Genomic DNA, 72,089 nt, shown 5'->3' on the forward strand with positions numbered 1-72,089 from the left:
CAGGGAGAGAGATGTTGGACTCATTCTTTATATGTGTAGAGTGACTCGGCAACATGAATCTCTGATGTGGTGTAAGGGTTGAGCAGTCCTTAAACGTCTTCTCACGTTCTTTATATTTTTAAGGTTTCTTGCCTGTATGATTTCTATGATGGTTACTAAGGTGTGATTGCTGCTTAAAGGCCTTGCCACTTTCTTGACATTTATAAGGTTTCTCTCCAGTATGAATTCTGTGATGTTGATTAACAAGTGAGTGCCAGTTAAAGGCCTTTCCACATTCTTTACATTTGTAAGGTTTCTCTCCAGTATGGATTCTGTGATGCCGGGTAAGTGCTGAGCGAATTTTAAAGGCTTTGCCACATTCTTTACATTTGTAGAGTTTCTCTCCAATATGGATTTGCCTATGTCCAGTTAGCGATGAACAGTCCTTAAAGGTTTTATCATTTTCTTTGTTCTTCACATTTGTACGGTTTCACTCCAGTATTCATTTGCTGATGTTGAGATAGGGTTGAGTGCCAGTGAAGACTTTACCACATTCCTTAAAAATGTCTGTTCTCTCTCCACTAGGCTTTGTCTTATTTATATTTAGTCTTGATGACTGACTAAACATGGCCCCAGGTACAGTATATCTGAATGGGTCTTTTGCCTCATTAATTCTCTGATGATCACCAACGTTGGAAGACTGGTAAGGAGCTTTCTCACATTGACTGTATTCATAAGGGTTTTCTCTCAAATGGATACTCTTATGTATAATAAGGTTAACCCTTTGAGAAAAGATTTCCCCACATTTATAACATTCATATCGTTTCTCTGGAAACTGAGTCCTCACACATCTATGAACACTGGAGTCCTGGTTAAGTGTTTTCTCAGATTCAGTGCATTGAGCAATTCTGTCTCCCTTGAAAGGGCTCTGGTAATTCTGTAGGGTCGACTCTTTGTGATGCACCTCTCTAGCGGATCCCACTTAGCATGTTGTTCTTCGTTTTTCAATCTCTGATTTTCAGAACTATTTGACTGATAGGTCAATCCAATCCTATCTTCAAAATGGTTCAAATAATTATTTTCAGCATGGACTAGATAACTTTTCAGATTTTCCAAATTGTCTTTCCACAAATAGGTATGTTTGATTATTTGATCGCAGCTTTTGCTTATAGAAACACACTGCTTTGTGGAAGCAGCTGACTTAAAAAGGGAGGTTTTCCATGATGTTTTATATCCTTCACTATTTGGGGCAGTGAGATTCTTATTAAAGGCAGTTGTCTCTGTTTGGATATGTCCTTCATGATATCTTTGATGTCCTTCACTCTCCACATCATTGTTCCAATTTGTCATTAAGCGTAAATTCTCAGCAGCAGTATTTTTGTATCTACCCATTGACACTTTTTGGAAAGAAGCTTCTATGCTCAGCTTTCGCAGGAAGTTCTGGGTGTCATGTGAGGATATGACTGAAAGATATCAAGTAAGAGAAAAGTAAAATCATTCCACTTACTACTTTCAGGTGAATATACTGATGATTTCTAATATACAAGCTTCAAATCAATCAGAGAATGTCAGAAAGATAGTTGAGAAGGAATCATCAGGACTTCATTCCTCTATGGACACCTACCTTTGCACAGAATATACTCACCACGTATCCTAATAGATAATTCTGTGGTATTATCATGTTGTAGCACAAATCACTTTCCTATACCTCAAATAATAAAGAAAAGTACCATATGAGCACAAAATTAGTAGAAAGAAGGAATTTTAAGCATAATACTGGAATGAACACAAGAGGATATTGTGAAAATAGGAACATAACAATATGAAGTGTTGGCTGTCAGAAAAGATCAACAAAATTGACAGTCTTTTAACTAAATTAAGAATGAAAGAGAAAAGACCAAGTAATATGAGAAACGAAATGAAAGCAGATGCAGTATAACTGAAACCAGAGAAATAACAGTAATTATAAGAGGCAAAAATGGATAATTATGTGGCTACAAATTAATACCAAAAGACAAGAATAAATTTCAAAAAAGGTATAAGCAGTTTGGACTCTATCATGAAGAAATAAAAAAAAAAAAAACCCACACAACTGATCTACAACTACTAAGCAGATTGAAAGAGTAATGAAAAAACTCCCCAAAAAGAAAAGTCCTGTGCCAGATGAATTCACTGGATGATTCCAACAGACACTTAATGACAAAGTACTTCAAATCTCCTCAAACATTTCCAAGGAGAGAAGATAAGAGAAATTATCAAATACTCTCTCTGTAGTAACAGCATTACCAGGTTATCAAAGTCAGGGGAAGACACTACAAGTAAAAAAGGCTACAAAGGGGGCGCCTGGGTGGCTCAGTCGTTAAGCGGCTGCCTTCAGCTCGGGTCATGATCCTGGGATCGAGCCCCGCATCGGGCTCCCTGCTCAGCGGGAAGCCTGCTTCTCCCTCTCCCACTCCCCCTGCTTGTGTTCCCTCTCTCGCTGTGTCTCTCTCTGTCAAATAAATAAATAAAATCTTTAAATAAATAAAAATAAAAACTATTAAAAAAAAAAGGCTACAAAGTACTACCTGTGAGGAATATTCATGCAAAGTCCGCAATAGAATACAGCAAACTGATCAAAAGTACATTTTGCCATTTTACAACATAATCAAGTGGGAAATCTTCCTAGAATTAAGAGTGTTCCAACATATGGAAAAGTATAAATTTAAGACTCCACATTAACAAAATGAAGATCAAAATAACATGGTATTGATACAACACAAATTTGAACATATTGGACATTTCATGATTAAAAACACTCAGTGAAGTAGGGATGGAAGGACACCTCCTCAACCTAATAAAGGCCATATACATTTTGTGGGAATGAGAACACCCTCTGGATGCACTGTGGTAGCTGCTCAGACCAAAGGTGAGCATTTGTTCAACAAATGGAGAGACTACAGAGCTGCAGACAGAGAGGAAGGTATCATGCCCTCTAAAGGTGTAACTACACTTTTAAAATGGGGAAATTACAAAAATTCAGACCGCAAATGCCTAAAACATGTGTGACAGGCCCCAGAATACCTTATTTGTGTCCCTCTGTACAAAGCAAGTCCATAATCCTGGGCCCAGAGGCTGCTTTTTTTTAAATTCCCAAATGCCAACAAAAGATAATAAGGTAGGTAAAGAATCAGGAAAACATGTTCCAATCAGAGGAATGAAATAAATCTCCAAAACTGGCCCTAAATTAATAAACAACTACTTAGTGCCTGACAAAGAATTCAAATACCAATCATAAAAATGCTCATGGAGGAAGAAGAAAAATAGATAGGTAACTAAATGTTATCAGGAAAACGATGCATGACCAAAATGTAAACCCAAAGACACAGAAAATATAACAAAACCATCAACCAGAAATTGGGAGCTGAAGAGTACAATTACTGAAGTTAAAAACACACCAAGGGGTCACCCACAGACTTGATCAAGCAGAAGAAAGAATGAGACAACCCAAAGATGCCTTGTTTTAAATTATCTGCTGAGAGGACCAAAGAAATACGTGGAAAAGGAAAGAGTCTAGGGACTGATGGACTAATGGGATACCAATAAGCTACCCCAGAGGCACAATAAGGGGACCCCAAAAGGAAAGGAGCATGAAAGGGGCCAGAGGGTTTACAGGAAGATCTAAGGGCTTGTATTTTCCACGTATGTGGAAAGACGAGACAAATTCAACAAGCTCAGGAAATTCAAAATAGGATAAAGGTCAAGACATGAACACAGTCATGCATTACAATTAACCAATGAAAAAAGTCACAGGTGAAAAGAGAATTTTGAAGCAGTATGACAAAAGCAATATATCTTGTACAAGAGAGCTCCTGTAAGATTAGCAATGGGATTCACAACCGACCTGCTCGGAAGAACTGCATGGGACACTGTATTCAAGTACTGAAAGATCAAAATATCCACCAAGAGTACTCTATCTGGGAAAACTGTTTTCCATGAAGGTAGAAATGAAGACTTACCCGTGTAAAAATCCCTGTAAGTTTACCAGTAGATTTGTCCTACCAGAAATGTTAAAGGAAGTGCTTCTAGTTGAAATAAAAGGATTCTAAACAGTAACTAAAACCACATGACAACATAAAGCTCTCTGCTAAATATAAATATTTTCACAATTATAGAAACCTGTAGTGCTGTAATGAGGTAGCACAAGTTGCTTTTATTTTTGCTTCAAAATGTTTTGTTTTTGTTTTTTTTTAAGATTTTATTTGTTTGACAGAGAAAGAGACAGCGAGAGAGGGAACACAAGCAGGGGGAGTGGGAGAGGGAGAAGCAGGCTTCCACAGAGCAGGGAGCCTGATGCGGGGCTGGATCCCAGGACCCCGAGATCACGACCCGAGCCGAAGGCAAATGCTTGACGGCTGCGCCACCCAGGCGCCCCGCCTCAAAATGTTTTTAAACTAAAGCATAGGGTGCCTGGGTGGCTCAGTTGGTTAAGCGACTGCCTTTGGCTCAGGTCATGATCCTGGAGTCCCGGGATCGAGTCCCGCATCGGGCTCCCTGCTCGGCGGGGAGTCTGCTTCTCCCTCTGACCTTCCTCCCTCTCATGCTCTCTCTCTACCATTCTCTCTCTCTCAATAAATAAATAAAAAACTTTAAAAAAATAAAAAATAAAAAAATAAACTAAAGCATAAAAATCTTAAGTCTAGGTAATAAAGTACATAACATAAAAGATAGAATTTGTGATACTGGTAACATAAAGTGGGTGCAGGGGTGGAGATAAGTAAAATAATTTTGGATGCAATTGAGAATATCAGTTTAAAATGTTTTTTTGACTCTTTCAGTTGTTTTAAGTAATCTGTGTGAAAGCACAATGAAAATACATACAGAAGACACAAAAGGTAATGAGAACGGTATCCAAGCATGTTATGTGTATAGCAGCACAATTAAGGATAAAATGTAATACCTAAACTTGATACTGAGGTTGGAAATGTTTCAAAATTACTTTCACTTCAAAAAAGTGTTTCTTTCATGCAAGGAGAATATAAACTCACCAATAAATAGATGATGAAATTAATTCTATTATTATGACAACTCAAGGACATGATACAACATACACTGACCACTAACCAATGAAAGAAATACACAAGATGAGTCACAAAGTATGTATGCGTAATATTGATACAAATATATAATTTTATTGGCAAAAGGCATAAAGCTGATTTCATATGAGGTAAACTCACATTGTCTTGAAATCTATTGACTTAAAAATTGTCATCCTATAATAAAATACACAGGTAAAAAGGAAACCACAATTACTTAATATTGTGGGAAGTCCGAGACAAAAAGAAGTACGTGCATGGGTGCCTGGGTGGCTCAGTTGGTTAAGCGACTGCCTTCGGCTCAGGTCATGATCCCGGAGTCCTGGGATCAAGTCCCGCATCGGGCTCCCTGCTCAGCAGGGAGTCTGCTTCTCCCTCTGACCCTCTTCCCTCTCATGCTCTCTCTCTCTCTATCTCATTCTCTCTCTCAAATAAATAAATAAAATCTTAAAAAAAAAAAAATAAGTACGTGCAATTCAAACCAGAATAAGAAAAAACTTAATCCAAAAAATTCTACATAAAAAATGGTTGATTTATTTAAAAGGAAAACCACTGTGTAACTGTTTTTTAAACTGTGACTGTGACCCCATGAAAAACAAGCATTGGAATTATTTGCATGTCTTCACTGACAGTAAAATTGTAAATATTCATTAAAATCAACCATAAAGGGGCGCCTGGGTGGCTCAGTTGGTTGGGCGACTGCCTTCGGCTCAGGTCATGATCCTGGAGTCCCAGGATCGAGTCCCACATCGGGCTCCCTGCTCAGCAGGGAGTCTGCTTCTCCCTCTGACCCTCCCCCGTCTCATGCTTTCTCTCTCTATCTCATTCTATCTCTCAAATAAATAAATAAAATCTTTAAAAAATAAAAATAAAAATAAAAAAAATAAAATAAAATCAACCATAAAAAGGTCTAATGAAAAATTTTACAAACATGCACTTAAAATACATTAAAAATGTTATTAGTATAGTCCTCCTTTTATGCAGAATGTAAGGCTATAATTCATTCTTTAGAACCAAGCAAACAAAATCCTTTCATTTCTAAATAAACACCACCAACACTGTAAAATATACTGGCAATGACTTAATACAAAATAAGTATTTGAATGAAATTCGGGTACATTCTGAGGAAAGTAGAAGAAAAAAATCTAGTGATTAATTTCCCCTGAAATAAAATTACATTTATAAACAATAGTTTTTCTTAACTATGGGGACTGTGCTATCTACCTCACTTCCTATAAAGCACATGTCCATGTCCTATCAGAACTTTTGATCTAAAAAAAAAATTAAAGATGAATCTCATATACAACTAATTAGAAAGTGAAAACACACATGGCAAAGTCACAAGAATTTCTTATAAGATGAAATTATAAATTGATGCTATTTTTTAAATTTTTTTGAAGATTTTATTTATTTGACAGAGAGACACAGCGAGAGGGAACACAAGCATGGGGGGAGTGGGAGAGGGAGAAGCAGGCTTCCCGCGGAGCAGGGAGCCCGATGCGGGGCTCGATCCCAGGACCCTGGGCTCATGACCTGAGCTGAAGGCAGACGCTTAATGACTGAGCCACCCAGGCGCCCGATGCAATTATTTCTTTTATTTGAGACAGAGAGATTGACCAAATCTCAGCACAGGCGGGAGAGGGAGAAGCAGGCTCCCTGCTGACCTGACCCAAAGGCAGATGCTTAACCGACTGAGCCACCCAGGTGCCCCAACATTACGCAATTATTAAGAAATAAGGTAACAATTGAAATTTTATTAAAGCCGGGGTGCCTGGGTGGCTCAGTCGTTAAGCGTCTGCCTTCGGCTCAGGTCATGATCCCAGGGTCCTGGGATCGAGCTCCGCACCGGGCTCCTTTCTCGTAAGGAACCCTTCTTCTCCCTCTCCCACTCCCCCTGCTTGTGTTCCCTCTCTCACTGTGTCTCCTTCAAATCAATAAATAAAATCTTTAAAAAAAATTTTATTAAAGCCTACAAGTTCTGAGTTCCAAATGTTCTAGCTCACCTATGGCATTATTTAGGTAGGAGTTCTAGGCAACAAATAATTATATTACATTATTTCACCATTGAGGAATGGTACATATAGAGTAGAAATTTCTCATGTTAGTTAATACGAAGAAAAATGAACTTTTGAAGGGAAATAAGGCATTACATTTTCTCATTTTAGGGGGGTGCTTTGTTATCTGATAAATTCACTGAGTCTCAATTTTGTTTTTTGTTTGTTTTAAAGATTTTATTTAATTATTTGACAGAGAGAGGAAGGGAGCACAAGCAGGGGGAGCAGCAGAGGCAGAGGGAGAAGCAGACTCCCCGCTGAGCAGGGAGCCCGATGCGGGATTCCATTCCAGGGTCCTGGGATCATGACCTGAACCAAAGTTAGATGCTTAACCATCTGAGCCACCCAGGTGCCCCTGAGTCTCAATTTTGTACAGTTAAGATTAAAGCCTCCATAATATGGGAAAGCATAAACCAGAAAACATGGGATGTTGTCTCCAGTGTTGCCAGAATTTCTGCACCAAACCCCAATTTGCCCACCACTATCCTCACTACCCTCACATGCATCTCACATGAGGCAAAACAGAACTTACAAAGGGCTTAATACTAAGGTCCTCAGAAATGGGGAGATTTCCCAGGGCCCTGACAGCAATGGAGAAGCTCTCAGACTATGGAGACTCCCCTCCCACTCCCAGGGGAGTCCCCTGGCCCTCCCTGTGGATGTGATGGACCATCACTGGAGCTGAAGGAGAATCCTTAGTGAAGGTAAGAGCTTCATAATGTTGGATAGCAGGTGTCCCTCTGTGAGAGGGTAAGAAGTAACACCAGGCTTCTCAAACTAATTTCCACTGAAGGAGAGTTCCTTGAACCACAGTTGAGGTCTATCTTCCTCCTATACATCTGGACACCCGCCCCCCTGTCATCTGCCTCATTCATTCCCACCTACCTGGATGGAAGGCTACTGTCTCCTTTCTCTTCACGTCCCAGAGCTGCCTCTCTTGCTCCAAAAACATGATCAAGTCTGGCTTTGACACAATGAGACCTGTTTATGAGAAAAAAGGAATATGCGCATGCTGGAGAGTCTAGCTTTCGATCATGATTGTGCTCAGTAGAGAGGAGAGGACATTACAGATTTCTAGAAGGGGCTTTCCCTATTGCTGTTCCCCAACAGCTGCCCCTTTAGAACACACAGGAGGCATTTCTGACGTCCACAACCTGACCTCCACTTCCAAGTACTACCCCTACAATAATAAAGAGTAGAAAGAGGGAGTTTAAGATGTGAGCAACATCATTTTATACCAGTCAACGTTTAGAATTGCCACTCATCTACAGAAGTGATGATGTCACCCCCTTAAGGAAGGGGAAGCTAAGGCTGAAAAGCAAACATCGTGAAGATTTTTCTCTACATTTACAAACCCCTACTTATTTCCCTTTCTGCCTGGATCTGAATTCCAGTCATTCAAAGAGGAATCATCCAAGAGACAGTCTTCACAGGAAGGACCAGAACCCTGAGTGTGGTTTGGGAAATCTGGAAGGAGTCATCCTCACCCAGGAAGAGGAGGTGTCCGTAGTTCTCTAACATCACATCCCTGTACAGTTCCCGCTGAGTGTGGTTCAGGCATCCCCACTCCTCCTGGGAGAACTCTATGGCCACATCCCTGAATGTCAGCAGTGCCTGCAATAAACACCACAGTGACCGAGTGCCAGATTTGACCCAACCGGAGAAGAGAGAATTAGGAGAACTGGTTCTGACTTAAGTGAGGGACCTGAATATCCATTAAGAATTTAACACAGTATATCTGAAACTAAGTATGTACTATATATTAGCTAATTGAATTTAAATTAAAAAAAAAAAGGAATATCAGACCAAACTAAAAAAGAAAAAAAAAAGAAAAAAGAATTTAACATAGTACTATTCTCTACTGCATTTTCTAACTCTGAGGAAAGAGGATGGAAGATCCACAGAAATAGTGTAGAAGTATAGATAGTATACTTTCATGAAACATAACATATAAAATTAAGGCACCAACACAGGAATATACATTTTGAATGCATGAAAACTACACGTAATTCTCAAATGAAAAAGTCACCGTGAGTTGGAAGTTCACTTCTCCAATGTCAATGTGTACAACAATGAACTGGAGACAAATTCTGGAGTGGTGCCTGGGTTTCCAATTTTTTTATAGGTTTATTTATGTAAGTAATCTGTACACCCAATATGGGGCTTGAACTCACAACCCTGAGATCAAGAGTCACAGGTTCCACTGACTGACCCAGCCAGGCACCCTGGAAATTACAGGTTCTAATATCAAGAATGGAAACAATTCTTCTTGAACATATACTACATACTAGATATCATTCTAACAGTTTTTCATAAATTAAGCCATAAAACCACAAAAATATTCTCTGCAAGCAGTAGTGGTATTCTTCACGATTCAAAAGAATACCTTTGTAAATAGTAATTATAGAGCCTGAGTGTTATCCCAGATTATCTGACCTTGAATTTGTCTAAGTGGAGCACTCAAATATACAAGACAACCCTAAAATAATGTTCATAGCAGGTTTTGAAACTGAGTAATGGAAAAATGTTAAGAAGCTAATAATACAGAATTGATCAATTAAAGAGATAAATGATTCAAATAGTTAAATTTTTAAGAATTAGGGGCACCTGGCTGGCTAAGTTGGCGGAGCATGCAACTCGATCTCAGGGTTCTGAGTTTGAGCCCCACATTGGGGCTAAAGATTACATTTAACAAATATTTTTTTAAAAATTAAAATATATGTATATATATAAGGGATGGTGTAGAAACTGTTCATTGTCTTGAAATAAAGAAATATTTGTAATTGCTTAAAACTTGCAGATCTATTTGTGGGTCTGGATTTTTATGGCTTGTAAACACACTCTGAAGACTTACATCGATAGAACTAAAATAGCTAATTCTGGCTCTTTTTTCTTTTTTTTAAAGATTTTATTTATTTATTTGAGAGAGAATGAAAGATAGAGAGCACGAGAGGGAAGAGGGTCAGAGGGAGAAGCAGACTCCCCGCTGAGCAGGGAGCCCAATGTGGGACTCAATCCCGGGACTCCAGGATCATGACCTCAGCCGAAGGCAGTTGCTTAACCAACTGAGCCACCCAGGCGCCCCATCATTAGTTTTTGATGTAAAATGGCATCTTTCTTAAGTGCCCCATTGGTGCTGATGCTGGTCCCCCAGGCCTGTTTTCAATAGCACTAAGCTAGGGACATCAGACACATTAAGCCTGAGACCTCTGACTGGTGTGAGGGTTTGGGGCAGAAACTTCTAGAAGGGTAGGTTCCTTTGCAGGATTCTAGGGGCGGAGCTCCTGCTGGAATGGGCGTGGCGATGTTGCATAGTGCACATGGAGGGGAGATGGGAGCGTGTAGGCTCACCTGGTGGAACCAGGGTTGGGTGAGTTATCCCTTCTCAGAATGCTTCCCAGAGCTACCATGTGTCCTCAGATGCCTGCCCCTTCCTCCCTCTCAGGGGTCGGTGGTTGCACAGGGCAATCAGGTGTGATGGCCTGTGCGTTGGTGAGGGGAGCTTCCATCCCCAAGAGACCCAGAGGGAGTGTGAAGGCGTTGAAAGTGAACCAAAAGCAGGGAGGAAAATGGATTAACAGTTTGTAGTGGGAGCAGACAGAAACCTTTGAAAATGATGTCATTAACATATATTTGATGATACAGAAAGGCGGTCATGATCCCTGTTGTGTAATAATGCAGATAACTGAATTAACAGATCAGAATATTTTTTCTATGTTGCCCGGGCACCCACATGCGTGTGTGTGCAGGTGTTTTATGAATTGTGATGCCAGTTTGTTCTCCCCCACACCCTTTCAGGTACTGACCATTTCTCACATCTTCAGAGTCCTTTAATTCTTTTAAAACCATGTCCATTTTTTGGGATGCCTAGGTGGCTCAGTCTTTAAGCGACCGCCTTTAGCTCAGGTCATGATCCCAGGGTCCTAAGATCGAGTCCTGCATGGGGCTCCTTGCTCAGCAGGGAGCCTGCTTCTCTCTCTGCCGCTCCCCCTGCTTGCGCTCTTAAATAGATAGATGATAGATAGATAAATCAAAATAAAAAGTGCTCATTATATCCGAGGCCATCCTGGTTTTCTCCAGTTACGTACTGAAGAGTTTTATAATTTTTCACCTTACACTTAGGTCTGTATCCATTTTGAATTAATTTTTGCGAAGGGTATAAGGTCGATCTCTAGATGCATTTTTCTGCATGTGGATAGTCACTTCAGTACAATTTGTCCAGAAGACTACTTTCCTCCATTGTATTTGCTTCTTTGTCAAAGATCAGTTGACTGCATTGATGGGGGTCTATTTCTGAGCTCTTTATTCTGTTCCATTGATCTACTGATCTATTTTTTGTTGTTTTTATTTTAATTTCAGTTAGTTAACATACAGTGTTATATTAGTTTCAGGTGTACAATATAGTGATTGAACACTTCCATACATTACCCCATGCTCATCTCAAGTGCACTTGAGATGCTGGTCTATTCTTTCACCGATATAACATTGTGTTGATTACTCCAGCTTTATGATAAATCTTGAAGTCACATGGAGTCAGTCCTCCAACTTTGTTCTTCTCTTTCCATACTGTATTGGCTATTCCAGGTCTTTTGTCTCCCCATATAAGCTTTCGAATCAACTTGTTAGTATCCACAAAATAACTTGCTGCAGGGGGGGCACCTGGCTGGCTCAGTTGGAAGAGCATGGACACTTGCTCTCAGAGGCATGAGTTCAAGCCCCATATTGGGTGTAGTGAGTACTTAAGGAAAAAACTTTCTAGGATTTTGACTAGGATGGCACCAAATCTATAGATCAATTGGGAACAATTGATATCTTGAGAATATTGAATCTAACTTTTGAAGAACATGAATTATCCCTCCATTTACCATTTATTTAGTCCTTCTTTGATTTTGTTCAAGTTTTATAGTGACAGAAAACAGATTCATTTTTGCCAGAGCCTGGGGGTTGGGAAGAATGGGGAGTATTCCTTAATGGGTATGGACTACTCTCTGGGGTGGTAGAAAAGTTGTGGAATTCGACTGTAGTGACAGTTCCATAAAAACATGAATATACTTAATGTCACTTAATTACAAATTTGACAGTTTTAGAATAGGGACTTATGGTTTCCAGTTCCACATGTAAGCATCTTGAAAGTTGTTATTTCTTCCTAACAAAAGGTAAAAAACTGAACAGATTAAAAAATCAACAACTCTTCTTGGACCCATAAAGGAGGGGAAGACACAGGGCAGACTGCTGCCCCCAAGACTGGATTAACAATTCCATATTTACATAATTTCTCTCTTCTCCCGTTTTACTAGAAGCATCCAAGAGAAAACACTGTTCTTTCAACACTTTGCTGAGACAGTCCCTCAGCCAAAGATCCAATTCCATTGCTCACAAGGTCTACCCTGCACAAAACACCAGGACAGGAACACAATACAGCCAAATGCTTTTCCACATTGTAACAGCAATCGCCTTAAGGCGCCTGGGTGGCTCAGTCGGTTTAAGCATCTGCCTGCGTTTCAGGTCATGATTCCAGGGTCCTGGGATCAGCCCTGCATCGGGCTCCCTGCTCCTTGGGAGCCTGCTTCTCCCTCTGCCTCTGCCTCCACCTCCACGCCCGCTCGTACTCTCTCTCACTTGCTCTCTCTCTCTCTCTCTCTCTCTCAAATAAATAAATAATAAATAAATAAAATCTTTTAGAAATTTAACTAACTAACTAACTAACTAACTAACTAACTAACTAACTAACTAACAGCAATCACCTTTCCTCCGGCTTCCAGTAAAGCATTCTTCATTTCTGTCTGGGAACACACCAGAATGGCCTTTACCGTCCATATTTCTACAACACCCTCCTCAGGAGCATGGAGGTGTTCTCAAGAAGATGGAAGGTCTCTCTACAGTTCTTCTCTTTTCTTCTGAGCTCTCACCAGGATTGCCCTTAATGGTCCTTTTGTGGTGATGCAGGCTTTTTCTACCGTGCACTCCCCTTCCATCCTCTATCCATTATGCTGTTCCAGTGCCATGTCCACACTTTTAAGTATGTTTCACAGGTGTAGCCCCAGTTCTAATTACCAATTTTTGTCTTATTCTATCTCAGCTGCTAAAACAGAATGCCAGAGACTGGGTAGTTTATAAACAACACATTTTTTTTTTCCTCACAGGGGCAGAGACTGGGAAGTCTGAGATTGAGGCACCAGCAGATATCTGGTGAGAGCCCATTTTCTGGTTTATAGACAGAAATTTCTGGTTGTGTACTCAAATGATGGAGGGCCAAGGGAGCTTGCCTAGGCCATTTTTATGAGGGTACTATCCCCATTCATGAGGTCTCTGCCCTCATGACTTACTCATCTCCTGAAGGCCCTATCTCTTAATATTATCACCATGGAAGTTAGGTTTTAACATATAAAATTTGTTGGTACACACATATTCAGACCATAGCAGGTACCAAACAGAAAACAGGTTTTTCCTTTACTGCTGGAAGGCTCGAGCATTGTAAATTTGCTTACTGGGTCCCAATTAACTTTCACTGTTAACCAGGACTTTCAATTTTGCCATGTTTTACTAGCTACTCTTACTGGCAGAGATGTGATAACACCTTGGACAGGATAGAGACTGAGCCTTCTGAACTACCAACAAACAGAAAATCATCTAAATAGTGAAAAATTTGGGTATAAAAAGGATGGAGGTACTCATGCTAAATTCTTCTGCATCCACCACTGGCACATGGCAGATTTGGTCTCACTAATACTTCTCCCCCCGACACATCTCTCTAATGGGGATAACCCCCTCTAAAACTTATACAACAGGGAAGTACACACTGCAACACATCAATTTCTACTACAGATTCTAAAGCAGCAAAAATAACAGGATGTTGACTTCACCCAAAGTGTCCTATCTGGGGCACGTCGGTGGCTCAGTCAGTGAAGCATCTGCCTTTGGCTCAGGTCATGATCCCAGGGCTCTGGGATCGAGCCCCATGCTGGGCTCCCTGCTCAGTGGGAGCCTGCTTCTCCCTCTCCCTCTCCCTGCCACTCCCTCTGCTTGTACTCTGTCAAATAAATAAATAAAATCTTTAAAACAAAAACCATAAAACAAAGGGTCCTCTCTACATTGTTATGGTAGCTTCCTTCCTCAGTATGAACCATTCCCAAACGCTATCACTTGAATTTCAGTTCTTTTTTCTAAGTGAATGCCAAGCATTTTAACATGCAAAAGAGTCAGGTGCTGCAGCAATATTACACTTTCCCGTGGACAAGTATTTGAGAGGAATTCAAGGGGTTATGCAAGGCTACCATGGAGTCTGCCTAGGATAATAGGGAGATTTCATTCTCCTCTGGCTCTTCATCCTAAGATCTCTGCTGCCTTCTTTATCTTGTAGCTACCAGTGTCCATGAAAGTAAGACAGTAACCAGAACCAGGGGCTTCTTTCTGTCCATGAAAGCAACCCACAGTCCTTGGTGCTTCCAGACTCCCCCAAACCTAGTGTCCCCTGCATCCACAGCATCACACAGAATAAGATGGTGACATGTGTACCTCTTGTTAAAAAAGAGACAACAGTACCAAAATGGGGTCACTTATGCTAAGCCCCACATCACCAAACCAAGACTTAATACTTAATTTAATTACAGTTTCAGCCTCTCCCAGAAATGGAATCTTAAACCAGCCAATCTAGAACTACCCAGTCAGCACCAGTGAAGTAATCTGCCAGACAGATCCCTGACAGCACCTAAAGAAAGGGAACCTTCTTGCTAATATAACTTCTTTGTCCTGCTCCCTTCTGCGTATAAGTCTTTCATTTTGTACAGTTCCTTAGAGATCCTTTCTATCCACTGGATGGGATGGTGCCCAATTCATGTACCGTCGACTAAAGACAGTAAGATCTTTTAAATTTACTCAGTTGAATTGTTTTGTAACAGTACAGATGTCAGTAATGGGAACCAAAGGAAAGTTCTGACAGCTCTGGGGACAATGAGAAACACAGGCATGGTACCTGTGAACCCTCTGAGTTCTCTGTCCTCCTCACCATTTTCGGGGGCCATAGGTAAGTTCTCTGGGTTCTGAGCTCCTCTCTCTGTATTGAGCTCTCAATCTAATTGGCTTCCTAGCCCAGGGCAGGTGAACTTGAGCTTGCAGATTGTTTCACCCAGAACCCAAGCCCCTAACAGTTGGTTCAGTCCACAATTCCTCATTTGGTTGGAATTCCCAGCCCTTGGTTTAGTCCATGGATACACTGGTGACTGTTGGTGGTTCACTCCACAATTCCCTTTTTCATTGGAATCCCAGTCCACAAATGCTTGGCAGTATCTAATACAAATGAAGTTGAAAATCTATGACCCAAGGATTCCACTATGATGTATATACTGAATACAAATTCACACGTGTACCAATGTATCACCAAAACACTAGTTCTGGAATTAACATACCAGCACTATTTCTAACAGCCACAAACTGAAAAACCACTCACTTGCCCATAAACAGTAGAATAATTAAATCACTAGTTTAATGTTCACACAACGGAATCTTATGCAACAATGGCAATGCATGAGCCATGCAAAGATACAGATAAATTCACAAACAACATAAGGAATAAGAGAAGGTTAATACAAAAGAGTTCATGCTGTATGGTATCACTGATACAAAATAAAAATACAGGAAAAACTGATCTGTGTTTTTGGAAGTTAGAATAGTGGTTACCCTAGGGGTCGTGACTGAGAAGGGAACCAGGCGCTTCTGCGTGTTAATAATTTTCTGTATCTTTATCCAGGGGCTACATACAGAAGTGTATTCAGATTCTGGAATTTCTGAAATTTGCTGTGTACTTATGACCTTTGCACATGTCTTTGTTTTTCAAATATATATCACCAATTTAAAAAAAATGGGCTGGGTAAAGTAAATAGATTAGTGCTATAATAGTCATGGATTGTGAACCTGGAAGTGGAAGGTATTAAAATTACTTGACATTGTGACTGCCCTTTAAGAGGAAGCTGAAATTTCATGGCTAATAACTATGAGATACCACTTATATAATCCTTAGAGAAAGGGGGTAAAAAGGAGAATTATTTTTAGAAATTAATGTGGAAGGGTCACCTGGCTGGCTCAGTTGGTAGAACATGTGACTCTTGATCTCAAGGTTCTGAGTTCAAGTCCCATGTTGGGTGTAGAGATTACTTAAAAATAAAATCTTAAAAAAAAATTATCTGGAAGAGTTAAGATAGAAAAACAAGACAATAGGCTAGGTTAAATGTAGAGCACACACAAGGAAGAGTACAAGATGGCAGAGAAGTAGGAGACCTTAGTTTTGTTTGGCCCCAGGAATTCAGCTATATATCTATCAAGTCATTCTGAATACCTGAGAACTCAACCAGAGATCTAAGAAAAGAATCGCTACAATTCTACAAATAGAAAAGCAACCACTGGGCACCTGGGTGGCTCAGTTGGTTAAGACTCAGGTCATGATCCTGGAGTCCCCGGATCGAGTCCTGCATCGGGCTCCCCGCTCAGCAGGGAGCCTGCTTCCCCCTCTGACCCTCTCCCCTCTCATGCTCTCTATCTCATTCTCTCTCTCTCTCTTTATTTATATAAAATCTTAAAAAAATAAAAAGAAAAGCAACCACTATCTGCAAGGTAGGAGGTGCAGAGAAGTGAATCCAAGGTAATATCGGGAGATAAAGGCTGGCGGGGGGTGGGAGGGGAGGCAGCCTCCATAAGCCAGGATACCAGAAAGTGATAGAGCAGCGGAGTGCAAAATCAGAACTTTTAGAAGTCAGCTCCAGTGAGGGACTTGCCTACCTGAAAGGCACTAGGTGGTGAAGCAGGGCAGAATCCTAGGTGGGAAACTATGGTCTCAGGATCCTTGGGGTCACAGAAAGAATGGGTGGTAGAGTTCCCAGGCATCAGAATAGGGAAGCTGGCTGTAATCAGGAAACCCAGGGGTGGGCTTTCAGCTTGGTGTTGCCATAAACTGCAAACCGTGACATGGTCTGGCGACCACTCTTCGAGAAGTGGCCCAGCAAGCAGCACAACTGCAGGGAAACCGTCCTCCCTCCCCTAGGAGGAGCAGCGCGGGTGCATGCAACAGGAGTCTGCAGAGTTTGGAGACTTAAAATGGGGTCACATGCCTGAGATAGAAATGCTTGCTCACGGGCTGGGAGAGCATGGAGTAGGGACAGAGACCAGGGAGAAAGGAGTGATTGACTACTTTTCCTTGAGGGCACACTGAGGAGTGGGGGTGCAAGCTTTTGGCACTGGAGCTGGAGATTGGGAAGACACCATTTTCATTCTTATCCTCTAAAGGGGTGTAGAAAGCCTTCAGGGAAAAAAAGCCACATAGAGCCAACCAGAGCTGCATCCAGAGCTGCATCTGGAGCTGCTTACTTAGCCTGGCACCCTGGTGAGGGCAATGTAATTCCACCTGGGGCAAAGATACCTGAGAATCAGCCCAATAGGCCCCTCTCCCAGCAGATCAGCAAGAATATCCAGCTAAGACCAAGTTTATGGATCACATAGAACTGCAAAACTCCAGTGCTAGGGGAAAATGGTATATAGAATTCATGGGCTTTTTCTCATAATTCTTTAGTCTTTCAACTTTAATTTTTTTCTCTTTTCAATCAATTTCTTATTTTATGAACTCTTGTCTTTTTTTACTTTTCATTTTTAGATTTACATTCTATCCTTTCATTGTATTTAATTTTATTTTTGTATGTATATATATGTTTTTCTTTCTTTACAATTTTGGGATGCAGTTTCTTCTAACAAACAGACCAAAATACACACAGAATCTAGTGTATTGCTCGATTCTCTTCACCATTCTGATTATATTATTTTTTAAAGTCTTTTTTTAATTTTCATTTTTAGTAATATTCTAACCTTCAATGTATTTCATCTTATTTTTATATATATTTGTTTTGCTTTCTTGACAATTTCGGGATGTAGTTTCTTTTAACAAACACACCAAAATACACCCAGGATATAGTGTATTGCTCTTCTCATCTGTCTGTTTATATTTATTTTATTTTAAGATTTTTATTTATTTATTTGACAGAGAGAGAGACACAGTGAAAGAGGGAACACAAGCAGGGGGTATGGGAGAGGGAGAAGCAGGCTTCCCGCTAAGCAGGGAGCCTGACACGGGGCTCGATCCCAGGACTCTGGGATCATGACCTGAGCCGAAGGCAGATGCCCAACGACTGAGCCACCCAGGTGCCCCTCTGTCTTTTATTTTTTAAGATTTTATTTATTTATTTGACAGGGGGAGAGAGAAAGAGTGCACAAGCAGGGGGAGCCAGAGAGGGAGATGCGGAGCTTGATCCCAGGAATCTGGGATCATGACCTGAGTCTAAGGCAGACACTTAACTGACTAAGTCACCCAGGTGTCCCTTTATTTTTTTGTCTTTTAATTTTCATTTTTATAATTACATTTTATCCTTTCACTGTATTTTACTTTTGTACATATGTAAGTTTTTCTTTCCTTATAATTTTGGGATCCATTTTCTAACAAACAGACCAAAATACACATAGGATCCAGTATATTGCTCTGTTCCGTTCACCTGATTATATTCATTTTTTTTTTTTTTTAATTTTCTGGTTTCAGGTCTCTTCTGATTTTTTTTGTGTATATTTCTCTGGGGTTATTGTTGCCATACAGGTATTCTGTTCTCTTGTTCATCTCTTCTTCTCTGGACAGCATGACAAGATGGGAAAACTCACCTCAAAAAAAAAAAAGAACAAGAGGCAGAACTGACTGCCAGACACCCAATCAGTATGGGCATAAGTAAGATGTTGGAACTAGAGTTCAGAATAATGATTATAAAGATACTAGCGGGGCTTGAAAAAAGCATAGAAGACATGTGAGAATACCTTTCTGTAGAAATAAAAGAACTAAAATATAATCAGATCAAAATAAAAAAGGCTATTAATGAGATGTAATCAAAAATGGAGGCTCTAACTGCTAGGATAAATGAGGCAGAAGAGAGAATTAGTGACATTGAAGACAAAATAATGGAGAATAAAGAAGGTAAGAAAAAGAGAGATAAACAAGTATTGGATCACAAGGGGAGAATTCAAGAGATAAGTGATACCATAAAGGGAAACAATATTAGAATAATTGGAATCCCAGAAGAAGAGGAAAGAGAGAGGGGGACAGAAGGTATATTGGAGCAAATTATAGCAGAGAACTTCCCTAATCAGGGGAAGGAAACAGGAACCCATATCCAGGAAGCATAGAAAACCCCGCCCTCAAAATCAGTAAAAACAGGTCAACACCTCAATATATAATAGTGAAGCTCGCAAATCTCAAAGAGAAAATCCTGAAAGCAGATTGGGACAAGAGGTCTGTAACCTACAAGGGTAGAAACTGGCAGCAGACTATCCACAGACACCTGGAAGGCCATAAAGGACTGGCATGATATATTCAGGGCACTAAATGAGAAAAATATGCAGTCAAGAATACTTTATCCAGCTAGTATGTCATTCAAAATAGAAAGAGAGATAAAAAGCTTCCAGGACAAACTAAATGAATCTGTGGCCACAAAACCAGCCCTACAAGAAATATTAAAAGGGATCCTTTAAGGAAGCAAACAGAGAGCCCAAAAGTAACATAGACCAGAAAGGAACAGAGGTAATATACAGAAACATTGACTTTACAGGTAATAAAACGGCACTAAATTCATATCTTTCAATAGTTAATCTGAATGTAAATGGGCCAAATGCCCCCAATGAAAGGAAAAACAGTATCAGACTGGATTAAAAAGCAAGAACCATCGATACACTGTAGACAAGAGACTCATTTTAGACCCAAAGACACATCCAGGTTGAAAGTGAGGGGGGCGGAAAACCGTTTATCATGTAATGGACATCAAAAGAAAGCTAGAGTGGGAATCCTCATATCAGACACTTAACCAAATGAGCCACCCAGGTGCCCCATTAGATTTTAAATCAAAGACTGTAATAAGAGATGAGGAAGGACACTATATCATAATTAAAGGGTCTATCCAACAAGAACATCTAACAATTATAAATATTTCTGCCCCTAACATGGAAGCATCCAATTATATAAGCCAATTAATAACAAAATCAAAGAAACGCAATTATAGCAATAGTAGGGGATTTTATCACCCCACTCACTGCAATGGAAAGATCATTGAAGCAGAATATCAACAAGGAAACAAGGGCTTTGAATGACACACTGGACCAGATGGACTTCACAGATACATGGAGAGCATTTCATTCTACAGCAATAGAATACACCTTCTTCTCAAATGAACTTGGAACATTCTCCAAAATAGACCACTTACTGTGTCACAAATCAGGTCTCAACCGGTACCAAAAGATTGGATCATTCCCTGCATATTTTTGGACCACAATGCTTTGAAACTTGAACTCAATCCCAAGAGGAAATTGGGAAAGAACTCAAATACATGGAGGTTAAAGAGCATCCTACTAAAGAATGAATGGGTCAACCAGGAAATTAAAGAATTTAACAAATTCATGGGAACAAATGAAAATGAAAACACACCTGTTCAAAACCTTTGGGATGTGATAAAGGCAGTCCTAAGAGGGAAGTACATAGCAGTATAAACCTTTCTCAAAAAATTAGAAAAGTCTCAAACATACAAGCTAACGTTACACCTAAAGGAGCTGGAGAAAGCAAATAAAGCCTAAACTAAGCAGGAAAAGAGAATTAATAAGGATTCAAGCAGAAATAAATGAAATAGAAACAAAAAGAACAGAACAGATAGACAAAACTAGGAACTGGTTCTTTGAAAGAATTAATAAGGTGGATAAACCCCTGACCAGACTTATCAAAAAAAAAAGAGAAAGGACTCAAATAAATAAAATCATGAATGAAAGAGATCACAACCAACACCAAAGAAACACAATTATAAGAACATATGAAGAGCAACCATATGCCAACAAATTAGGCAATTTGGAAGAAATGAGTGTATTCCTAGAAACGTATAAACTACCAAAACTGAAACAGGAAGAAATAGAAAACTTGAACAGATCCATAACCAGCAAGGACACTGAAGCAGTAATCAAAAATCTCCCAACAAACAAGAGCCCAGGGATGGATGGCTTCCCAAGGGAATTCTTCCAAACATTTAAAGAAGAATTAGTACCTGTTCTTCTGTTGTTGTTTTTTTTTTTTAAACAACAGAATGGAAGGAGAACTTCCAAACTCTTTCTATGAGGCCAGCATTACCCTGATACCAAAACCAAAGACCCTACCAAAAAGGAGAATTAAGACCAATATCCCTCATGAACATGGATGCAAAGATTCTCACCAAGATACTAGCCAATAGGATCCAACAGTACATTAAAAAGATTATTCACCACGACCAAGTGGGATTTATTCCTGGGCTGCAAATCAATCTGCAAATCAATGTGATATACCACATTAATAAAAAAAAAAGGACAAGAACCATATGATCCTCTCAACAGATGCAGAAAAAGCATTTGACAAAGTACAGCATCCTTTCTTGATTAAAACTCTTCACAGTGTAGGGATACAGGGAACATACCTCACTATCATAAAAGCCATATACGAAAAGCCCACAGTGAATATCATTCTCAACGAAGACTCAGCTTTTCCCCTAAGGTCAGGAACATGACAGCAATGTCCATTCTCACCACTGTTGTTCAACATAGTACTAGAAGTCCTAGCCTCAACAGTCAGACAACAAAAAGAAATAAAAGGCATCCAAATTGGCAAAGAAGTCAAACTCTCTCTTCACAGATGACATGATACTCTATGTGGAAAACCCAAAAGACTCCATCCCAAAATTGCTAGAACTCATATAAGAATTCAGCAAAGTGGCAGGATATAAAATCAATGCACAGAAATAAGTTGCATTTCTATACTCTAACAATGAGACAGAAGAAAGAGAAATTAAGGAGTCGATCCCATTTACAATTGCACCCAAAACCATAAAGTACCTAGGAATAAACATAACCAAAGAGGCAAAAGATCTGTACTCTGAAAACTACAGAATACTCTTGAAAGAAATTGAGGAAGACACAAAGAAACGGAAAAACATTCCATGCTCATGGATTGGAAGAACAAATATTATGAATATGTCTATGCTACCTAGAGCAATCTACACATTCAATGCAATCCCTATCAAAATACCATCAACTTTTTTCATAGAGCTGGAACAAATAATCCTAAAATTTGTATGGAACCAGAAAAGACCCCAAATAGCCAGAGGAATGTTGCAAAAGAAAAGCTAAGCTGGTGGCATCACAATTCCAGACTTCAAGCTCTATTACAAAGCTGTAATCATCAAGACAGTATGATACTGGCACAAAAGCAGACACATAGATCAATGGAACAGAATAGAAAGCTCAGAAATGGACCCTCAACTCTATAGTCAACTAAACTTAGACAAAGCAGGAAAGACTACCCAAGGGAAAAAGGACAGTCTCTTCAATAAATGGTGCTGGGAAAATTGGACAGCCACATGCAGAAGAAAGAAACTGGACCATTGTCTTACACCATACACAAAAATAGCCTCAAAATTTATGAAAGACCTAAATGTGAGACAGGAATCCATCAAATTCCTAGAGGAGAACACAGGCAGCAACCTCTTCGACCTCAGCCGCAGCAACTTCTTCCTAGAAACATCGCCAATGGCAAGGGAAACAAAGGCAAAAATGAACTTCATCAAGATAAAAAGCTTCTGCACAACAAAGAAACAGTTGGCAAAACCAGAAGACTACCAACAGCATGGGAGATATTTGCAAATGTCTTATCAGATAAAGGGCTACTATCTAAAATCTATAAAGAACTTATTGGGGCGCCCGGGTGGCTCAGTCGTTAAGCGTCTGCCTTCGGCTCAGGTCATGATCCCAGGGTCCTGGGATCGAGCCCCGCATCGGGCTCCCTGCTCGGCGGGAGGCCTGCTTCTCCCTGTCCCACTCCCCCTGCTTGTGTTCCTGCTCTCGCTATCTCTCTCTCTCTGTCAAATAAACAAATAAAATCTTTTAAAAAAATAAAATAAAAAAAATAAAATCTATAAAGAACTTATCAAACTCAGCACCCAAAGCACAAATAATCCAACCAAGAAATGGGCAGAAGACAGAAACAGACATTTCTCCAAAGAAGCCATCCAAATGGCCCATAGACACATGAAAAAATGCTCAACATCATTGGGCATCAGGGAAATACAAATCAAAACCACAATGAGATACCACCTCACACTGTTCAGAATGGCTAAAATTAACAAGTTAGGAAATGACAGATATTGGTGAGAATGTGGAGAAAGGGGAACCCTCCTACACTGTTGTTGGGAATGAAAACTGGTACAGACTCTGGAAAACAGTATGGAGGTTCCTCAAAAAGTTGAAAATAGAGCTACCCTATGATCTAGCAATTGCACTACTAGGAATTTACCCACAAGATACAAATGTAGTGAAGAAGGGGCACCTGCACACCAATGTTTATAGCCAATGTCCACAATAGCCAAACTAAGGAAAGAGCCCAGATGTCCACCGACAGATCAACGGATGAAGAAGATGTGGTATAGGGGCGCCTGGGTGGCTCCGTCGTTAAGTGTCTGCCTTCAGCTCAGGTCCTGGTCCCAGGATCCTGGGATCAAGCCCCGCATCGGGCTCCCTGCTCGGCAGGGGGCCTGCTTCTCCCTCTCCCACTCCCCCTGCTTGTGTTCCCTCTCTCCCTGTCTCTCTCTCTGTGTCAAATAAATAAATAAAATCTAAAAAAAAAAAAAGATGATGTGATATAGGGGCACCTGGGTGGCTCAGTTGGTTAAGCATTTGCCTTCAGCTAAGGTCATGATCCCAGGGTCCTGCAATCGAGCCCTGCATCAGGCTCCCTGTTCAGCAAGGAGCCTGCTTCTCCCTCTCCCACTCCCCCTGCTTGTGCTCACTTTCTGTCAAATAACGAAATAAAATCTTTTAAAGAAAAATTTAAAAAGGAGATGTGGTATATATATACAATGGAATACTACTCAGACATCAAAAAAAATCTTGCAATTTACAACGACCTCGATGGAACTAGGGGGTATTCTGCTAAGCAAAATAAGTGAATTAGAGAAAGACAATTATTATATGATCTCACTCATATATGGAATTTAAGAAACAAAACAGGATCATAGGGGAAGGGAGGGAAAAATAAAACAAGACAAAATCAAAGAGAGAGACAAATCATAACACTCTTAATCATAGGAAACAAACTGAGGTTTTCTGGAGGGAAGAGGGGTGGGTGGATGTGGTAACTGGGTGACGAACATTAAGGAAGGCACATGATGTAATGAGTACTGGGTATTATATGCAACTGATGAATCACTGACCTCTACCTCTGAAACTAATAATACACTATATGTTATTTAACTGAATTTAAATTTTTAAAAATGCTATAGAAATCCTATATATAAATGTTTATAAAGCTGCTATATGCATTGTACCAGTATTAAAATGTGATGTACTTTGTGTCTTTTACTAATTTTATGAAAGGTTTTGTATTGTACCCATTTGCGAATCCTATAAATGCTATGGCTTCATTAAACTGTTGTTAATTATATAATTCCAATGGTTATTTTCAGACTGAATAAAAACAATATAAACACCAAGGTACATCTGGTTATATTTTTAAAGAGCAATAAAAAAACCAAAAATAAATAAATGTAGAGCATAAATATATCCATTACTATATGAAATAGAGGAATTGCTCCTGGTAAAGTAAAACTTTTTTTATTATATGCAATTAGATTTTTTCATGGATATGAATTACAAGAATTAAAGTAGAAAAATGGAAAATAGGTTCTATATAATTTTAAACAGTGAAACAGTTAACATCAGGGTTGTGAGATCAAGCCCCATGGCAGCTCCGTGTTGGGCATGGAGCCTGCTTAAGATTTTCTGTGCCCCTCCCCACCCCTCTCTCTCCATCTCTAAAACAACAACAACAAAACAGATTCTTTGGCTCTCCCCTCCAAACATGTATGCCTCCACTGTTCCAAGTTTAATGGCAGTTTCATTGTCAACTTATCTCCCTACATCAGAGATGAGACTTGCATCCTGAACCCTCTTTCTTGCCAAAATGCCCACAAAGCATCCCCACATAATAGAGAAAAATCTGTTCTTCACAGATCTCAAATTCCATGAAATTTTATCCAAGACACCATGTATTTTTTAACCAACATTCACCTGATGTCTTAAAAATCAGCAAAAGCATACTTTTATCTTTTGATCCATTCCACTTCTAACTGGCCATTTCTCCATGAAAATATGTAAAATATGCTGTCACATCATGACATATTTCAAATGACTACCATCTCTGCACAGATGGAATTTAAGCCACTCATGATGAGGCCCCCAAAAGCTCTACTCTCTAAACCTGAACTTACCCTTCAGCTCAGCTGCACACTGTTCATTATGCCATGAAATGATTGTTTTTCCTGAATGACCATCTCACATGCTGTTTCGCTTCACCAAACTTTCCCTACAATTCTATGCCTAGTTTATTTCTGTGAACATGTATTTTTTCACATTGACACTTATACTCTGAAAGACTTCTCTGTCATCCCTAGATGGTAGAACTCCTGCAAAATACTGCCTTGATTCTGAAGATCTCCAACAGCATTAATAAAGTTTCATTTGCAGAGGTTTATTTACATGATGGTCATATATCTCATCTCCCTATAAGTATATCTGGGTATTGGGTTGGAACTGGAGACATCAGCATGAATTCATATTTAGGTATATAGATACACAGAGATACATACAGATGTAAAACATCTATATATGTATAACATACATTTTCTCCTTCTGTATGTGTAGAGGGCCAAATGGAAATGATACTCCTATAACAGTCATCAAACCCAACACCCAGATCTTGATTTTATTTTTTTAAGATTTTATTTATTTATTTGACAGAGAGGAAACAGTGAGAGAGGGAACACAGCAGGGGGAGTGATGAGAGGGAGAAGCAGGCTCCCGTGGGGCTCGATCCCAGGACCCTGGGATCATGACCTGAGCCGAAGGCAGACGCTTAATGACTGAGCCACCCAGGTGCCCCCAGATCTTGATTTTAAATATCATTCTCTAATAAAAGTTTCCTTTGAGAGAGGGCTGATGCTAAGGCAAAGACAGGGAATATACAAGAAATGAAAGATCTTATGGGAGTGATAAATAAGTGCTCAGATCAAAAGTTTGAAGGCACATCGATGGGACAGCAAAGTCAACCTGAGACAAGTTCTCCAGTGGCTAATGTTGGAACAATTTTAACAACCAAAGAGCATAGTGTTGAATTAAACTCAAAGTATAAGTACACATAAGTCCATACCAATGTGAAAAATTAAAGAAATGAAGGGAAAGAGAAATATATTCCTAACAGAAGAACGTCAAATAATAAAGCTAAAAGTAGTGGAGCTAGCTCACTTTACCCACTCACCCTCTCCTTGAATATGAAGCTGCATTTAGTGATTTTTCTTCCAAAGAAAAGAGTACAAAAAAAACAAAAACAAAACAAAACAAAAAAACTAATTTCACAGTGAAGAAACCTGGAAAATACTTTAAACAAGTGACTGAAGTGAATATCACCTTACCGGTAAGTCATGTCAATGACCAAATGCTATGACATGGTAAGCTGTGGTATCCAATCTCTAGAATACCTAAATCCTGTCTGGTCATGAGGAAAATATAACTTGAATCCAGGTTTTTGAGGGTTATTCTAAAAAGTGCCTTGCCAGTATTTCTCCCACCCTGTCAAGTTCCTGAAAACCAAGGAAAGACTCAGAGAGTGTCTTAGAGGAGACAGGAGAGACACAGTGACAAAATCTGTGGTACTCTGGATTGGATCCTGGGAGAGCAAAAAGACCAAATGCACCAAGGTAATATCCAATAGTAACATTAGAGAAGACTGGATGGAAGGCATTTGAGACATCTCTATATTATCTTGGCAACTTTTCCACAAATCTAAAAAAAAAATTTTAAGTAAACTCTACAACCGATGTGGGGCTTGAACTCACAACCCTGAGATCAAGAGGCACAGGCTCCACTGACTGAGCCAGCCAGGCTCTCCTACAAAAGTAAAATTATTATTATTTTTTAAAGATTTTATTTATTCATTTGAGACACAGAGATATATATAGAGAGAGAGAAAGAAAGCACGAGCAGTGAAAGAGGCAGAGGGAGAGGGAGAAGCAGGCTCCTCACTGAGCCAGAAGCCCAATGTGGGGCTTGATCCCAGGACCCTGGGATCATGACCTGAGCCGAAGGCAGACGCTCAATGACTGAGCCACCCAGGCGCGCCAACAATTTAAATTCTTCTGATGAGATTAGGGAATTCTGTCTTTCTTCCGCAGCAGAAATGGCAAAGCCTGTGTACACTGGGATTACAGCTCGTGAGAACAAAGGGCTGACAGTAGGGACTCGTGCAGCAATTAGTACAGAGGTGTTCACCACCCACAACTGAGATTATCAAAAAGAGCCAAAAAAATGTAAAACATAGAGGAGAGGGTATGAAAAGAACAAAGGTGCTCGACAGAACACGGACAGTTGGAGTGACTTTGGTGTCAGGGGAGGCTCTCAGGGAGACCTTGGTCCTATGAATGTATTGGACCAGCTGCCTATGATGGTACAGGATGAATACCATGGAGCCACATGAGTCCCAAACACAAAACATCGGAAAGGATATCAATACTGTGTATCAATACTGCATCACCAGTCACAAACATAGGAAAAATAAAATGTACCAGTATGTGGAGGATCCAGCAGAGGATCCTGAAGGGCCAAATGTACTTCAGGATTTTCACATTGAGCTCTGCCCACATGGAGTGTCTGGGGCTGATGGTGATGGCCTTGAAGACACTCAGGAGATAGGTCGTACCAATGGTCATACCCCTGGCCACTCTGTGAATGTACAAAACAAGTCTGCATCCAAAATAATTGAGGACATGTCTTAACCCAAAAGCTGCCACTGTCCCTGGGATTCCTCTGGAAAGAATGACAAAGGAGTTGGCTACAGCCAGGTGCCTGAGAATCAAATCCATGGACCTTAGCTTGCATCCACTGAAAGAAAGGGACCTATAATGATATAAGAGTGAGAAATTCCCCCAAACTCCAACAACTATCCGGAATAGGGAGATCATTGCAAATTTCAAATCCGTGGAGGCTATCCTCTCATTTTCCAAGGACTCCACATCAAAATGCACAAGCAGAGGTTACTGTACAGAAACATGAGTTGTGGGCTACATTTTTCATGGAAACAGAAGTCCCCAAGCCTCCATGTCCCACTCTTCTTCCAAGAATTCATTTTTATAATGTATGTTCTTCATTAAGACATTTGCCAAGTTTGATGTGTATCTTGTCATAGCACCTACATACGTCACTGTTATTAGTGCTTTACATAGCCTAACATTTAATATTCACAAGTTTGTGAGTTAGAAACTAAAATTATTGTCTTTTACAGACAAGGGGAATTTAGCTAGAGGGAAGCTGTGACTCACTTACATAGCATTGTAGTCAGGGACCAAACCTAGGAAGCCTCATTACAGTGACACTGGTGCTTACTATCATAACCATGCTCTCATAGCTACCTCATTTTGATTATCTATACTATTTCCACATTACTTTATAACAGTCTTTTTAAAGTTTATTTTCTATAAGCTTTGTCGTAATAATTTCCCATTTGTGGGCACCTGGGTGGCTCAATTATTAAGCGTCTGCCTTCGTCTCAGGTCATGATCCCAGGGTCCTGGGATCGAGCCCCGCATCGGGCTCTCTGCTCCGCGGGAAGCCTGCTTCTCCCTCTCCCACTCCCCCTACTTGTGTTCCCTCTCTCGCTGTCTCGCTGTCAAATAAATAAATAATAATTTCCCATTTATCTATGTATTTATTTTATATTCTGAGAACACTTTTGAATGAAGATTCAGAGATTTTAATAAATGTAGATGCATTGAGTGATTTTCCATGTTTTGATTGGATTTATTGAAGATGGAGCAATATAAAGATGTTAACAGAAAGAGCTACTTCGTTTTTTGTTGGGAACTAAGCACAATGGCAATAATCACAGAAATCATTGCACAAAATTAAAGTGTGCCCTAAATTATGGAAGGTGACATAGTATAAGTGACAAAATACTTTAGGGTAGAAATTAATTTAATACTTATTATAGTATTGGGGCATCTGGGTGCCTCAGTCGGTTAAGCACCTGCCTTCGGCTCAGGTCATGATCCTGGGGTCCTGGGATCGAGCCCCATGTCCAGCTCCCTGCTCAGCAGAGAGCCTGCTTCTCCCTCTCCCTCTGCCTGCCACTCTGCCTACTTGTGCTATCTATCTGTCGAATAAATAAATAAAATCTTTTTAAAAATACTTATTATAGTACTATAGTATATATAGAGAGACTACAAGATTATTAGAAAAACTAACTGAAACTCTAGTATTTGATTTGGGAAAGCTATTAAAGTGTAAAAAAATATGCTACATGTGATTTGGAGTCATGAAATCTTTTGCATTGAATAAATTGAAATGGGTAAGAGATGAATAGAGAGCATGGTCATAATATTGGAATTTTTTTTTTAAGATTTTATTTGTCAGAGGGAGAGAGCACAAGCAGGAAGAGTGGCAGGCAGAGGGAGAAGCAAACTCCTCACTGAGCAAGGAGCCTGACGTGGGACTTGATCCCAGGACCCTGAGATCATGACCTGAGCTGAAGGTAGACGCTTAACCAACTGAGCCACCCTGGCATCCCTATTGGAATGGTTTTAATCCAGAAAAACACAGCACAAGAAACATTTAAGCTTTAAAATTGCTGAAGTCCTGGGCGCCTGGGTGGCTCAGTCGGTTGAGCGACTGCCTTCGGCTCGGGTCATGATCCTGGAGTCCCGGGATCGAGTCCCGCATCGGGCTCCCTGCTCGGCGGGGAGTCTGCTTCTCCCTCTGACCCTCCCCCCTCTCATGCTCTCTCTCTCTCTCATTCTCTCTCTCTCAAATAAATAAATAAATAAAATCTTTAAAAAAAAAAAAAAAAAAAAAAATTGCTGAAGTCCTAATTGTTTTTCTGCTGTCTGAAAACTTCGTTTATGACATTAAAGGACCTTTCTTAATTTCAGGTGGAAAAATCATCTCACTGTGATCAAAAGACCACAGATATTTTTAGTAGACACACATTTTACCATCTCCATTAAGGACATCACAAACAAATTACAGAGAAAATAATTCTATTTTTTTAAGGTTTTGTTTATTTGACAGAGAGAGACACAGCGAGAGAGGGAACACAAGCAGGGGGAGTGGGAGAGGGAGAAGCAGGCTTCCTGCTGAGCAGGGAGCCCAATGCAGGGCTCGATCCCAGGATCCTGGGACCATGATCCGAGCCAAAGACAGACGCTTAATGACTGAGCCACCCAGGCGCCCCAAATAATTCTATTTTATTGCAATTCAGCCACACTCTTCCTGCTGAAAATTGAACAAATCAATTAGCTCCATCATACTTATTATGAAGGTGTTCAGTACAAGCCTCCCCAAAATGTGCCACTTTGGCATATGGATTAGTTTAAGCCAAAGTCAATAAGACCCAAAAGATGCAGAAGAGCTTTTACTTTCTCTTAATGACCTAAAAGAATTCAGATAGGGGGCCTGGCTCCGAAGGAGAGCTTTTACCAGAGATATCTTTTATTTGGAAGACCTTATTTGTATGGCAGGGCGAACATCTAATTACCAAACACCTGCTCTTCTCATCCTGTCAATTACCCTCCTCCCTTTGGAAGCCCCAGGATCCTATCATATTCCTTGGCTCAGGATGGCAAATAAACCTCAGTTGCCTGACTTGTTCTGGGGTCTCATATTCTTACGGGGCCCCTGTATGTAATCAAATTTGCTTTTCTCCTATTAATCTGTCTTATATTCATATGATTATTAGAGCAGCCAAAGAACCTATAAGGGTAGAAGGAATTTTTTTCTCCCCTTCCCAACAATCATATGCACAGAACATAATTACATTCCTCCTGAAATACACTCTGTGAAATTTGCATATCATTATTAGCTATTAGATTAATTTCCAAGTTACAGTTTTTGGGTTTGTTTGTTTGTTTGTTTTTTTAAGATTTTATTTATTTGACAGAGAGAGACAGCGAGAGCAGGAACACAAGCAGGGGGAGTGGGAGAGGGAGAAGCAGGCCTCCCGCTGAGCAGGGAGCCCGATGTGGGACTCGATCCCAGGACCCTGGGATCATGACCTGAGCCGAAGGCAGACACTTAACAACTGAGCCACCCAGGCGCCCGTTTGGTTTTTTTAATGTAGGCTCCACACCCAGTGTGGAGCCCAACACAGGGCTTAAACTCACAACCCTAAGATCAAGATCTGAGCTGAGATCAACTTTCAATGTGACAAATTGTAAGTTTCAGATGGTAACTAAGCATGAGATCTTAAGAGACATTCCATCAAAAAGAAAAAGCACTGAGTTGAAAGACAATTCACACTCCGTACATAAACACCCATGTATCTTTACACTTACACAAAGATACACACACATGTATAGCCACACATACTCAAATACAAAATCACATACTCACATGAATGTATGAGTTCAGTCTCTCTCATACTCCACATAGTCCCTATCACATGCTCACAAGAACTCACACACACTCACCCCATACACACTCATGCTCTTCCACACACATGCATAAGGAAACATGCAATGACAAACTCACACAGTTATACTCAGGCTCATAAATATCACACTCAATCCATCATCATGGGTGAACCTGTCTCAGTGAGGTGTTCATATATGGAAAACAGTAGTTTTCCATAGTAGCTACAGTCCTGAACATGGCATCATTCATAATCCATCATTCATTCCATCATTTATACTCCGTCCAACACTGCAACCACCTGCATGGAAACCGTTTCCAACGTACAGAACTCAAAAAGTGCCATGAGCATGGCCATGGCATGTGCCTAAGGCACAGGGCAGGAAGGTTGGTGCGTTTGGACAAGTGACAGTATGAGAGTGATACAGCAGGGTGTGAAAGCAGGCGCAGGGGGAAGGGGCATAAGGATAAACCGGAGCAGGGGTCCACCTTTGGCTCAGGTCATAATTCCAGGGTCCTGGGATCAGGTCCTGTGTCGGGCTCCCTGCTCAGTGCGCAGCCTGCTTCTCCCTCCGCAGCTGCCCCTGCTTGTGCTCACTCGCTCTCTCTCTCACTTACTCTGTCAAATAAATAAATAAAATCTTTAAAAAAAAAAGGATAAATAGGAGCTGTGGAGAGTCTGGGGGAAGTGACAGAAGACAGAATCTGTATTAATTTCTAGGACTGCTGTTAACACATCACTATAAACTGAGTGGATTAAAACCACAGAAATTTATTCTCTCACAGTTCTGGAAGTGAGTGTTTGAAATCAAGTTGCTGGCAGGGCCATGCTCCACCTGAAGGCTCTGGGGGCAAATCTTTCCTTGCCTCATTCTCAGCCTTGGCTTCCCATAGGGACCCCCTGTGTGTTCATAACTACCATCCTCCTTGTCCCAACCCCAGAGATTCTGGCTCTTAGTTCTTCATGGGACCCAGCATCAATGAAGTGGCCCAACTCATTCCACTGTGAGGCCAGTGTAAACACTGAAGCTCCCAGATACATTTCTGAGGATGGAGCACAGGGTCTAGTCAATGGGGAAGCCTCCTCCATGAGGAGGGCTGCTCTGCCTAAGATCTGATAGGGGAGGGTCAGTCTACCCCACCTTCCTGATGTTGTACCAGACCCTGCGTGTGTCTCCAGGTGACAAGTGTACTTTAAAACAGGGGAGGAGAACCTCACATTTTGGCCTCCACTTGGAAACTCTAAGTGCACAGATTTTCACATACCCCCAAAGCAATGGAATAGCAATCAGATCACATACACACTCGCTGGCCATGGGGAGGGTTTTGGATTTCACTGTGAATGCCATGGAAAACACTGGAAGGGAAGGGAAGTCCTTAGAGGATGTAGGAGCATGTGAAGAGTGAGACAGGAGATGTCCCTCTGTGAACACCAGAGTATTAAACGTAGGCTTCCAGAATCATTCCATTCAAGCAGAGCATCCCAAACCACATTTTAAGGCAGAGTTTTCTCCTTTGACCTTTGGCCCCCACCTGTGTCAATTGCTTCATTCATTCCCACCTACCTGGGTGTGTGGCTACTGTCTCCTTTCTCTTCACATCCCAGGGCTCTTTCCTTTGCTCTAAAGGAGACCAGGTGTGGCTTAGATATGGCAAGACCTGCTTGTTAGAAAAAAGGAACATGACTTTTGCTGTGGATTCCCCAATTTCCAACCCAGCACTATGCTCAGTAGAAAAGCAAGCACATTATAGAAGGTCATAGAAAATTATTTCTCCAAACACTGTTTGCTGATGGCTTCTTTAGAATACTTAAGAAGTATTTTCAATTTGCGCATTCTAAGTCCACTTCCAAGAACTACTGAATCAGAAATAAGGTGTGAAAATTGGAATTTAACATGTGGGCAATAATATTTTATGCCACTGGATTTCTCTGATTATCCGTAATCTAAAGTGAAGGATACAGATCACTTCACAAAAGAGAAAGATTAAGGTCAAGATGAAACATCATGAAGATTTTCTCCTTTACACCAACAAACCCTTGAACCCTAAATTTAGCCATGCAAAGCAGAAGTTCCCAGGAGACATTCTATAAATGCAACTAAACCCTGAGAATGGATGAGGAATTCTGGAGGCAAGTTATCCTCCAGGGAGACCAGGTTCCTGTAGTTACCCAACAGCATGTCCCTGTACAATTCCTGCTGAGCATGGTCCAGCATCTCCATTCCTCCTGAGAGAAGGCGATGGCTATATCCCTGAGTGTCAGCAGTCCCTGAAAGACAAAGTACAGTTATCAAGGGCCAGATTTCATAATTTGACCCAACATGAAAAAAGGGTTATAAAGAGCTGGTTCTGATTTAGGGGTTGGACCTGAATTATCCAATCAAATAACTGTAACCCAGTATTATTCTCCACCGTACTTTCTAACCCTAAGGAAACAATATGACATAAGATCCACAAAAACAGGGGCACCTGGGTGGCTCAGTCGTTAAGCGTCTGCCTTCGGCTCGGGTCATGGTCCCGGGGTCCTGGGATCAAGCTCCGCATCGGGCTCCCTGCTCAGCAGGAAGCCTGCTTCTCCCTCTCCCACTCCCCCTGCTCGTGTTCCCTCTCTCGCTGTGTCTCTCTCTGTCAAATAAATAAATAAAATCTTTTAAAAAAATCCACAAAAACAGGGGTGCCTGCTGGCTCAGCATGTGTGCCCTCTCTCTCTCTCTCGACAAATTAATAAATAAAATCTTCCAAAAAAATACTGTAGATACTATATGAAACATAAAATATAAAATTAAGGTATCAACACAGGCATATATATAAGTTGTCATAAGTTGTATATATATCTCATATGGGAGACTCACAGTGAGTATAAAGGGTATTTCTCAAATCTTAATGTGTACAACAGACTGGAGAGCTTGTTAACCTGCTGATTCTGATTCAGAAGTTCTGGGGTGGGACCTGAGTTTCTGAATCTCTAACAGGCTCAGCCCTTGTGCCGAGGGCCACTTTCTTTAACAGCAAAGAGGTAGAACTGATGGGAAGAATTCATGAATGACTTTGAAGTGAGAGTCTCATGGCAATTATGGGTTCTTACAGAATAGTAAGAATGGCAAGAGCCATCGTTTTAACATGTCCTATATACGAGACATTATTCTATCAGTTTTCATAACTCATAAAACCACAAAAAATAATCTGACTACAATATTATTCTTCTTTTAAAAGAATATTTGTCTGGGGGGTGGTACCTGGGTGGCTCAGTCATTAAGTGGCTGCCTTCAGCTCAGATCATGGTCCCAGGGTCCTTGGATCAAGCCCCACATGGGGCTCCCTGCTCTGCGGGGAGTCTGTTTCTCCCTCTCCCCCCCCCACTTGTATTCCCTCTCTCGCTGTCTCTCTCTCTCTCTCTAATAAATAAATAAAATTAAAAATATATATATATATTTGTCCAGGGACACCTGGGTGGCTCAGTCGGTTAGGCGTCTGCCTTCGGCTCAGGTAATGATCCCAGGGTCCTGGGATCGAGTCCCACATCAGGCTCCCTGCTCAGCCAGGAGCCTGTTTCTCCCTCTCCGTCTGTCTGCTGCTCCCCCTGCTTGTGCGCGCTCTCTCTCTCTCTCTCTGACAAATAAATAAAACCTTAAAAAAAATGTTTAAAAAAAAAAGAAGAAGAATGTCTGTCCAATATCCAGTAAATGGTAGAGCTGGGATTTTACCTAGTTTATCTGACCTAGAATTTATCTAAAAGAAAGAGACATACAAGGCCAATATACAAAGACAATCCTAAAAGAATAACTATAACAGATTTTGTAACTGAGTCATGGAAACACTAAGGTACCAACACAGATTTGATCTAATAACTTCTACATTTTATGCATACATCATACATTTTTAAAATAACCAGATATTAATTTAATTATATTAATTATATCAAATGTGATATAATAGAAAAATTTATTAAGAAATACTTTCAATTGCATAAACAAATCTATTTGTAGATGAAGATTTTGTGTCTTTTTAAAAACACTACGGAGGGATCTGACAAGATGGTCAGGCTGCCCTGCAAGATTATCAAGGTAACCCGGCGTCTGCTGGCAGAACCAGTTCCTGGCATTAAAGAAGAACCGGATGAGAGCAACGCCCATTATTTTCATGTGGTCATTGCTGGCCCCCAGGATTCCGCCTTTGAGGGAGGGACTTTTAAGCTTAAACTATTCCTACCAGAAGAATACCTGATGGCAGCCCCTAAAGTATGTTTCATAACCAAAATTTATCATCCTAATGTAGACAAGTTGGGAAGAATATGTTTAGATATTTTGAAAGGTAAGTGGTCCCCAGCACTGCAGATCTGCACAGTTCTGTTATCAATCCTGTCTTTGTTAAGTGCTCCCAATCCAAATGATCCATTAGCAATGATGTAGTGGAGCAGTGGAAGACCAACGAAGCACAAGCCATAGAAACAGCTAGAGCATGGACTAGGCTACATGCCATGAATAATAATTTACAATCGATCTGGAGCACCTGGGTGGCTCAGTTGGTTGAGCAACTGCCTTCAGCTCAGGTCATGATCCTGGAGTCCCGGGATCGAATCCCGCATCGGGCTCCCCGCTCAGCGGGGAGTCAGCTTCTCCCTCTGACCCTCCCCCTCTCATGTACTCTCTCTCTCTCTCTCATTCTTGCTCTCTCAAATAAATAAATAAATCTTCAAAAAAATAAATAAAATCGATCTGATCATCAAGTGTGCATCACTTCTCCTGTTCTGCCAAGACTTCTTCCTTTTTTGTTTGCATTTAATGGACACAGTCTCAGAAACATTACAGAATAAAAGCCCAGACATCTTCAGTGCTTTGGTGATTAAATGCACATTAGCAAATCTATGTCTTGTCGTGATTCACTGTTGTAAAGCATGAGCAGAGGCTAGAAGTACCATCTGGATTGTGAAACATTTAAAAGCAGTGACCCTTCTCTGCTTTTATTCACTCCCCCCATCATGGTTTAAGTATAAAGCACTGTGAATGAAGGTAGTTGTCAGGGTTAGCTGCAGGGGTGTGAGTGTTTTTCTTTATTACTTTTTTTGATGGGGGAGAGGTAGTTTTATTTTAATTTTATGGGCTCCTTATCCCCTTTTTATGGTGATCTAATTGCATTGGTTAAAAGCAGTTAACCAGTTCTTTAGAATATGCTCTCAAGCCAAGTCTAATTTTATTTAGATGCTGTAGATGGACAAGCTGGTTCACAAACATCACACCCCTAATAACAGTGTGACTTTGCTGTCAAGTGTAGAATTCTTCCTTCAAGAAAAAGCTTGTGACCATTTTATATGGTTTGTCTGGAAACTTCTGTAAATCTTATGTTTTAATATTTTTTGTTATTCTTAAAAAAAATAAAATAAAAACCAAAAACACTATGGAGACACGTACACAAGACAAAGACAAACCAGTATAAGAGCTATTATTTCTGACTGTATTTCATTGACAATTTTTATTTTCTCTCTCATTTGTGCTGAGTTATATTTTAGAATTTTAGGACACTGAACATATATAAGGTATCTGGGGTTTTTTTATTTTTGTTTTTTTCTGAAAATACAACAATGTCATAAAGAAGAGCATGTCTCACATGACTTTGGAATGAAATGGAAACTTAGAGGACCAAGGCTTGACTGATTTAGGTTCATCTTGAAAAAACCAAATTCTCTAATACACAAAGGTGAGAGCCATCATTTCCCAAAGCAAACTGCAAGCAAAGATGAACTCAGAAGAGAGTTTCCAGATTAAATGTCATGGCTTATGCACATCACTCAGTAAATATCCCCAAATCCTTATTAATCATAATGGAAAAAATGCTAATGTTATAGAGGAGGAATCTGGCAGACAGCACCTGAACCACGCGAACGAACTTAACAGAGGCTGTAAAGGACACACTAAGTGTCTTGTAATTCCCATGAGGGTGCAGATACTGGTCTCCTGTTTCTGCCTCTTTTCCCCCATCATTAATTTGTTTTAAAAATACCTTTATAGGGGGGAGACGAACCATTAGAGACAATGGACTCTGAAAAACAAACTGAGGGTTCTAGAGGGGAGGAGGGTGGGGGGATGGGTTAGCCTGGTGATGGGTATTAAGGAGGGCACATTCTGCGTGGAGCACTGGGTGTTATGCACAAACAATGAATCATGGAACACTACATCAAAAACTAATGATGTAATGTATGGTGATTAACATAACAATAAAAAAATTTTTTAAAAATACCTTTATAGGGGCACTTGGGTGGCTCAGTTGGTTAAGCACCTGCCTTTGGCTGAGGTCAGGGTCCTGGGATTGAGACCCACATCGGGTTCCCTGCTCAGCAGAGAGCCTGCTTCTTCCTCTCCCTCTGCTGCTCCCCCTGCTTGTGCTCGCTCTTTCTCTCTCTCTCTCTCTCTCTCTCTCTCTCTCTCTCTCTCGGCCAGATAAATAAAACCTTAAACAAAACCTTTACAGAGGTGTGCTGACTGGCTCAGTCAGCAGAGCATGGGACTCTTGATCTCGGGGTTGTGAGTTTGGGCCCCACATTGAGTATAGAGATTACTTAAAAATAAAATCTTTAAAAATAATAAGTAAATAAATGTGAAATTCATAAAAGCAAAGACTAGAGTGGTGGTTGCCAGGGGCTGAGGTTGGGGGTGGAACGGGGACATTTTGGACAAGTTTCAGCTATGCAAGATGAATAAGTTCAGCAAGGTGGATAAAGACTATACTGTATCATAAATTTGAATTTGTTAAGAGAGTAGAACTTAATGTTCTCCCCACACATAGCTGTCTTTCCTGAGCCTACCCAATAGAAACTAACTCCCAGATAAGATACTTCTGGGGCACCTGGCTGGCTCAGTCTGAAGAGTATGTGACTCTGGATCTCAGGGTTGTGAGTTTGAGCCCCATGTTGGGTGTAGAGATTACTTGGAAGGAAGGAGGGAAGGAAGGAAGGGAGAGAGAGAGGCGGGGGAGAGAGAGAGAGAGAGAGAGAGAGAGAGAAAGAAAGAAAAGAAAGAAAAGAAAGACAAGAAAGACAAGAAAGACAAGAAAGAAAGGAAGGAAGGAAGGAAGGAAGGAAGGAAGGAAGGAAGATGGAAAAAAGTTTTCCCAGAAAACTAAGGTTTTACATTAAATTGCTTGCCATTTTATAAGACAGACATGGAAGTGTCTTTTCCTTTCTTTTCCTTTCCTTTCCTCCCCCTCCCCCTTCCCAAATGGAAAAAGGAAAGGAAGAAAGAAAAGGAGGGAGGGAGGAAGGGGAAGGGGGAGGAAAGGAAAGGAAAAGAAAGGAAAAGACACTTCCATGTCTGTCTTATAAAATGGCAAGGAATTTAATGTAAAACCTTAGTTTTCTGGGACAATTACCTTAGAAGCTATTTTATTCTTAAAAAGGGAAAAGAAATACAAATAATGATGATGATGATAATAGAAACTCTTTTCTCTGTGGATGGCCCACTGGGTGACATCAGAACTCCCACAACACAGAAAGGGCTGGTCCAAGTGAACCAAAGTCTCCTGTACACCACCCCTTCCTTGCACTGACCCCACAGTCCCAAATTCAACCCTATCATCATTTGCTCAAGAATGAAAGTTCGTGAGGGGAACCAGGACTGTTTCATCTCTGTTTTCACAGGACCCTGTGAAATGGAAAGAATCCCTTCCCCTCCCAGTTGGCCTCTTCACCACAGAACCAGGAAACTGGAGTGCCCCCAACCTGGGCACCTGCTCTGGAGCATCCTACAGGGGAATAGTTACAACACGCCAGACTGTCAAACTGCTGTCAGCCACCTGAGATCCAGGGCACAGGGGGAAGAGTTGGGAGTCCAGGCAGACCAGTGCATGACAGAGAGCACAGCAACAAACAGGACATGGGAAAATGCACGTGGATGAGATGTGGTTGCAGAGAGCAAGGTGCATGTGGGACCGAGGTGCAGGGGAGAGAGTCGCAGGCTCTAAAGGCACATGAGGGTCAAAAGGTGCAGTGGGGATGAAATACACTGCAGAGCTTAGGGGCATGCAAGGGGGCAGAGCGTACAAGCAAGAGTCTGGGGAACAGAGGGTGGCGGAAGCATACGGGTGCCGGTGTCATGGCAGGCAAGGCTGTAAGGGGAGGAGCGAGAGTCCGTGCCGGAAGAGAGGGCACAGCCGGGTAGATGCACTGCAGACAATATTCAGGAAAGGGCTAAAGAAGAGAGGGGGACAATGTGTGGGGGTGGTCCATGCACAAGAAGAGGATGCAGAGAGGAAAGAGACACGGGTAGACCACACCATCGAGGAGAGAGTCCACCAGTGGGCATCAGTGGACCAAAGGACCCAGGAAAGGGGCTGGGATTATTGGCCTAGGGAGCAAAACACCACAGTTAAGAATGGCGGGGGGCAATGGGGGCAAGCTCAACCCCTGAGGGCTGTCAATATAAAGGACACAATGGTTGCGCTGCCAGTCACTGAAATGGGGATCAGGGATCGGATACAGGGAGGGGAAGATGGGTGGCATGGAGTTGAAGGAAGGGAAGTTCTGGACGGATGACAGAATTCTTAGCAGGGTAGACCTCAAAAGGGCACAGGCTGGAGGCGATGTGGCAGGATGGATGTCCAGAAAGACTGGGTGGAGAGGATGGGGCAGGCAGAAGTCAAGGAGACGAGGAAAGACGGGATGAAGGACATGGGACCCATCACATTCACCCAACTGATGGGTGGAGTTCTGAGGTTGCAGGGAAACGGAGGTATGAGATGAGGGGATGGGTGCAAATCACAACAGAACTCACTGATTCATTCCCCACTCAGTTTCCCCACTTATATTTATCTCCATTTATTATTGGATTTTTAATTTCAGCTTATGAGACAAAAATCTTATGTATACAAAATACTCCTAAGAACTCCTTAATCTGAGTATACAGCATAGGGCTGCAAGTAGAATTTGGGGGAATGACACAGCCTTCTCTCTCTTCTTTGGGGATGCCAAATAGCGTGACCACGGTGGGTCTGGCAGAACATGTTTATAGGTACTTGATGCTTAGTGATGGGAATAAGTATCTGTGCTTTCTCCAAGCCCTGCTTATGCCTTGAATTTGTATGCCCTAGACCTGATACGATGAAAATCCTTACATTTATTGTGGCGATTCTAAAACATAACACATGCTTTAAGAAAATAAAACATAGCCACACACAGCACATTTTAACTCTTCTGTTTTTCCTTGCTTTTCCCTTATAAGAAGCTATCCCAGGACGTCACCATTAGTAGTACTTCTGCGGATATATTGCAATATTTTAAAATATTTTTGCTTGTAAACAATTACATGCATGTTTTATTATAAAATATTTAAGGAATAAAAGTCCCCATTAATTACCCTTTGCCCAATACCAGTTTGATCTGCAAATGGACCAACTTTCACTGCTTTGAGAGTTATTCCCCTTTTTTTAATGCAATTTGGGATGTCTACCTGCTAACATAGATGAACATATTCTGTACTTATATCAATATTTATGTACATATTGTCACACTGGGCTTACTCCCCAATCAAACTGCTCTCCTCATTTACAGAGTTGAATCTTTAGACCTAATTTGAAGGTGTATTTATCATGGCAGGATATCTCCCACTTATATTAAAGGCAAAGATATGGGTAGGTTAATATCTACTTCAGGTGGGTTTGCAGTTGCAAATAACGTGGAAAATACAAATGACCAACAGGGAACAAGTTCAAGAAAACTTAGTACATCCTGGTACTACAACAATACTATAAATCCTTATAAAGCTGAGAGGATTCATTAAGTCCTCGGACAGGTAGGCTGAGCATCCCCAGAAAGAGTGAGCCAAGCGGAGGTGGGGGACACTACTTTTGTGATCTTTAGAATAGGAAAAAATTTCTTTTTTTTTTTAAGATTTTATTTATTTATTAATTTATTGATTTGAGAGAGAAAGAGAAACAGCATGAGACGGGAGAGGGCCAGAGGGAGAAGCAGGCTCCCTGCTGAGCTGGGAGCCCGATGTGGGACTCGATCTCAGGATTCCGGGATCATGACCTGAGCCAAAGGCAGTCGCTTAACCAACTGAGCCACCCAGGTACCCAAAAGATTTCTTTACAAGAACAAAACGCCATGAGGGGCCTGGGTGGCTCAGTTGGTTAAATATTTGCCTTCGGCTCAGGTCATGATCCCAGGGTCCTGGGACCGAGCCCTGCATTGAGCTCCCCCACTGAGCAGGGAGCCTGCTTCTCCCTCTCCCCCTCCCCCTGCTTGTGCACACAAACACACTCTCTCTCTCAAATAAACAAATAAAATCTTTTTAAAAAAAAGAACAAACACCTCAACTAGAAAGGAGGAAATGACAAATTGGTTGAAAATTAAGAGTTTGTCCTCATCAAAAGGCACCTAGATAGATAGATACACGGATGGATGGATGGATGGATGGATGGATGGTAGATAGATAGATAGATAATAGTTAGATCCAGCACCAAGAATAGATATAGTCTACATGTATAAATATCTCCTGTACATCAATAAGAGAAAGATAGGCAACACAACTGAAAAAAATGGGTAAAATAAGCCAACGGACACTCAAAAAAAGGATTTACTGATGGCCAATAAATACGTGAAAAGATGTTCAAGTTCCTTTCTCATCAAGAAAATGGAAATAAAGTCACTGCCTGGTACCATCACACAACAACCAGAACGCTAAACCAAAAATGACAGAAAATACCAACTGTCAACAGGGATGCAACTAAACTAAGAATCTCACCAACAGTCGTTGGTATAAAATTCATACACACACTTTGGGAGACTGTTTGGCTGTGACCCAGCAGTATCACTCCTATGTATATATCTGAAAAAACTCCCTGTACATCTCATTACACTCTATAATTTACATATCAGCATCATTCTAATAACGCCAAGTAGAAAATCACTCCCATGTGCTTCATTAACACAGCGGCTAAATTGTTTGATTTTCACACAATGAGATCCAATCAGCAGTGCCAAGAGATGATCAATAACAACATGCAAGAATACCAATAAAATCACAAATGCATGGACTTGAACCATGAAAATACAAAAGGGTTCATGCTACAGGATTCCATTTGTATCAAGGACAAACGAGGCAGGAGATTTAGATGTTAGATGTCCCGAGGGTGACCCTTGAAGATCGTGACTGGGAGAGGCCATGAGGAGGAGGTTTCCCCCAGGCAGGCAGTGTTCTCTCGCACAGAGGTGTGTTCGCTTGCGAAACATCACAGAGCTGTCCACTTAGGACCTTTGCATGTACATTCATCTTTAAAATACAGATCAGCAATAAGGAAGTTGTGAGGATATGCATAGACTGGTGTCATTGCTCCCTGACATTAATAAATGGAGATAAATATAAATGGGGAAACTGAGTAGGGAATGAATTAGTGAGTCCCTGACATTGTCATGGTAGAAGCTAAAAGCATCCAATAATGTCACACGTTACTTTCTTAGAGTATGCTGCGATACCTACGTTAAAAACCAAGAGATACTTAACACTGTATGTTAACTACTTGGGATTAAAATTGTAAAAACCTAAGAGATACTGAAAATGCAACCTCCAAAAAAGGGGGGAAGCACAAGAATTTTAAAAATGAACACAGAAGACAACAGAGAAATTAAAACAGGTGTCAGGAAGAGCACACAGTAAATCAGTAAATCCGATCCCAAATATATTCATCATTATTTTCAACACATACAATTATTCCTTTTAAAGCCAAACTTTGACCATACTTGATTTTTTTTTCCAAGAGACACAGTTAAAATAGAAGAATTAAGGTAGAAAAAATGGATGACACATTCCATGTAATTTTTTTTTAAAGATTTTACTTGACAGAGAGACACAGCGAGAGAGGGAACACAAGCAGGGGGAGTGGGAGAGGGAGAAGCAGGCTTCCTGCTGAGCAGGGAGCCCCAGTGTGGGGCTCGATCCCAGGACCCTGGGTTCATGGCCTGAGCCGAAGGCAGATGCTCAGCCGAGCCACCCAGGCGCCCCAAGATGCCATTGCTTTGTTAATTTGTTATTCCTTATCCAGGCAAAGCTGAGTCTGGACATACTGGAGTCATCTGTGTTTAAGAGCACACAGGGGCTGAGAGTAGGAAAACACATAGCAAAGAATGCAGACATGCTCACCAGCAACTGACTGGTGTGATTTAAAAAAACCAGACAAAGTTGACAAATGGAGGAGAGGGTATAAAAAAATACAAAGGTGCTCACCAGGATAAGGATGTTCTGGATGGCTCTGGACTCTGTGGAGGACCCGGCGGAGACACCGGTCGTGTGAATGTATCGGACCCACTGTTTGTGCCTGTATAGATGAAAACCATGGAGCCACTGGCCCAGAGCATGAGCCCCAAGGATAAAACATCAGTGAATGATAGCCATGCTGCAAACAGTGAGGCTGTGAGTTTATGGTAAAATACTGCACAACAGTGTCCAAAAACACTTTTCCTCGTGATGTTTGCATTGATCCATTTGCCAGTCACAGAAAGAGGAAAAATGGTATTCATCAGTATGTTCAGGATCCAGCACAGGGTGGTGGAGCGGACAGTGTACTTGGGAGCTTTCCCTTTAAGCGCTGCCCACCTGGAGTTCTGGGGGCTGATCGTGATGACCTGGAAGACACTCAGGAGGCAGGTGCTCTCCATGGACACACCCCTGGCCACTCTTTGAACAAAGAAAAGCAGCTTGCATCTAAAATCATGGGGGAAATGTCTCAACCCAAAAGCTGCCATCGTCTGGGGGACTCCGTTAGAGAGAATGACCAAGGAGTTGGCTATAGTCAGGTGCCTGAGAATCAGATCTGTGTACCTTGCCTTGCACCCAGCAAAGTGAAGGAGGAGATAACGGCGAAGAAGAGAGAAATTCCCCAGGACTCCAAGCACAGTCTGTGATAAGAAGATCATGCCTACTGCCAGATCCCTCATGGTCACCCTGTCTGTTCTCAGTGACTAATGCTCGTCTTCAACGCCATTGGATCCTGTGTGGGAATGGGGACAGGAAATGCATTCAGAATGTCAACTGAATCCCAATATTCTCCATTTACTAGATTCGTTGTATCTTAGATATTTCTAAGTTAAGGTCTTTTATTAAGAGATTTTTCAAGAGTTAAATATACAACCTTCAGAGAAAACAGAACATACAGATCACCGTTATGAAGAGCATATACGTGGTAATCTCTGATTCTCCACAAGGTTATGAGGCACACTACTGTCACCTTAATTACAAAGAGAAGGCAATTACAGAGTTCAGGCAAATAGAAGTTAAGTGACTTGTCTAAATCCCTATTCTGGTTAGGGGCACAGTGGGACTTGAAAATGCCTGGTGCTATAAACAAAAACAGCGCCTTGAACCACCAAGCCACACTAAAAAGGTTGTTAGTGAAAACTAACAATCCAGATATATCTTTAGTCCCAGAACATTTGGTTTTGGATTGGTGGTAACATAATTTTGATCTTAACAAGTTTCCATTTATACATATAAATTTACCCTATAGTCAATGTCAATTATGAATGAAGATTTAGAAATCTTAATGAATGCAGAGGTACGGATTGCAGTTTAATACCACAAGAGCCTGTCCCATGATGAGCAGACTTAATGAAGGGAAGAATGGCTTGATATAAGGCAGGCAAAAAAAAAAAAAAAGAAAGAAAGAAAAGAAAAAGGATTTGTTTGCTTTTATGCCAGGAACACAAACACAATGTCACCTATTGCAGGATACTTTGAAAAAACTCATGCCGTACCCTAAATTATAGGACAGGAAACAACACAGTATGGTAAATAGTGTAGGCCAAAAAAACTAAATTATTATTCTTTTCAGATCATATACTTGACTTATTAATGCCAAGTTCACAAAATTACTAGCACTGATGCACGGTTTTTGAAAAATATTAAAATATAAGGGACATACGTACAAAATTCAATCTCTAGGGTATGAAACTGTATATTTTATGAATTGCAATAGTAGATATTTTGAATCAATATTGGAATGTTTTTAAATCAAATAAAATAATTTCAATCCTGACACCTATTGTCTGAAACTCATAAAGTTACCTTTTCCTTAAATGATCTGTCCCTAACCTCAAGAAGGAAATCCTATCACAACCAACAGACCACAAGTGCATTCAGCAGGAGCACAATTACTCCTTTATTGCATTAATTGCATTAGGCACCCATTAATTGCATCAGGCACCCAGGGCTAAACATTTCTATTCTAGCAACTGTAACTTGAATACATTGATTCCGCATAGGACTATATGGTCCACAGATGGATTCATCCTGTTATACAAGGACGAATGTATGACAAGTACAACCCTGGGAATCCTGAAATTTAGGCTTTGAGTCCTACAAGGTAGACAGAGTGGCAGGTTGATCTCAGAACTACGTTCCCTGAGCACTTCAAATATCAGGTTTCATTAGCCCTTAACCACCAAAGTGACTATCACTGTCAGTTACGTGGACATTAACTTAGGGGCCGTTGTCACTGGGTGACGTGAAGGACCCCGTCTGCCTTTATTTTTAACATTTTAACATATTTTTTAAAGATTTTTGTTTATTTGACACAGAGAGACACAGTGAGAGAGGGAACACAAGCAGGGGGAGTGGGAGAGGGAGAAGCAGGCTTCCCGCGGAGCAGGGAGCCCGATGTGGGGCTCCATCCCAGGAGCTGGGATCATGACCTGAGCCGAAGGCAGACACTTAATGACCGAGCCACCCAGGCGCCCCTGCCTTTATTAGCTTAGCTGATGCCCCAGGAATTATTCCTCCTTCCTGTGTGGCTCTGACAATGGACCGAGATCAAACCCAGAAGCAGCACCTTTTCTAACATAACCACCTACCCAGACTTCTGACAGCCAGGCTTTCATGGCAGACTCTGCCTCTCTGGTTGGAAAGAAACCACCACAACCTTCCCGCTGTGAGAACGGTGGGCAGACATGAAGGTCATACCAGCCAGTGCAGGTGAGGAGAGGAGGCAGCCAGATCATGAGATATGGGTTCAGGATCCTGTGACCTCACCTCCCCGCTCAGGACCACACTTGTCATTTCTCCCACAGCGCAATCAGAGTGCGGGCTGGGAAGGAAACCTTTTTCCAGTTGCTAATTTAAAACAAACAAACAAACAAACAAACCAATTACACGTTTCCTTTCAGTGTCTCCCAAGGGACCTCTGGAGTGTTTGAGAAAGGCTCTTTCTCCGTGACCCCTACAGGCAGATGCTAGCAAATGTTGGTGCATTTGAAGACCACTATCCGCAACACTGGAACGACGTGGGCACAAAACTCTGGGGTCTGACAGGTGAGGAGGCACATGTGTCTCCCTGCATTCGCAGAGAACTTCCATAAGAAGTCATTCAGCCAAGAAAACATGTTCTTTCCTTCTCTTCAGACTGTTGTGTGCACCAACAGGTAAGTGATGAGCAGAGACAAAAATGAGACAGGCATCATCTGAGGATTTCCGGACAGACGCAAGCAAAAGCAATCCATGACACTGATATTTCACGTTAGAAATCACCGGACTTATCTGCAACAACTCTGTCCCAATGTTGTCTTCTGCATAATTCAATGCCAATTAATATGGGTGTTTTATAGGAAAGTGAACAGCAATACTGACCCCCACTCATGATAGGAAGTAGCAACAGAACAATGTCCATGGAAAAAGGAGGGAAGGCTCAGAAGAGCCCCTCACAGATAAAAGCATGAGGGTCAAACTTGTATGTATGGTGATTAACATAACAATAAAAAATTTAAAGAAGAGGGTAAAACTTTTTTTTTTAAGATTTTTATTTATTTATTTGACAGAGAGAGACACAGCGAGAGAGGGAACACAAGCAGGGGGAGTGGGAGAGAGAGAAGCAGGCTTCCAGCTGAGCAGGGAGCCCGATGCGGGGCTCGATCCCAGGACCCTGGGACCATGACCTGAGCGAAAGACAGACGCTTAACGACTGAGCCACCCAGACGCCCGAGGGTCAAACTTGTAAGAGGCAGACTGCACTATTTTTTTTTATTTTTTATTGTTATGTTAATCACCATACATTACATCATTAGTTTTTGATGTAGTGATCCATGATTCATTGTTTGTGCATAACACCCAGTGCTCCACGCAGAATGTGCCCTCTTTAATAACCATCACCAGGCTAACCCATTCCCCTACCCCCCTCCCCTCTAGAACCCTCAGTTTGTTTTTCAGAGTCCATCGTCTCTCCTGGTTCGTCTCCCCCTCTGACTTACTCCCCTTCATTCTTCCCCTCCTGCTATCTTTTTTTTTCTTAACATATGTTGCATTATTTGTTTCAGAGGTACAGATCTGTACTACTTTTAACCACCAGTTAACCCAATGCAACTTACTCTAATCAAGAGCAGTGAAGGATTACCATAGTTCTCGCCACTTGATTTTTTTTCCCAGAATTGTTAACAGTAAGCACTGGTTGAAATCTCACTGAGCAGAATGTCAACCATCCCTGAAATAACTAATACATTTGCCAAGTGGCCATTGGGCAGTTTGTAATTTTACCTAAGAGAGAGTTCAGAGAGCTGGTTCTGACTTAGGTGAGTGGTCTGAGGATGATTAGACACAAAAACATTCCCTGACATTTTCCCTCATTCTGAGGAAAAGACAGCGTAAGGTTCGATAAATATTACACTTTCAAGGACAGTAAAATGTATTAGGGCATCAACACAGGCATACATAGTTATGCTTGGGTGCTCTATTTATATCATACGTAAGTCGCGTATCTTTCTCAATGAGAGTCATGGTGAGTCAGAAGTGTACTTCTCAAAAATTTAATGTATACTCCCAGAAACTGGAGAGCTTGTTAAAATACAGGCTCTGATTCCGTTCTGGAGTGGTGCCTGAGTTTCTGCATTTCTGACAAGTTCACCAAGTGTTGCCAGTGCCTCTGGTCCAAGGGCTGTACTTTTTTTAAAGATTTTTTATTTTTTATTTTTTTTCCAAAGATTTTATTTATTTATTTGAGAGAGAGAGAGCACGAGAGGGAAGAGGGTCAGAGGGAGAAGCAGACCCCCTGCCGAGCAGGGAGCCCGATGCGGGACTCGATCCTGGGACTCCGGGATCATTACCTGAGCCGAAGGCAGTCGCTTAACCAACTGAGCCACCCAGGCGCCCTTAAGATTTTTTTTTTTAAGACTTTATTTATTTATTTGACAGAGAGACACAGCGAGAGAAGGAACACAAGCAGGGGGAGTGGGAGAGGGAGAAGCAGGCTTCCCACCGAGCAGGGAGCCCGACGCAGGGCTCCATCCCAGGACCCTGGGATCATGACCTCAGCCGAAGGCAGACGCTTAACAACTTAGGCACCCAGGCACCCCAAGATTTTTTTTTAATTTACTTATTTGAGAGAGAGAGAGCACGAGACGGGGGAGGGTCAGAGGGAGAAGCCAACTCCCCACTGAGCAGGGAGCCTGACTCAGGACTCGATCCTGGGACGCCAGGATCCTGACCTGAGCCAAAGGCAGTCACTTACCCAACTGAGCCACCCAGGTGCCCCTAAGGGCTTCACTTCTGAATAGCGAAGAGGTAAAATGTTGAGGGAAATAATCGTGTGTGGCTTAGAACAGTGGAAATTATAGATTCTAATGTATGGCCACAATCTTTTAATATTTCCCTAGGTATTATTCAAAGAGCTTTCATAAATTAATGCACAAACCACAAAAATAATCTATGAGAGTATTATTCTTCCACTTTTGAGACTATTCTGTCAAACATCCAGTAAAAGGAAGGGCATGGGTTTTAACCCCGTTTGTGAGATACAGATTTTATCCAAAAGGAACACACTGGTCAATGTACAGAAAGATGCAAAAAGAATATTCATGACAGGTTTTCTAAGTGAGAGGAGTAACATAAAGAAGGTAACATCACAGAACTCATCTAGTAACTTTTACATTTTATGTACATATTGATACATTTACAAGGTAATTATATACACTTTAAAAGGTAGTGTAGAAAATTTTTCATTGTGACTGCAATCTTAAAATATTTTCAGGGGCACCTGGGTGGCTCAGTTGTTAAGCGTCTGCCTTCAGCTCAGGTCATGATCCCAGGGTCCTGGGATCAAGCCCCGCATTGGGCTCCCTGCTCCGCGGGAAGCCTGCTTCTCCCTCTCTCACTCCCCCTGCTTGTGTTCCCTCTCTTGCTGTGTCTCTCTGTCAAATAAATGAATAAAATCTTTAAAAAAAAATAAAATAAAAAAATAAAAGGTAGTGTAGAAAATTTTACATTGTGACTGCAATTTTAAAATATTTTCAGGGGCGCCTGAAAATGGCTGGTGGCTCGGTCGTTGGGTGTCTGCCTTCGGCTCGGGTCATGATCCCAGGGTCCTGGGATCCAGCCCTGTGTTGGGCTCCCTGCTCCCCGAGAAGCCTGCTTCTCCCTCCCCCACTCCCCCTGCTTGTGTTCCCTCTCGTCGTGTCTCTGTCAAATAAATAAAATCTTAAAAAAAAATAAAAATAAAATATTTTCACCAGTATAAAACATACACATCTATTTGTGGATGATGCTTTTTGTCTTTTAAACACACCAAAGAAAACAGATACACAGACTAAAATAAGAGCTATTGTTTCTGAGTCTTGTGTTTCATCGAAAACTTGTTTTGTTGATCATTTGGGAGTTGTATTTTAGAATTTTGAGACACTTGAACATATATTAATACGACTGTTTCCCAGCAATAAGAAGAGTGTGTCTATGACATTAGTGTGGAATGGATGGAAATTTGCAGGACCAATGCCTGAATGATTTAGAACCTCTACCTGCAAAAGCAAGTGTCTCCAAATAAATGTGAAAGCCTTCATTTCCCAAGTAAACTATAAGCAAAGACAAAGAAGAGAAGGTGCTTTCCAGATTAAACATGTTTTATACACATCTCTCAGTAAATCACCTAGAACCCATATTAATGGCAAAGAACAAACTTTACTAACTTTATTTTCTTTTTAAAGATTTTATTTATTTATTTGACAGAGAGTGAGCACAAGCAGGGGAAGGGCAGAGGGAGAGAAGCAGGCTCCTCACTGAGCAGGGATCCCCACGCGGAGCTTGATCCCAGGACCCTGGGATCATGACCTGAGCCAAAGGCAGCTGCTTAACCAACAGAGCCACCCAGGTGCCCCCTTTACTAACTTGAAAACAGTATTAGCTCAGCAATTGCACTCCTGGGTATTTACCCCAAAGACACAGATGTAGTGAAAAGAAGGGCCACATGCACCCCAATGTTCATAGCAGCAATGTCCCGCAATAGCCAAACTGTGGAAACAGCCAAGATGCCCTTCAACGGACGAATGGATAAAGAAGATGTGGTCCATATATACAATGGAATATTACTCAGCCGTCAGAAAGGATGAATACCCAACTTTTACATCAACATGGATGGAACTGGAGAGGATTATGCTAAGTGAAATAAGTCAAAGACAATTATCATATGGTTTCACTCATATGTGGAATATAAGAAATAGTGCAGAGGATCATAGGGGAAGGGAGGGAAAACTGAACGGGAAGAAATCATAGAGACAAACCATGAGAGACTCTTAACTCTAGGAAACAAACTGAGGGTTGCTGGGCATTAAGGAGGGCACATGATGTGATGAGAACTGGGTGTTATATGCAGCTGATGAATCATTGAACACATCTGATATACTATATGTTGGCTAATTGAATTTAAATAAGAAAAAAAACACTGTATTAGCTTTAGAGTGGAGGAATCCGGCAGAGAACACCTGAGCCAAGCGAATGACGGTAACATCGGCTGTAATAGAACACATTGCTATCAGGTGCCTGATGCACCCAGGACACATCACCGCTGTGGTATTGTTGGAAAAACAAAATAAATTATACCCCACACCTCCAGCCTGTACCAATGTCTCCCTGTGTCACCTGCCTTGGACCTCCGTTCTCACCTGGACTCCAAATAGACCCCAGCTGCTCATAGTCCACCGGCGGCCCGGGCACCTGCACGGGCTCCTGCAAATGCACCTCCAGCAGGTCTTAAGAGCAGGTGCTCCGGCCGCCCTGTGAACCTGGCCACGTGTGCCCTGGGCTGCAGTGGCCAGATGGCATCGGACAAAGTGCAGTTGCTGTGGCCGATGTGGGGAGAAGCCTGTTCCAGATGTAAACAGAGCAACGTGCACAGAGCTGCAGTTTTTTTAAAACATTTATTTCCTATTACCCTGACCTGCTTGCTACATTCCTGTTTCTGTGGAATAAATGAATTACAATAAAAGTTGACTTTTAAAGAAAGAAAATTATCTGTATCTAATCACGAGAAAACATCAGCTTTATGCAAATATCAAGCCACATTTAGCTTCGAAGCCCTGTAATCACCAGTGTATTTTAGTAGTGTTTTGTTTTTTTTAAGATTTTATTTATTTGACAGAGAGAGTCAGCCAGAGAGGGAACACAAGCAGGGGGAGTGGGAGAGGGAGAAGCAGGCCTCCCGCTGAGCAGGGAGCCCGATGCGGGGCTCAATCCCAGGACCCTGGGATCATGACCTGAGCCGAAGGCAGATGCTTAACCGACTGAGCCACCCAGGCACCCCTAAATAGTGTTTCTTTAGCAATCTACACAGCAAGGTTCTCTTTTTTCAGAAAATTCTGAATCATTTTAGACCACTAATGCCTTCCTGTTTATTTGCACTTTTTTTTTTTAATTTTTTAAGTGGGCTCGTGGAGCCTGACGTGGGGCTCGAACTCATGACCCTGAGATCAATACCGGAGCCCATATCAAGTGTCCGACACTTAACCGCCTGAGCCACCCAGATGCCCCAATTTGCACATTTTCTGAACATCTTGCACAGAGCTGGTGGGGCATCCAGATGGAACCCAAACATTAAATGTCCTTCCACGTGGATACCGCAGGACCCGGCCCCATCCCCAATCTCGCGTATCCACACATCCTCACGTTGCTCTGTCACAAAGGGAACATTTCCAGTCGCTGAAGGCCAATAATTCACAGTGGGAGTTGCTCAAGGCATAAACGCAGCCAGGCTGGATAACGTTGAGAGGAGGCTCTGGGACACACGGGAGTTCTAAAGACGGAACCCTGACTGTCATGAGAAAACCAGGAAAAATAGTAGTTGAAAACATACGTGTTAAGACCACCAGAGCTGGAGAAGTAAATCTTTGCATGTTCCAAATCCACGGCATTTCAGGAGGAAAAGAGGACTCAGCTCCTGACCCAGGACGTGACATTTCTCTCCCTTCTCTGGGTTTCTTCTGTAAGTGAGATTATATGGAGGAATCACGTGTGCATCTCAAGAATATGCCTTAAAGGTGCTAGCACAGCTCCTTCACCTGCTCCCGCTGCATCCCAGGCAGAAGGACCTTGAAATGCAAAAAGGTGCCTGGCTCAGCGGGTGAAGCATGCATGAGTTCCAGCTCCATGTTGGAGGTAAACTTTACTTAACGAAAAGGCCACCCTCTTCTGCCCTTTGTCTCAGGAGAGATTCAGGATCAGTGAGCTCCTACATGGAGACCATCACATGAATTTCTCCTTCCCTGTCTTCACATGCCCCCCCCAAGACACCCATAAATTCTGATACTGCAGTGGGGAATCCTAGCTGCACTGACCTGTCCCTTGCAAACCCACCCAGGGCAGACCCTGTCGCCTCCCCTGGGACCAAAGCCTGCAGTTAACTCTCCTACGTGCAACTGGGAGCCCTTGTGCTCCTGGTCTCACCTTACAATCACCTGGAGCCTGTAATTAAAGGAACATTGATGTTTCCACCCTGACCAATAGGGGTGGAAGGTGGGGCACACAGATGATGGTCGTTCTTAAAATCTCAAATGGGATCCTAACTGGAAGCCTGGGCTGAGAGCCACTTGCCTAAGACTTGCTTCTCAAGCTTTAATGTGCTTGAAGTCATTAGGTGTTCCGGACCCACTCCAAGAAATGGTGATTCTGTAGGTTTGGAGTGGGGCCCATGAATTGACAGCTTTCACAAGTTCCATGTTAGTGCCGATGCTGCCCCCCACCCCAGACCCCGTATCAGTAGCATGAAGCCAGAGAAAGCAGGCTCAGCACAACAGAGCCCTTCATGGCCACCATCTTCACACTAACATTGTTGGTGTGGGTTCCCAGGGAAGACGGACCTAGAAGATCATACCCGTTGCTGTCCCTTTAAAGTTTCCAGAAGGCTTGAGAAGGCAGCAATATCTGAGCAAGTCTGTATTTGGACAAGGACGTGTGGACGTCCATTGATGCAATGTTTACTGAACATCTACCATGTGCTCACATGTGCTTTATGGTATACTGTGCCAGGAACCTCACAAGCATGATGTGGGTCAATCCTCATAATGCCCTGGAGGTGGGGCACTAAGGGGGTCCCATATTCCCATGAGGATTTAGATGCTTGGCCCAGACTTTTTAAAGATTTTTATTTATTAGAGAGTGTGTGCACACGCAGGAGAAGGGGCAGAGGGAGAGGGAGAAGCAGGCTCCCCGCTGAGCAGGGAGCCCGATGTAGGGCTCGATCCCAGGACCCCGGGATGATGACCTGAGCCGAAGGCAGATGCTTAACTAACTGAGCCACCCAGGCACCTCGTGAAGGGAGATATTTTTTAATAGTGTTTTATTTCGTTCTGACTCATACTTGATTTCCTCTCCTGGGGAGGCTCTCACTTCTCCTATTGTGAACAAGGTAGAGGCACAAACTTGGGCACATTAACAATATGGTGTCATACCCTCCCTGGGAAGCACAGAGCAAAAGGGGCCTCAGGAAACAGACCCTGCCATGAACCCTGCCAAGCCCAGGTGTTTCCAGGACAGAGGTGGACCACGCTGGGGACAGAGCATTGGTTGGTTGGTCTTAGATCCTGTTCACATCGCCCACCTCTCAGAAGCGCTGAGCATGATCAAGTAAAGAGATTACCCATCACTCCAAAGATTCTTTCCTCGTGCTTCCCTGAAATCATACCTGGTTCTTCCAATCTAATTTCTGTCAGATCTTTACATTCTTCATAATATCATATGAATAGAATCATGTATTATATAACTTTCTGAAACTGGCTTCTTTCACTCAGCATAATGCCTTTGATAGTAAACCATGCTGTGGTGCATATTAATTAGTTCATTCCTTTTTATCACTGAGATTTCGTTGAATGGATATGCCACAGTTTGTTAATCCAACAATGACTTGTTAAACATTTGGGTTGTTTCAACTTTGCCAATTACACTCTAATGCATAAATACTCCATGGATGTATTTTTTGGTGTTGTAATTTTTTAAAATTTCTATGTGTAAATATTTGAGGTATTCTGAAAAATGTATATTTTACAGTCATTTACTCTTCAGATTAAATGTTTAGATTCCACCTGAAATGAGGTCATAGAGTTTTGCAATAATCTTTACAATGTATCAAAAAAAATTTTTGAAGACCCTTGTTACGTTATTATTTGCCCATCAGCAGAACTTGGTGTGTGGGTTGAGGGTGATGCAAATACCCTGTGACATGGGCACACAAAATACTGTTTGTCTTACCTAATAAACCAGGGAACTCATGATGCCCTCTGGAGAGTTTTATCCCACAAAGTAAATTTTTTTTTAATTTTTTATTGTTATGTTAATCACCATACATTACATCATTGGTTTTTGATGTAGTGTTCCATGATTCATTGTTTGTGCATAACACCCAGTGCTCCACGCAGAATGTGCCCTCCTTAATACCCATCACCAGGCTAACCCATCCCCTCACCCCCCTCCCCTCTAGAACCCTCAGTTTCTTTTTCAGAGTCCATCGTCTCTCATGGTTCGTCCCACAAAGTAAATTCAATAGGGCAAAGGGGAACATTAATTTGTTTTCTCAATGTACCTTATATCTCAATGATATGTATAAGAATGGAACAAATCAATGAGGCAGGAGAAACAAATATTTCTTACAGAAGAATACTAAATAGTATACACAGATACTCTTTTTTTTTCAAGATTTATCTTGAAAAAAAAAATTTATCTACCCATTTTAGAAAGAAAGTGAGCAGGGGGGAGGCGCAGAGGGAGAGAAACTCAAGGAGACTCCCTGCCAAGTGCTGAACCCAACGCAGGGCTCAATCCCACAACCCTGAGATCAGACCTGAGCAGAAATTAAGAGTCGAATGTTTCACCCACTGCGCCACCCAGGTGCCCCAGATACAACTCTTTCTAAGAGGTGGAGATTAATTCACCTGCTAAACGTATTGACTCCTTTCCAATCAATACAGAATGGGAATGGGCAGATAGCAATTTTACAGTGGAGAAACTAGAAAACACTACCAACACTTGATAAACAAGTGACAGAGATTAACACCGCCCGTGATAATGGTTAATTGCATGAATTCCCTGATGTGATAATGATGTAATTAGATATGTTTTTATAAAAATCTATAAACACTGTCTAATCAGACAAAAACATCAGACAAACCCAATTTCAGAGGTATTCTAGAAAGTAGCTGGCCAGTCCTCCACACACCTTTCAAGTTCATAAAAACCTAGGAGACTGAGAATCTGACAGAATCTGACAGAGGAAAGAGGAAGTGGGAGACACATGTTGGCTACATGTAATGTGGTATTCTGGATTGGATCCTGGAAGAAAAAAAAAAGACATTTGTATTAAAACTGATGAAATAAGAATAAAGTCTACAATTCGATTTCTACCGTGGTGCCAGTGTTGGTTTCTTAGTTTTCCGGAATGTACAATGGTAAGGTAAGATGTTAACAACAGGGGAAACAGGCTGAGCAGAAAATGGGAGTTCTCTGTATGTTCTTTGCTATTTTCCTGCAAATTTAAACTGATTCCAAAGTAAAATATTTACATTAAAGTTGCAACCCCAGCACCTGGGTGGCTCAGTCGGTTAAGCATCTGCCTTCTACTCAGGTCATGATCCCGGGGTTCTGGGATCGAGTCCCTCGTCGGGCTCTCTGCTCAGCAAGGAGTGTGCTTCTCCCTCTCCCTCTGCTTGTGCTCTCTGTCAAATAAATAAATAAAATCTTTCAAAAAATAATAAAGTTGCAACCCCTTATAATTTAATTTATTCACAGATATTTACATTAAATTATGTGTGAGTTGATAGCTACTGTTTCTTTCGAATGTGTCCATTTGCTCTGGTGGGTGATTTCAAAATCAGGAAAACTCATTAAACAAAACAGATTAATAGATTCATGTCTCTGGTCTCCAAATTACTACTCCTCTACTAATCCAAGCTTGATGAAGACTTTCTTCAGATGCTTGTCTCCTCAAATTGGAAATGCAGACACCCACCCTGAAATCTGCTTCTTAGCAACCAGCCAGTGAGGCCCCAAGAACTAACCCAGAACAATCTACCTTCTACAGACCCTGAAAATTGATTCATTTTTATCACAGACATAAAACGTCTATGTAATGTTTGCTTTCCACCTCTATCCTTTCAAAACACCAGCTAACATATCCTCCTGCAAGATTCTCCTTTCGTCCCCTGAAGTTCACAATTCCAATGTTCAATTAAAATTATTTTTTAGGGCGCCTGGGTGGCTCAGTTGGTTGGGCGACTGCCTTCGGCTCAGGCCATGATCCTGGAGTCCCGCATCGGGCTCCCTGCTCGGCGGGGGGTCTGCTTCTCCCTCTGACCTTCTTCCCTCTCGTGCTCTCTGTCCCTCATTCTCTCTCTCTCTCTCTCAAATAAATAAATAAAATCTTTTAAAAAAATTATTTTTTAAATGCTCATCTTTCTCCATACACGTGTTTTCTTATTTCAAATGCCTACCATTCTCTAAGGATGTAAGACACAATTTGCGCAACCTGGTCGTCATTGTCCTTCACAACTAAAACCTAATTTTCCCCCAGCTTTACCTCAGGCCACTTGCATCCCAATACAGAACGCAGAGCCCTCTACACTGAATTCTACACTGGATCAGCTTCTCCCTCTCCCACTCCCCCCTGCTTGTGTTCCCTCTCTCACTGTGTCTCCCTCTGTCAAATAAATAAATAAAATCTTTAAAAATAAAAATTATACATCCAAAGACATTTCCAATATCTCTACATTTCAAGACTGTTTTATTTATTGGACTCTGAATTTCTCCACTACAGCTATTAATAAAATGCAATTACATGAGTAGTTACATAATAATTACATAGGATTTCATTTACAAGTGGCCATTATTTGCTATTGTTGGGGCAGAAATCTCTGATTATTCAAAACTGGATGTAAAATGAGACTGTAATTGTGCTGAAGATTCCTTGAAGGATGAGTGTCTAAGCAGCTGAATGCAGTGCAAAGGAAATGGTTTATATTTTTCTGATGAGATGAGGGAATTGTATATTTCTTCCTGTGCACACAGAGAAGAGTCTGGATACCCAGTAGTCCTGACTCAAGAGAACAAAGGGGCAGGCAGTTGGAAAACATGCATTGATTAGGGCAGAGGTGTTTATCAGCCACCAACTGATCTTGCAAGAAATAGAAAAATACATGTAAATGTTGGAGGAGAGGGTGTAAAAAGACACAAATGTGGTCACCAGCACAAGGATGCTTTGGGTGGCTCTAATCTCGGGGGAGGGTCTGGGGGACACTTCGGTCCTATAAATGTGTTGGATCCACTGCTTATGCCTGTACAGGGTGGAAACCATGAACTCACTGACCCAAGTTATGAGTCCCAAGCACAAAACATCATGGGAGAATACCAATACCATATATAGTAAGTCTGTGTCTTTGTCAGGAAGTGCAGAAGTACAGTATCCGAAGTCCATAATTTTTGACGTGTTTTTGTTGTTCCGTTTGTCAGTCATATACACAGGAATCACAATATTTAGTATTATGTTCATGATCCAGCAGAGGATATTTGAGGGGCCAATGTATTTGGGAGCTTTCCCTTTAAGCACTGCCCACCTGGAGTTCCAGGGGCTGATAGCAATGGCCTGAAAAACACTCAGTAGGCACGTGCTATCAATGGACACACCCCTGGACACTCTGTGAACAAAGAAAACAACTTTGCATCCAAAGTCATTGAGAAAATATCTCAACTCAAAAGCTGTCATGGTCTCCGGGATTCCTCTGGAGAGAATGACCAAGGAGTTGGTTAAAGTCAAGTGCCTGAGAATCAGATCTGTGGACTTTGACCTGTATCCCCTTCAGTCAAGAGATGAAGTGTAACGACAGAAGAGCAAGAAGTTCCCCAGAGCTCCAACAACTATCAGGAATAGGAAGATCACGGCAAATTTCACATCCATTAAAGCCATTCTGTCATTCTCCAGGGCTCAGTGTTCACTTTCACAAAGAGAGGACTCTGCATTGAAAACATGAGCTGTGGGCTGATTGTTCGTGGAAAATAAATTCAACATTCTCCCCTTGCTACTACTTTTCCCTGAGAATGTCTTTCAAATACACGTTTTCTTTAATTAATGATTTCCCAATTTAATGTATTTCTTTATATAGTGCTCATTTAGTCACTCTTACTCATGCTTTATCTATTGTAAATTATTTAATATTTACAGGTATATATGATTTACAGACAAGAAGAATTTAATTAAAATGAGGCTATATGACTCATTTAAATATTGCAATGGCCAGGTTACAAGAAACTTGGTGTTTACCATCATGCTATATTGTCACAGCTACCTGGTCATATCTTTTTTTTTCTTAAGACTTTATTTGTAAGTAATCTCTACACCCAACATGGGGCTCAAACTCACAACTGAGCTCTTATTATCAAGAGTTGCATGCTCCACCAACTGAGCCAGCCTGGTGCCCCTACCTGATTGTATCTTTAAATAATCCACATATATGCATGCATACATTGTCATATTTGAATTTATTTTAATTTAGGTGTGGTTGTGCCAATTTCTCATTTTTGTTAAAATATTTGTTCCATTAATCATCATCACTTGTGAATGAAGATGAAAACATCTTAATAAGGACCTGAATATTATCCATGAACAAAACGGATTTACCAAATATGGACCAACATTAGTATAGCAACAGAAGTAATCATATGATTTTTTTGCCAGTGGAATCCACAACAGAAATTGTTGTGTAATATTTCATTTTTGCCCTAAACTATGGATTTGCAATTTAAATAAAACATTTAGAGTAGGATCTAAATTATTCCTCATTAAAGAACATGGAATTAGATGTGATTTTTTAAAACAATAACTCAAACTAATTAATTTGAAAAAGATAAGAAGATAAAAAACAAGCATGCAAAATGGAATCTCAAGGTATGAAATCTTGTGCATCGAATAGGAGAAATCCAAGGATGAGCCTAAAAATGATATTAGAACTTTGAAAACCAAACAAAATACAAGAAAACACATTTAAGGTAAAAAAATGCTGAAGTCCTTAATTTTTCTGCTCCCCAAATTCTTCACATGTGAAATTACCTTTTTCTGAAAGTCTCCTGTCCTAACCTCACAGAGGAAAATTGTCCTTCCTTGATCAACAGATTACAAATATTTTCAGGGGAGACATAATGACTATCTCCACTAGATGCATCAAGAATAAATACAAGAAAAACAATTATGGTTCTACAAATGACAGTCAGTCCCATTATTCACACTGAGATAGGAATGATGTGCTTAGCTCCATGAAACTCATTATCACATGCACAGAAGTTTAATGAGGTAACTATACCAACCATGTCAGTTTCTCTGTGGTTTCATAGTGCAGATTAAATAGCATATTAATTTCTGAATTGCAGTTTTAAGGACTGTAAACATCAGGCTTTGTTACCACTTGCAACAAACTCCAACAATCTCCATCAGGGAAGGGTATGCACCAAACTATGTTAGGAGCAGTTAGTCTGGTGTAGGACCTCAGACCTCCAGTCCCCATATTCAGCCTGTGCCTCAGGAACTGTTGTTCCCACCTGCGCAACTCTGACATCAAACCAATTTCTACACAAGAAAAATCTTTTTTCCAGCCACGAGGACCAACCCAGACCCAGACCCTGATACACCTCACTCCCTTACACATTGTGTCACTCGAACTGACATAGAAAACACCCACCCCAGTTTTTCCTGCTGCCGGGATGTGGGCTCAGTGGGACAGTCATGTTACCCCCACTTGCGTGCAAAAGGGAGGCAGCCAGAGTTAAAATATGGGTTTGTGGTTCTGTGACCTCACCTCCCCACAGAACTACAATTATCACTTCACCAATAATTGACACTACAGAATGAGGCAATTGAGACTACTTTTTAAAAACTTTCTCCCAGATCCAATTCCCAGAAACAATTTTAAGTTCCTGGCAAGGCTCTGCAAAGAAACAAGTTTACTGTATGGGAGAAACTTCCTTTTTCCCACAACGGCTGGAGGCAGACAGGGTCTCAGGTGGCAGAAGCAGGAAATGTTCCGACCTGACACAGATTCCCATGTACTTCATTGGACCCTGTGCTTCCCTAAGAAGTTCACTGCCCGTCCCTCAAAATAATTGTCTGTTTCTGCCCAGCCGAAGAACTGCAAAATAAGGAAGGTCCATGATCCAAGGACCAGGACCCCAGAGGGCCTGACAAGGATTCCTCAGGAAGAGAAGAGCGATACAAAGGACATGTGATTAACTAGAGATGCTTCACAAGACTCAGTGCAATGCTCTGAAAAGTCTAGTTGATGTAGGTATTTCTAGGAATATATATTTTATCAATATTGACCCAAAAAGAGATACAAATTCTAAGCTGAGCAATGTCTATAGGATAAATGGCAATATTTATAGAAGAGTTTCCTCACAAACACAGTACGCAGTCGTACAGTCTTATCAACAGCACCCCACTACTCTTAGATATTTAGATGAACCACAGCTACTTAGGTGATCCAAAAATATTGAAGGATGATACTTCCTAATAATTTTCAGAAATCTTACAAAGATAATCACAAATATTTCACAAATCTCATATATGCCTAGGGACCCAAAATTATGAAATACTATTTGCAAATATTGCCATAAAATATTACAGCATGATCAAGCGCAGCTTATATCTATGTTCACGGATAAAAAGACTCAATACTGCTAAGATGTCAGGTCTTCCCAAACGTACTGTAGATTCAAGGAAATCCCAATCAAAATCCCCGGAAATTACTTGTAGGTATCAATGAACTGATTCTAAAGGCTATAGATGGAGGCATCAGACCCAGGAAAGCCAGCCCAATGTCAAAGTAGAAGAAAAAGTCAGAGGAATGACACATCCCAATGTCAAGACTTAATATAAAGCTACATTAACTAAGACAATGTGTCATCTGTAAAATGATGGGCAGGTAGCTAAATAGAACAGAACAAAGATACCCAGAAATAGACTCACACAAATACAACCAACTATTTGGTGGCTCTCACACAGGAGTGAGGCAATTCAACAGGAAAGGGATAGTCTGGGGCGCCTGGGGGGCTCAGTCAGTAAAGAATCTGCCTTCAGCTCAGGTCGTGATCCCAGGGTCCTGTGGTGGAGCCCCTCATCGGGCTCCCTGCTCAGCGGGGAGCCTGCTTCTCCCTCTGCCTGCCGCTCCCCCTGTTTGTGCTCACTCGCTCTCATTCTCTCTGACAAATAAATAAAATCTTTAAAAAAAAAAGGAGGAGAGTCTTTTCAGCAAATGGCACTGGAACAAGTGGGCATCCATACCCAAGCACCCAGGCAAAAAAAAAATAAAATAAATTTAAATACAGACCTTCCATTCTGTTTTTTTAAAGATTTTATTTATTTATTTATTTGAGAGAGAGAGAGAGAAACAGCATGAGAGGGGAGAGGGTCAGAGGGAGAAGCAGACTCCCCGCCGAGCAGGGAGCCCGATGCGGGACTCGATCCCGGGACTCCGGGATCATGACCTGAGCCGAAGGCAGTCGCTCAACCAACTGAGCCACCCAGGCGCCCTAAATACAGACCTTACATTCTTCACAAAGATTAACTCAAAATAGATCACAGACTTCAATGTAAAACACAAAACTATAAAACCCCCAGAAGGTAACAGGAGAAAATCTAGATGACCTTGGGTTCTGTTACTGTCTAGATATAATACCAAAGGCATAATCTATGAAAAAAAATAATTGCTAAGTCAGACTTCATTAAAATTACAAACTTCTGCTCTACAAAAGACACTGTCAAGGAAATTAGAAGACAGGCCAGATACTGGGAGAAAACAAGACATATCTGGCAAAGGACCATGATCCAAAATATACAAAGAACTGTTAAAATTCAACAACAAGAAAACAAACAACTTGATATTTTAAATGGGCAAAAGATCTATACAGACACCTTACCAAGAAGACACACACATAGCAAAAAAAGTGTATGAATAGATGCTCGTGATAATACATCCTTAGAGAATTGCAAATTCAAACAGCAAGATACATTACATGTACATTTGAGAGGTATACTCTGAAAACGACACCACCGAACGCTAGCATGGAGGTGGAATAGCAGGAACTTTCATTCACCGTTGATGAGAAATGCAAAATGTGATAGCCACTTTGGAAGACAGATGAGGGTTTCCTATAAAATTAAATGGCCTCTCATATGATCCAGAAATCTCACTCCTAGGTATTTATCCAAATGATTTGGACATTTATGTCCACACAAGTTCTGCATGCAAGTGTTTATAGCAGCTTTTTTTTTTTTTAAGATTTTATTTATTTATTTGACAGAGAGAGACACAGCGAGAGAGGGAACACAAGCAGAGGGAGTAGCAGGCTTCCTGTGGAGCAGGGAGCCCGATGCGGGGCTCGATCCCAGGACCCTGGGATCATGACCTGAGCCGAAGGCAGACGCTTAACGACTGAGCCACCCAGGCGCCCTATAGCAGCTTTATTCATAGTTGCCAAAACTTGTAAGCAACCGAGATATCCCTCAGGAGGTGAAGAAATAAGTAACTGTGGTCCATGCAGACAGATTCTATTCAATCCCAAACAGAAAGGAAATGAGCTATGGAGCCCTGAAAAGAGATGCAATACTTTAAATAAATATATTTTTTTAAGATTGATTGATTGATTGATTTGAAGAGGGGGGCAGAGGGAGAGAGAGAATCCTCAAGCAGACTCCACGCTGAGCTGAGCTGAGCATGGAGCGCGACGCAGGGGTAGATCACAGGACACTGAGATCATAACCTGAGCCAAAACCCTGAGTCAGCCACCCAACCAACTGAGCCACCCAAGCACCCAGGTAGATTTTGCATATTATGTGCACGTGTGCCAATTGGACACAATGGCAGGAAACAGGTGAGGAATGTGGCGATGGTGGAGTCTTCCATGACTCTTGAAGCACTGCAGGAATAGCCATTTGCAGGGCTGAGTCATGAAGTCATATTGTTTACATGGAGATGGAGTTTTTGGTCTGTCATTCTCAAAGGAGTAAAATGCCATATTTCCTCAATTTTCAGAGGCATATTAATAAGGCTCTATCCATATTCACATTATGAAGCTGGTACAAAGTATTAAAGATTCAATAATGGAAAAACAAAAGAATGAGTCTGACCTAACATATATTAAATCTTATGCAAGAAAAACAGAGAAACGTATTTTTACTTCTTGTGAGATACTTAAAAATATTCACCACATATTAGACCACTAAGCAAGTGCTCGCTTCGGCAGCACATATACTAGACCACTAAGCAATATATATGCACGTGCTCATGTATTCCATCAATCAAAACACTGGAAAATTAAAAATTAAATAAAATATAATACTAATTACATAATGAACTGCTTTAATCATAAAGCCCATTATATATACATGTGCATACACACACACGCACACACACACATTCTACTTATTTAATCGGTTAAAAAGATATAGAATGTGGGGTTCCTGGATGGCTCAGGCAGTTAGGTGTCTGCCTTTGGCTCAGGTTGTAGTCCCAGGATCCTGGGATGGAGCCCCAAGTCAGGCTCTGCATTCAGTATGGAGTCTGCTTGAGATTCTCTCTGTCTCCCTCTGCCCCTCCCCCTGCTTGCACGTGCTCAATAAATAATCTAAATAAATAAAAAATAAACAAATAAATAAAACAAATTTTGATACTTTTATATTCCAAATATTGTCAAACTGTTGGATTATTTCTCATTGAGAATGTATTCATTAGGGTTATCTGTTAGGGTTTGTGGGCCCAACATGGCAGGGTGGGGCGTTCCCCCATACAACACCAAGTGATTCTGACACTATCTACCCGTCTACCCACCGACAGCATCAGATTGCAGAGGTTGCGGGTTTGGTCCTACAGGATGGCCTCCCTGACCCATCTCCCACTCCAACGCCCATTTCCTCCCACATCCCCCCACCCCTCACTTGATGCTAGCCACCACTTCCACCTCAGCTTCTCACTGACTGGCTACAGATTGGGGGTGCCAACAACTTCCTCCTTAGGTTCATTAATTTGCTAGAATGACTCACAGAACTCAGGGAAACACTTACTTACCTTTTTTTTTTTTTTAACGGACATGAATCAACAGCCAGATGAAGAGATACCTAGGGAAAGATATCAAACATAGGAGCTTTTGTTCTCTGGTACACGGTGGTATTAAGGTTCTCCACGCCAGCAAGCTTTCCAGAAACTGGGCTCTCGGATTTTTTTGGAGGCTTCATTATATAGTCATGATTGACTAAGACATCAGCCACTGGCTGATTCCACCTCCAGCCTCTCTCTCCTCCCCAGAGGTCAGGGGGTGGGACTAAAATTTCCAATCCTCTAATCACAGGTTGATCCTCCCATGCAACTAGCCCCTGCCCTTGGGTGAAGCCCAAAAGTCACCTTCATTATTGTTAGTTTGTTTTTAAAAGATTTTACTTATTTGACGGAGAGAGACACAGCGAGAGAGGGAACACAAGCAGGGGGAGTGGCAGAGGGAAAAGCAGGGTTCCTGCAGAGCAGGGAGGGCTCGATCCCAGGACCCTGGGACCATGACCTGAGCTGAAGGCAGACGCTTAACGACTGAGCCACCCAGGCACCCCAGCTCACCTTTGTAATTAATGAGCCTCTTGTTTCACTTCTATGGCTGTGAAGCATTTTTAGGAACTGCAGATGAAAACCCAATATATCTGAAATAAATTTGGATTATTTGAATGACCAAATATATATTTTGTATAAATCATGATATCACAGGAGAGAATACTCAGAGATGTTGAAGCCATAACTGTGTTACATCTGATTACCCAAAATGAGAAAAATTAGGAAGCTGGACCTGAAATGGGACTTTTGGGGGACAGAAAAACTGGAAAGAAATCAAACTTTCTGAAAGATAGCATTTTGGAAAGAAAAAAAACCAAGTCACCAAACCTACAAGTTTTGGAAACAATCTTGTTTCCCTCTTCCTACCTTTCTGGTGTTGATGCAAAATGAACTTTTTTTTTTTTTTTTTTAAAGGAAAAGGAAAAGAGTTCTATCTGAGCTCAAGTTAGGACAGTTCCCCGGGATACACAATCTTCACAAAGTAGAGAATGCTCCAGGGAAGGAACATTTAGTGCCGGGCTATATGCTTTTTTGTACATGAAGAGTTACAAATCATCATGACAAAAGACATTCCAGAAAGTTATGGACTTTATCTTCTACTTTTAGTATCTGCAAGGCTGCAAGATTTTAATCTTACAGGAACCAGGGAGGTTTTTCCTTTTTCTTATCTTTATGTTTGGAATGCTCCTTTTGTTTTGTTTTGTTTTCATTTTATTGTTCTGTTTTGTTTTATGATGCCCCAGGTTTTTTTAATTTAAATTCAATTAGCCAACATATAGTACATCATTACTTTTTGAGGTAGGGTTCAATGATTCATTAGTTGTGTATAACACCCAGTGCTCATCACCTCACGTGCCCTCCTTAATGCCCATCACCCAGTTACCCCATCCCCCCACCCACCTCCCCTCCAGCAACCCTCAGCCGGTTTCCTATAGTTAAGACTTGTCTCATGTTAAGTTAAGAAGTTAAGACTTTTCTCCCTCTCTGATGACTTCCCATTCTATTTCCTCCCTTCTATTTTCCCTCCGTTCCCCTATGATCCTCTGTGCTATGTCTTATATTCCCTATATGAGTGAAACTATATGATAATTGTCTTTCTGACTGACATTTCACTTAGCATAATACCCTCCAGGTTTTTGTTAACAAAGCAAATGTATAATGTATGCTCGAGGCAGTAATAGAGCGCATGCTCTGAGGTTTGGCCGAGTCATTTCAACAAGAGGTAATCCCCAAAGATGCCCTCTTACCTGGAGGTGGAGAGGTGGACTCCCTTAAACCAGCACTCAGAATTCCCTATTCTCTAAATTGTCTACAGCTCTTGATGCAGACATAAGGAACCACAATAGAACAAGCTTTCAGTTTTTTTTTTTATAAGTAACCCCTACACCCAATGTGGGGCTTGAACCCATGACCTCAAGATCAAGAGTTGCATGCAGTCCTGACTCAGCCAGCCAGGCTCCCCAGCTTTCACGTTTCTCTGTGGACCTTACATGATCACACTGAGAGGGATGCTCTGGTTTCCTGCAGACCAAAGGTTGTACTCGAGCGATCTGGAGAAGAAACAAGTTCAGTCCCTGACTGAATCTGCCTCAAGACATCCTAGGTGTTATTTCTTAAACCAGGAAGCACTTTAGAAATACCTGGGGAGCTTCAAAAAATATTCCAGAGATTCTGATGGAATTGCATTATGTGGCTGGCATCAGGGATTTTGAGATATACTGTCCTAGATGACCATATTGAAAACCCTATGGACATCAGTACTTGTCAAATTCAAATATATCTTATAACATCTTCTCTGGGGATTCCTATGAACACTGAAGTTTTAAAAGTATTAGGGTGTGGCTTCAGTATCAGTTGTCAGATGGGGAAGATTTTTGCTATTAAGAATCAGGATTGGGGGCGCCTGGGTGGCTGTCATTAAGCGTCTGCCTTCGGCTCAAGTCATGATCCCAGTGTCCTGAGATCGAACTCCGCATCCGGCTCCCTGCTCTACAGGAAGCCTGTTTCTCCCTCTTCTACTCCCCCTGCTTGTGTTCCCTCTTTCACTGTGTCTCTCTCTGTCAAATAAGTAAATAAAATCTTTAAAAAAAAAAAAAAGAATCAGGTTTGGAGGGGCGCCTGGGTGGCTCAGTCGGTTAAAAATCTGTCTTCGGCTCAGGTCATGATCCCAGGGTCCTGGGATTGAGCCCTGCCTGGGCTCCCTGCTTAGCGGGGGGCCTGCTTCTCCCTCTCCCTCTGCCTGCCTGTCCGCCTGCTTGTGATCTCTCTCTCCCTCTCTCTCTCTGCAAATAAATAAATAAATAATCTTAAAAAAAAAAAAAGGAATCAGGATTGGGGTGCCTGGCTGACTCAGTCAGCGGAGCATGCAACTCTTGAACTTGGGGTTGTGAGTTTGAGCTCCTTGTTGGATATAGAGGTTACTAAAACAAAAATAAAGAAAGAATCAGGACTGGGCATTATGTAAAGTGAAGTGAAGTCAGACAGAGAAAGACAAATACCATAGGATTTCATTTATACGTGGAGTCTAAAAAATGAAATAAACAAAAAACAAACTCTTAAATACAGAGAACAAAAAGGTGCTTGCCAGAGAGAAATGGTGGGGGGATGGGTGAAATAGGTGAAGGGTATTAACAGGTACAAACTTCCAGTTATAAAACAAATCAGTCAATATGGGAAATATAGTCAATAATACTATAATTAACATTTTATGGTGACTAAATTTAACATGGTGAGCACTGAGCAACATATAGAATTGTCAAATCACTATGCTGTACACCTGAAACTAATATAACATTGTGCGTCCACTCAACTTCAATAATAAATGTTTAAAAAAAGAACTGGGACCACTTCTCCATCAGTTTGCATTATATTCTCCAACTGTTTTCATGCTTTTGTATCTTCTTCATATGTTTTCATTGTTTGAGGAGAGTTGATTATTTTAAAGATAATTAACATGCCAATATCTCACCAGATTGTCAGGATATCCTGTGAAAGATTTCGAGACAAGTGAGAAATTTGAAACCTGTGAAAGATTTTGAAACTTGGTTTCCTTTCAGGGGAATGTTGGCAGCCTAGGATTGACATATATGGTACATTTTTCCCTCTGACAATTGGAAACAATTACAAACTCAGTAGTTTTTTTCTCTGCTGAAATACTTTTATTTAATAGCTTATGATCTCTACAATAAAATATTTGTGTTTAAGTACTGATTCTTCTTACACTTTCGGTAAACAATGTGTTTTGTTTTTTCTTAAGTAAGCTCTACACCCAATGTGGGGCTCAAAGTCATGACCCTGAGACCAAGAGTTGCATGCTCTATCCACTGAGCCAGCCAGGCGTCCCTAAGAGACAAGAGTTGAAGTGTTTATTCCACTTCAACACACACATAGTGAAGCCGCCTTGGCCCCTCCAGCCAACCTAGTAGTCTTTAAACTATAGCAAGCACCCTCAGCCTTCGTGATTGATTAACTATCCTGTCTTTGAATATCTATAGATCATGCATTCTTTCCTAGAAACAACAGAGTACCTCTGCACCTCACAAAACAGAAACCACACCCCATTGTGTAACCCCCAGGTACTAAGTAACCAGACCCCCTTGCACAACCCCTGGGGCATAAGGAACCAGACCCCCTTATACAAATTCCAAGCACTGAGATTAACATCTGTAGCTAGTGTCATCAGAGTCTGCCTTCTCTCCAGGTGCCCAAGCTCCTGAATAAAGTTCAAATGCCTTTCCAATCAATAGTCATCTCTTGGGGAGCACCTGGGTAGCTCAGTGAGTTAAGCCTCAGATTCTTGATCTTAGCTCAGGTTTTGATCCCAGCGCCTTGATTCAAGCCTCATGTTGCATTCCACTCTGGGTGTGGAAAAAAAACACATCTCTTGTCTCTTGGGTATTGGCCTTTTGAGTCACGCACCTGAACTTTGGGTTCTGTAACAACAGAACAACTATCAAATGTGGGATTACAGTAGGGCAAAAGAAAATTTCAGCTAACTGAAAAAAGTAGATGCAATCCAACTTTATTTCAAGATACACGGGTTTATGGCTCACCTCCAGCATATAATAAATAGAACACAGGGGCACCTGGGTGGTTCAGTCGTTAAGTGTCTGCCTTCGGCTCAGATCATGATCCCAGGGTCCTGGGATGGAGCCCCGCATCGGGCTCCCTGCTTTGCGGGAGGCCTGCTTCTCCCTCTCCCACTCCCCCTGCTTGTGTTCCCTCTCTCGCTGTGTCTCTGTCAAATAAATAAAAATCTTAAAAAAAAATAGATCAACACATTGAAGATAGATGAACCAAGAAACTAATATCTATTTTTTTTAGTTTTTTAAATTGATTTTTTAAAAAGATTTCTTTATTTTAGAGGAGAGCCTACGTGTGTTGGGGGAGGGGCAGAGGGAGAGATTCTCAAGCAGACTCCCCGCTGAGCACTGAGCCCTACGATTGGCTCAATCTCAGGATCCATGAGATCATGACCTGAGCTGAAACCACAAGTCCCACGCTCAACCCACGAGCCACCCAGGTGCCCCTAATTTATGTTTTAAAGCAATAGATTAGTGAGCTAAATTAGCAGATTCCTCTCCACCCACCCACCCACCCACCTATCCTTGTCCCTTTAAAGCTGCTGGACCTGAACCCCTGGTTGCTCATCTGCCCTGCAGGCGGCGAAGAACAGAGGTTGTGCCCAGGTGGAAGTGGGTATAAAGCTTCACATTCTGCACGGGCACGGTTTGCATGTCCCCTCCCAGCTCGTGTCCCCTGGACAGACGACTCCAGTCCTCCATCACCTAAATAAGCCATTCTCCTTGTCTGGGTTGCAGCTTACCCCCGGTGGGGAGCCACGGTCTACACCGCGGCTCTACCAGATCCCCGCCCAGGTCCCCCCGCCCCCTCTCGTCTCCACCCGCTAGCAAGGGCAGCTGCTGACTCAAACCCTTTCCAGCCCAGTAGGAGGAAAACATCTCATCCTCTAAGTGCCCACAGCACTGTAAGCTTTTACACTAAATTGTTGGAAACATTTATATAGAACAGGCAGGAGGCACCCCCGCTCCGCGTTACGCCGGGGAAACACAAAGGATCCAAACCCGAAGACCAACTTAGGTCTGGCAGATCCAGCAACGCGCCGGGGGTGGGGCCCGCGGTAAGCAGATGCCCCGCCCACTCCCCTAGACTCCGCCCCCGCCCCTCCCAGCACGGCCGTTACGCATTTCCGGCAGACCCGGAAGCGGATCCGGAGAAGTGGCAGTCTCCCTGTCTTTCCGGCTCAGGCTTGAGCCCTGTGGCCCCTCAGTCGGCCGACGTCCGAACGTGGGTGAGCGGGTCGCTAGGATACTAAAGCCCCCGCCAAACTCCGGTGGTGAGCTGCCACGTCGCAGCCACACGATCCGAGGGCTGGGATCCGCGTCCGTTGCCGGTTATAATCGCCCCGAGGGCATCCCTGCTTCTCTGCCTCTGGCGTGGTGACACCACCTGCCTCGTTCTTCTGCTGGGGACCCTTGGCCGGCCGTCCTGACGTAGCCGGTGCCGTGTGACGTCCCCACTGGGTGCCGGGATTCTTCCCCCTCGAGCCAGGGCCCTCCCTGAGGGCGTCGGGCCCCTGCCGGCTTTCCTCCCTGATCCTGGGCGTCTGCACACCTCACCCGGTCCTGAGGCGCCACCCCCACAGCATCACAGCCCGCCCCTTGACCCCGGGCTTCTCTTCACCGCGGCTCCCTCTGCGGAAGGTGACAGGCTCCTGTCCCGTGAAAAGTCCCGTTTGTTCCGTCCCTAGCCTCATCTCACGACCTGGCTGGTCGTGGTGTGGCTGGGGTGCAGCGTGCAAGAGCAGCCTGCTGTAGGAAAGATGTTAGGGTTCCAAGCCCACGGCCAAAAAAGAATCCTTGAGATGGCTTTGGTGCAAAAAGGTGGTTTAGTTACAGCCCGGGGACAGGACCCGTGGGCGGAGGGAGATGCACTGGGGTCCTGAGGAGTGGCCCATTATACACTTTCGAGTTGGGAGGGGGTTAGGGCTAGTCTAAGTGTCTAAGGAATTTTGGAAGCAAGGTTTCCGGGACCTTGAGGGGGCTAGCTGTCGTTGGGAAAAAGTCACTTACTACCGTCTAATAAAACCTGAGTCATGAGACCCTTCAGATGTATATGGTGGGCCATATACTTGGGAGGATGGTTGCCAGCATGTATCTTGGCGGGTAGAGGTAACAGAAGCTTCCAAAGGAATTTTTATGTGTTAAAGTAGACTTAATGGGATCCAGGGCGTCGGGCTAGGATGGCCTTTTGCCCTTAGCAAAGTGACATCGAGGCAGCTGCGTTCCTAGAGGAATGTCACTCTGCCTGTTTTAAGGACTCGTGGATGGGCTGTAGGGTAGTAAGGGAATTTTAATTTCTCTTCTGCCTCTGTCCCACATCACGGCCGAGGGCTAGGATCCGCGTCTGGTGGGGTCGCAAACAGACCAGGTTCCGCCACGCCCAGTGACAAAATTCAAAGGCCCAGAAACCAGTGGTGGTGAAAGGAGAAAGGGATTTACTTCCTGGAGGCTGACAGTGGGAAGACAGCAGCATAGCCTCTCCAAGACTTGTCTCCAAAGTGCTAAAAATAAATACTCC

The 72,089-nt window shown here is 41.9% G+C and overlaps 2 protein-coding genes and 2 pseudogenes across 2 annotated transcripts; all 4 read right to left on the bottom strand.

Annotated features, from left to right (window-relative positions):
* Window positions 1-7,979: 7,979 nt before the first annotated feature.
* On the bottom strand, window positions 7,980-27,945 carry LOC113936307 (putative protein ZNF720). The gene is made up of 3 exons (XM_035724915.1): window positions 27,802-27,945; window positions 8,596-8,722; window positions 7,980-8,089 (listed from the first exon to the last, which is right to left on the bottom strand). Exons 1-3 carry the CDS (start codon window positions 27,943-27,945, stop codon window positions 7,980-7,982), a joined length of 381 nt encoding a protein of 126 aa, XP_035580808.1.
* Window positions 27,946-33,187: 5,242 nt separating this feature from the next.
* On the bottom strand, window positions 33,188-39,722 carry LOC113936306 (annotated as a pseudogene).
* A 207-nt stretch (window positions 39,723-39,929) lies between these two features.
* Window positions 39,930-53,015, bottom strand: LOC113936303 (vomeronasal type-1 receptor 4-like). Its single transcript, XM_035724916.1, is given in 5 exon segments — window positions 39,930-39,972; window positions 43,640-43,949; window positions 43,952-44,569; window positions 51,534-51,597; window positions 52,926-53,015. Coding segments are annotated over 5 exon segments (1,125 nt in total).
* Window positions 53,016-57,865: 4,850 nt separating this feature from the next.
* Window positions 57,866-58,813, bottom strand: LOC113935853 (annotated as a pseudogene).
* Between the last annotated feature and the right edge of the window lie 13,276 nt (window positions 58,814-72,089).

Source organism: Zalophus californianus, chromosome 17, assembly GCF_009762305.2.
Source record: "Zalophus californianus isolate mZalCal1 chromosome 17, mZalCal1.pri.v2, whole genome shotgun sequence".
Classification (NCBI taxonomy): domain Eukaryota; kingdom Metazoa; phylum Chordata; class Mammalia; order Carnivora; family Otariidae; genus Zalophus; species Zalophus californianus.

Bases quoted from the DNA above. Each gene is read 5' to 3' on its own strand.
- LOC113936307 (XM_035724915.1), bottom strand. From the start codon at position 27,945: ATGACCATTGGTACGACCTATCTCCTGAGTGTCTTCAAGGCCATCACC. The intron at 8,723-27,801 runs GTACATTTTATT...TGTTTATTGCAG, and splicing joins GCTGGATCCTCCACATACTG to GCACTGCTGACATTCAGGGA. The intron at 8,090-8,595 runs GTGAGGATGACT...TCTCATAAACAG, and splicing joins CGGACACCTCCTCTTCCTGG to GTCTCATTGTGTCAAAGCCA.